The following is a 72089-nucleotide window of genomic DNA, read 5'->3' on the forward strand; positions in this document are numbered from 1 at the left end:
CCATCCCTCATGCTGACTGTAATAAACCATCCCTCATGCTGACTGTAATAAACCATCCCTCATGCTGACTGTAATAAACCATCCCTCATGCTGACTGTAATAAACCATCCCTCATGCTGACTGCAATAAACCATCCCTCATGCTGACTGTAATAAACCGTCCCTCATGCTGACTGTAATAAACCATCCCTCATGCTGACTGTAATAAACCATCCTTTATGCTGACTGTAATAAACCATCCCTCATGTTAACTGTAATAAACCATCCCTCATGCTGACTGTACTAAACCATCCCTCATGCTGACTGTAACAAACCATCCCTCATGCTGACAGTAACAAACCATCCCTCATGCTGACTGTAACAAACCATCCCTCATGCTGACTGTAATAAACCATCCTTTATGCTGACTATAATAAACCATCCCTCATGCTGACTGTAGTAAACCATCCCTCATGCTGACTGTAATAAACCATCCCTCATGCTGACTGTAATAAACCGTCCCTCATGCTGACTGTACTAAACCATCCCTCATGCTGACTGTAATAAACCATCCCTCATGCTGACTGTAATAAACCATCCCCCATGCTGACAGTAACAAACCATCCCTCATGCTAACTGTACTAAACCATCCCTCATGCTGACTGTAATAAACCATCCCTCATGCTGACTGTAATAAACCATCCCTCATGCTGACTGTAATAAACCATCCCTCATGCTGACTGTACTAAACCATCCCTCATGCTGACTGTACTAAACCATCCCTCATGCTGACTGTACTAAACCATCCCTCATGTTAACTGTAATAAACCATCCCTCATGCTGACTGTACTAAACCATCCCTCATGCTGACTGTAACAAACCATCCCTCATGCTGACAGTAACAAACCATCCCTCATGCTGACTGTAACAAACCATCCCTCATGCTGACTGTAATAAACCATCCTTTATGCTGACTGTACTAAACCATCCCTCATGCTGACTGTACTAAACCATCCCTCATGCTGACTGTAATAAACCATCCCTCATGCTGACTGTAATAAACCATCCCTCATGCTGACTGCAATAAACCATCCCTCATGCTGACTGTAATAAACCGTCCCTCATGCTGACTGTAATAAACCATCACTCATGCTGACTGTAATAAACCATCCTTTATGCTGACTGTAATAAACCATCCCTCATGTTAACTGTAATAAACCATCCCTCATGCTGACTGTACTAAACCATCCCTCATGCTGACAGTAACAAACCATCCCTCATGCTGACTGTAATAAACCATCCTTCATGCTGACTGTAATAAACCATCCCTCATGCTGACTGTAATAAACCATCCCTCATGCTGACTGCAATAAACCATCCCTCATGCTGACTGTAATAAACCGTCCCTCATGCTGACTGTAATAAACCATCCCTCATGCTGACTGTAATAAACCATCCCTCATGCTGACTGTAATAAACCATCCCTCATGCTGACTGCAATAAACCATCCCTCATGCTGACTGTAATAAACCGTCCCTCATGCTGACTGTAATAAACCATCACTCATGCTGACTGTAATAAACCATCCTTTATGCTGACTGTAATAAACCATCCCTCATGTTAACTGTAATAAACCATCCCTCATGCTGACTGTACTAAACCATCCCTCATGCTGACTGTAACAAACCATCCCTCATGCTGACTGTAACAAACCATCCCTCATGCTGACTGTAACAAACCATCCCTCATGCTGACTGTAATAAACCATCCTTTATGCTGACTATAATAAACCATCCCTCATGCTGACCGTACTAAACCATCCCTCTTGCTGACTGTAACAAACCATCCCTCATGCTGACAGTAACAAACCATCCCTCATGCTGACTGTAACAAACCATCCCTCATGCTGACTGTAATAAACCATCCCTCATGCTGACTGTAACAAACCATCCCTCATGCTGACTGTAATAAACCATCCCTCATGCTGACTGTAATAAACCATCCCTCATGCTGACTGTAATAAACCATCCCTCATGCTGACTGTGATAAACCATCCCTCATGCTGACTGTAATAAACCGTCCCTCATGCTGACTGCAATAAACCATCCCTCATGCTGACTGTAATAAACCATCCCTCATGCTGACTGTAATAAACCATCCCTCATGCTGACTGCAATAAACCATCCCTCATGCTGACTGTAATAAACCGTCCCTCATGCTGACTGTAATAAACCATCACTCATGCTGACTGTAATAAACCATCCTTCATGCTGACTGTAATAAACCATCCCTCATGTTAACTGTAATAAACCATCCCTCATGCTGACTGTAATAAACCATCCCTCATGCTGACTGTAACAAACCATCCCTCATGCTGACTGTAACAAACCATCCCTCATGCTGACTGTAACAAACCATCCCTCATGCTGACTGTAATAAACCATCCTTTATGCTGACTATAATAAACCATCCCTCATGCTGACCGTACTAAACCATCCCTCTTGCTGACTGTAACAAACCATCCCTCATGCTGACAGTAACAAACCATCCCTCATGCTGACTGTAACAAACCATCCCTCATGCTGACTGTAATAAACCATCCTTTATGCTGACTGTACTAAACCATCCCTCATGCTGACTGTACTAAACCATCCCTCATGCTGACTGTAATAAACCATCCCTCATGCTGACTGTAATAAACCATCCCTCATGCTGACTGTGATAAACCATCCCTCATGCTGACTGTAATAAACCGTCCCTCATGCTGACTGCAATAAACCATCCCTCATGCTGACTGTAATAAACCATCCCTCATGCTGACTGTAATAAACCATCCCTCATGCTGACTGTAATAAACCATCCCTCATGCTGACTGTAATAAACCATCCCTCATGCTGACTGTAATAAACCATCCCTCATGCTGACTGTAATAAACCATCCCTCATGCTGACTGTAATAAACCATCCCTCATGCTGACTGTACTAAACCATCCCTCATGCTGACTGTACTAAACCATCCCTCATGCTGACTGTAATAAACCATCCCTCATGCTGACTGTAATAAACCATCCCTCATGCTGACTGTAATAAACCATCCCTCATGTTAACTGTAATAAACCATCCCTCATGCTGACTGTACTAAACCATCCCTCATGCTGACTGTACTAAACCATCCCTCATGCTGACTGTACTAAACCATCCCTCATGCTGACTGTAATAAACCATCCCTCATGCTGACTGTAATAAACCATCCCTCATGCTGACTGCAATAAACTATCCCTCATGCTGACTGTAATAAACCATCCCTCATGCTGACTGTAATAAACCATCCCTCATGCTGACTGTAATAAACCATCCCTCATGCTGACTGTAATAAACCATCCCTCATGCTGACTGCAATAAACCATCCCTCATGCTGACTGTAATAAACCGTCCCTCATGCTGACTGTAATAAACCATCCCTCATGCTGACTGTAATAAACCATCCTTTATGCTGACTGTAATAAACCATCCCTCATGTTAACTGTAATAAACCATCCCTCATGCTGACTGTACTAAACCATCCCTCATGCTGACTGTAACAAACCATCCCTCATGCTGACAGTAACAAACCATCCCTCATGCTGACTGTAACAAACCATCCCTCATGCTGACTGTAATAAACCATCCTTTATGCTGACTATAATAAACCATCCCTCATGCTGACTGTAGTAAACCATCCCTCATGCTGACTGTAATAAACCATCCCTCATGCTGACTGTAATAAACCGTCCCTCATGCTGACTGTAATAAACCATCCCTCATGCTGACTGTAATAAACTAGTCCCTCATGCTGACTGCAATAAACCATCCCCCATGCTGACAGTAACAAACCATCCCTCATGCTAACTGTACTAAACCATCCCTCATGCTGACTGTAATAAACCATCCCTCATGCTGACTGTAATAAACCATCCCTCATGCTGACTGTAATAAACCATCCCTCATGCTGACTGTACTAAACCATCCCTCATGCTGACTGTACTAAACCATCCCTCATGCTGACTGTACTAAACCATCCCTCATGTTAACTGTAATAAACCATCCCTCATGCTGACTGTACTAAACCATCCCTCATGCTGACTGTAACAAACCATCCCTCATGCTGACAGTAACAAACCATCCCTCATGCTGACTGTAACAAACCATCCCTCATGCTGACTGTAATAAACCATCCTTTATGCTGACTGTACTAAACCATCCCTCATGCTGACTGTACTAAACCATCCCTCATGCTGACTGTAACAAACCATCCCTCATGCTGACAGTAACAAACCATCCCTCATGCTGACTGTAACAAACCATCCCTCATGCTGACTGTAATAAACCATCCTTTATGCTGACTATAATAAACCATCCCTCATGCTGACTGTAGTAAACCATCCCTCATGCTGACTGTAATAAACCATCCCTCATGCTGACTGTAATAAACCGTCCCTCATGCTGACTGTAATAAACCATCCCTCATGCTGACTGTAATAAACCGTCCCTCATGCTGACTGCAATAAACCATCCCCCATGCTGACAGTAACAAACCATCCCTCATGCTAACTGTACTAAACCATCCCTCATGCTGACTGTAATAAACCATCCCTCATGCTGACTGTAATAAACCATCCCTCATGCTGACTGTAATAAACCATCCCTCATGCTGACTGTACTAAACCATCCCTCATGCTGACTGTACTAAACCATCCCTCATGCTGACTGTACTAAACCATCCCTCATGTTAACTGTAATAAACCATCCCTCATGCTGACTGTACTAAACCATCCCTCATGCTGACTGTAACAAACCATCCCTCATGCTGACAGTAACAAACCATCCCTCATGCTGACTGTAACAAACCATCCCTCATGCTGACTGTAATAAACCATCCTTTATGCTGACTGTACTAAACCATCCCTCATGCTGACTGTACTAAACCATCCCTCATGCTGACTGTAATAAACCATCCCTCATGCTGACTGTAATAAACCATCCCTCATGCTGACTGCAATAAACCATCCCTCATGCTGACTGTAATAAACCGTCCCTCATGCTGACTGTAATAAACCATCACTCATGCTGACTGTAATAAACCATCCTTTATGCTGACTGTAATAAACCATCCCTCATGTTAACTGTAATAAACCATCCCTCATGCTGACTGTACTAAACCATCCCTCATGCTGACAGTAACAAACCATCCCTCATGCTGACTGTAATAAACCATCCTTCATGCTGACTGTAATAAACCATCCCTCATGCTGACTGTAATAAACCATCCCTCATGCTGACTGCAATAAACCATCCCTCATGCTGACTGTAATAAACCGTCCCTCATGCTGACTGTAATAAACCATCCCTCATGCTGACTGTAATAAACCATCCCTCATGCTGACTGTAATAAACCATCCCTCATGCTGACTGCAATAAACCATCCCTCATGCTGACTGTAATAAACCGTCCCTCATGCTGACTGTAATAAACCATCACTCATGCTGACTGTAATAAACCATCCTTTATGCTGACTGTAATAAACCATCCCTCATGTTAACTGTAATAAACCATCCCTCATGCTGACTGTACTAAACCATCCCTCATGCTGACTGTAACAAACCATCCCTCATGCTGACTGTAACAAACCATCCCTCATGCTGACTGTAACAAACCATCCCTCATGCTGACTGTAATAAACCATCCTTTATGCTGACTATAATAAACCATCCCTCATGCTGACCGTACTAAACCATCCCTCTTGCTGACTGTAACAAACCATCCCTCATGCTGACAGTAACAAACCATCCCTCATGCTGACTGTAACAAACCATCCCTCATGCTGACTGTAATAAACCATCCTTTATGCTGACTGTACTAAACCATCCCTCATGCTGACTGTACTAAACCATCCCTCATGCTGACTGTAATAAACCATCCCTCATGCTGACTGTAATAAACCATCCCTCATGCTGACTGTGATAAACCATCCCTCATGCTGACTGTAATAAACCGTCCCTCATGCTGACTGCAATAAACCATCCCTCATGCTGACTGTAATAAACCATCCCTCATGCTGACTGTAATAAACCATCCCTCATGCTGACTGTAATAAACCATCCCTCATGCTGACTGTAATAAACCATCCCTCATGCTGACTGTAATAAACCATCCCTCATGCTGACTGTAATAAACCATCCCTCATGCTGACTGTAATAAACCATCCCTCATGCTGACTGTACTAAACCATCCCTCATGCTGACTGTACTAAACCATCCCTCATGCTGACTGTAATAAACCATCCCTCATGCTGACTGTAATAAACCATCCCTCATGCTGACTGTAATAAACCATCCCTCATGTTAACTGTAATAAACCATCCCTCATGCTGACTGTACTAAACCATCCCTCATGCTGACTGTACTAAACCATCCCTCATGCTGACTGTACTAAACCATCCCTCATGCTGACTGTAATAAACCATCCCTCATGCTGACTGTAATAAACCATCCCTCATGCTGACTGTAATAAACCATCCCTCATGCTGACTGCAAAAAACTATCCCTCATGCTGACTGTAATAAACCATCCCTCATGCTGACTGTAATAAACCATCCCTCATGCTGACTGTAATAAACCATCCCTCATGCTGACTGTAATAAACCATCCCTCATGCTGACTGCAATAAACCATCCCTCATGCTGACTGTAATAAACCGTCCCTCATGCTGACTGTAATAAACCATCCCTCATGCTGACTGTAATAAACCATCCTTTATGCTGACTGTAATAAACCATCCCTCATGTTAACTGTAATAAACCATCCCTCATGCTGACTGTACTAAACCATCCCTCATGCTGACTAACAAACCATCCCTCATGCTGACAGTAACAAACCATCCCTCATGCTGACTGTAACAAACCATCCCTCATGCTGACTGTAATAAACCATCCTTTATGCTGACTATAATAAACCATCCCTCATGCTGACTGTAGTAAACCATCCCTCATGCTGACTGTAATAAACCATCCCTCATGCTGACTGTAATAAACCGTCCCTCATGCTGACTGTAATAAACCATCCCTCATGCTGACTGTAATAAACCGTCCCTCATGCTGACTGCAATAAACCATCCCCCATGCTGACAGTAACAAACCATCCCTCATGCTAACTGTACTAAACCATCCCTCATGCTGACTGTAATAAACCATCCCTCATGCTGACTGTAATAAACCATCCCTCATGCTGACTGTAATAAACCATCCCTCATGCTGACTGTACTAAACCATCCCTCATGCTGACTGTACTAAACCATCCCTCATGCTGACTGTACTAAACCATCCCTCATGTTAACTGTAATAAACCATCCCTCATGCTGACTGTACTAAACCATCCCTCATGCTGACTGTAACAAACCATCCCTCATGCTGACAGTAACAAACCATCCCTCATGCTGACTGTAACAAACCATCCCTCATGCTGACTGTAATAAACCATCCTTTATGCTGACTGTACTAAACCATCCCTCATGCTGACTGTACTAAACCATCCCTCATGCTGACTGTAACAAACCATCCCTCATGCTGACAGTAACAAACCATCCCTCATGCTGACTGTAACAAACCATCCCTCATGCTGACTGTAATAAACCATCCTTTATGCTGACTATAATAAACCATCCCTCATGCTGACTGTAGTAAACCATCCCTCATGCTGACTGTAATAAACCATCCCTCATGCTGACTGTAATAAACCGTCCCTCATGCTGACTGTAATAAACCATCCCTCATGCTGACTGTAATAAACCGTCCCTCATGCTGACTGCAATAAACCATCCCCCATGCTGACAGTAACAAACCATCCCTCATGCTAACTGTACTAAACCATCCCTCATGCTGACTGTAATAAACCATCCCTCATGCTGACTGTAATAAACCATCCCTCATGCTGACTGTAATAAACCATCCCTCATGCTGACTGTACTAAACCATCCCTCATGCTGACTGTACTAAACCATCCCTCATGCTGACTGTACTAAACCATCCCTCATGTTAACTGTAATAAACCATCCCTCATGCTGACTGTACTAAACCATCCCTCATGCTGACTGTAACAAACCATCCCTCATGCTGACAGTAACAAACCATCCCTCATGCTGACTGTAACAAACCATCCCTCATGCTGACTGTAATAAACCATCATTTATGCTGACTGTACTAAACCATCCCTCATGCTGACTGTACTAAACCATCCCTCATGCTGACTGTAATAAACCATCCCTCATGCTGACTGTAATAAACCATCCCTCATGCTGACTGCAATAAACCATCCCTCATGCTGACTGTAATAAACCGTCCCTCATGCTGACTGTAATAAACCATCACTCATGCTGACTGTAATAAACCATCCTTCATGCTGACTGTAATAAACCATCCCTCATGTTAACTGTAATAAACCATCCCTCATGCTGACTGTACTAAACCATCCCTCATGCTGACTGTAACAAACCATCCCTCATGCTGACTGTAACAAACCATCCCTCATGCTGACTGTAACAAACCATCCCTCATGCTGACTGTAATAAACCATCCTTTATGCTGACTATAATAAACCATCCCTCATGCTGACCGTACTAAACCATCCCTCTTGCTGACTGTAACAAACCATCCCTCATGCTGACAGTAACAAACCATCCCTCATGCTGACTGTAACAAACCATCCCTCATGCCGACTGTAATAAACCATCCTTTATGCTGACTGTACTAAACCATCCCTCATGCTGACTGTACTAAACCATCCCTCATGCTGACTGTAATAAACCATCCCTCATGCTGACTGTAATAAACCATCCCTCATGCTGACTGTGATAAACCATCCCTCATGCTGACTGTAATAAACCGTCCCTCATGCTGACTGCAATAAACCATCCCTCATGCTGACTGTAATAAACCATCCCTCATGCTGACTGTAATAAACCATCCCTCATGCTGACTGTAATAAACCATCCCTCATGCTGACTGTAATAAACCATCCCTCATGCTGACTGTAATAAACCATCCCTCATGCTGACTGTAATAAACCATCCCTCATGCTGACTGTAATAAACCATCCCTCATGCTGACTGTACTAAACCATCCCTCATGCTGACTGTACTAAACCATCCCTCATGCTGACTGTAATAAACCATCCCTCATGCTGACTGTAATAAACCATCCCTCATGCTGACTGTAATAAACCATCCCTCATGTTAACTGTAATAAACCATCCCTCATGCTGACTGTACTAAACCATCCCTCATGCTGACTGTACTAAACCATCCCTCATGCTGACTGTAATAAACCATCCCTCATGCTGACTGTAATAAACCATCCCTCATGCTGACTGTAATAAACCATCCCTCATGCTGACTGCAATAAACCATCCCTCATGCTGACTGTAATAAACCATCCCTCATGCTGACTGTAATAAACCATCCCTCATGCTGACTGTAATAAACCATCCCTCATGCTGACTGTAATAAACCATCCCTCATGCTGACTGCAATAAACCATCCCTCATGCTGACTGTAATAAACCAGTCCCTCATGCTGACTGTAATAAACCATCCCTCATGCTGACTGTAATAAACCATCCTTTATGCTGACTGTAATAAACCATCCCTCATGTTAACTGTAATAAACCATCCCTCATGCTGACTGTACTAAACCATCCCTCATGCTGACTGTAACAAACCATCCCTCATGCTGACAGTAACAAAACCATCCCTCATGCTGACTGTAACAAACCATCCCTCATGCTGACTGTAATAAACCATCCTTTATGCTGACTATAATAAACCATCCCTCATGCTGACTGTAGTAAACCATCCCTCATGCTGACTGTAATAAACCATCCCTCATGCTGACTGTAATAAACCGTCCCTCATGCTGACTGTAATAAACCATCCCTCATGCTGACTGTAATAAACCGTCCCTCATGCTGACTGCAATAAACCATCCCCCATGCTGACAGTAACAAACCATCCCTCATGCTATCTGTACTAAACCATCCCTCATGCTGACTGTAATAAACCATCCCTCATGCTGACTGTAATAAACCATCCCTCATGCTGACTGTAATAAACCATCCCTCATGCTGACTGTACTAAACCATCCCTCATGCTGACTGTACTAAACCATCCCTCATGCTGACTGTACTAAACCATCCCTCATGTTAACTGTAATAAACCATCCCTCATGCTGACTGTACTAAACCATCCCTCATGCTGACTGTAACAAACCATCCCTCATGCTGACAGTAACAAACCATCCCTCATGCTGACTGTAACAAACCATCCCTCATGCTGACTGTAATAAACCATCCTTTATGCTGACTGTACTAAACCATCCCTCATGCTGACTGTACTAAACCATCCCTCATGCTGACTGTACTAAACCATCCCTCATGCTGACTGTAATAAACCATCCCTCATGCTGACTGTAATAAACCATCCCTCATGCTGACTGTGATAAACCATCCCTCATGCTGACTGTAATAAACCGTCCCTCATGCTGACTGCAATAAACCATCCCTCATGCTGACTGTAATAAACCATCCCTCATGCTGACTGTAATAAACCATCCCTCATGCTGACTGTAATAAACCATCCCTCATGCTGACTGTACTAAACCATCCCTCATGCTGACTGTACTAAACCATCCCCTCATGCTGACTGTAATAAACCATCCCTCATGCTGACTGTAATAAACCATCCCTCATGCTGACTGTAATAAACCATCCCTCATGCTGACTGTAATAAACCATCCCTCATGCTGACTGTACTAAACCATCCCTCATGCTGACTGTACTAAACCATCCCTCATGCTGACTGTACTAAACCATCCCTCATGCTGACTGTAATAAACCATCCCTCATGCTGACTGTAATAAACCATCCCTCATGCTGACTGTAATAAACCTTTTTTTTTTTAAACAGTGTTAAAAATAAAGGTCATGTGTTGTAATGTATACAGATGAATAGCAGGAGACTATGCAGCAGTCTCCTAACGTTCTGACACGGACACACTGTGTTCCTGTTTAATAAACATGAAGCTTCTTGCTGTCAGCACACTATTTCAGGAAAATTAAATAGCCTGCTTACGGTAAACGGCTCTGGTCGGGAGGGGCGGTCAGAAAGGTGTGTGTGTGCAGATGGTGATACAGAAGCCCAGTTCCCTCCTTCCTCCTCCTCTCTCCCCCTCCTCTCTCCTCCTCCTCCTCCTCCTCCTCCTCCTCTCTCCCTCTTCCTCCCCCTCCTTTCTCCCTCTTCCTCCTCCTCCTCCTCTCTCCCCCTCCTCTCTCCCTCTTCCTCCTCCTCCTCTCTCCCCCTCCTCTCCCCCTCCTCTCTCCCTCCCTCTCCTCCTCTCTCCCTCCTCTCTCCCCTCCTCTCCCTACTCCTCCTCTCTCCCTCCTCCTCTCCTCCTCCTCCTCTCTCCCCCCTCCTCTCCTCCCCTCCTCTCTCCTCTCTCCCTCTTCCTCCTCCCTCCTCTCCCCCTCCCTCTCCCCTCCTCTCTCCCTCCTCCTCTCCCTCCTCTCTCCCTCCTCCTCTCTCCCTCCTCTCTCCCTCTTCCTCCTCCTCCTCCTCCTCTCTCCATCCTCCTCTCTCTCTCTCTCCTCCTCTCCTCGTCCTCCTCTCTCCCTCCTCCTCCTCTCTCCCCCCTCCTCTCTCCCCCTCCTCTCTGCCTTCTTGCCTATTGACATGATAATGGGTACAAATTGATGAAGACATTTCACTCACTCTCTGACAAGCGTGTGACACGGTACACAAACACTCCACCACCCACTAGCAGACATTAATCACATCTTTCTCCTCCTCCTCCCTCCCTCCTTCCCTCAATCCTACCCGGTTGACAACCAGCCAGCACACGGATTTAATCAGGTAATTCCCCACGTCCCTCTGACACGCTCTCCCCAGGCAGGGGAGTGGGGGAGGGGAGAGGTGGAAACGCACTGAATACAGGTAACACATTCATAAATGACAAAACAGAGTGTCAAAAAATAAATCATAAGAAATAAGATTTTGATGTGTCTGTCCTATATCTAGAAGATCATGTTTAATATATTCAATACTTCCATTCATTTTTTGAAACCGGCACCGGGTTACCTTCAGAGTACCGGGACACTTGTGGGGGTTGTAGAACAAAACGGTCCTATTAGTTTGTAGCCCAAAACGGTTTGGACGCTACAGACAGAAGTTAGCACATCAGTGGTACCGACTTCAGACGAGTCCCGTGGGGCTTGTAGAGCAAAACTTAGTGAGTCTCATTTCCATAGAGTGGTTATATTAGTTTGTAGGCCGTTCGGACGCTACAGACGTTTTCGTGAGAAGACCAATTTTCGGGATGTCTCATGGTCTGACAAACACCGCTGTAGCTCGGCCACCTTCCACCGCAGATGCGGAAGGCCCGACAGGCGGTTGCGGTGGATTAAGACGCAGCCCATACAAGACAAACAAAACAACAGATACCTCTAGTTTCAATACACGGATTTTGATGTTTTGTTTTTTGTATTATGTTAATTAGTGCGTCAATCGACTCTACTGGCTATAATGAAGTCCTGATTCACCAATTCGCTCCAATCACAGAGCCAAAGATAAATAACTTATTAGTTATTCGATTATTATTAATAATTAATAAATAACTCTTATTAGGACAAAGATAAATAACTACAAGCTCTGATACCAGTTAGCGGTAAAATCATTTGATGGTATAAAATAGCATGTCCCGACACACAGACTCAACAGCCTTGCGCTGCGTTACTCATTGGAAGGCCACAATATTTACATCCATACTGCTATTGGGGAATTTATTAGCCATATTCTTCAAAATTATCAATCAACTGTATTGACGTGAAACTTCATGCAATGACAAAATGCAGACACTATATATGGTCTCAAAAACATAATCTTGCAAATAACCTTGGAGGTATGAAATATCTACTTCCCTTTATCAATCCTGAATGGAAAATAAAAAAGTATTGATCCCCCAAAAGATGGATTGTTGTTGAGCAGTTCACCTCCTGAGGTGTGCTTTCATTAAATCACTGGGCTGTAAGATTTATACCTGATGTATACCTTAACAAATCGCCTGGGATGCGTCCCAAAGGGCACCCTATTCCCTATATAGTGCACTACTTTAGACCAGAGAATGGCACCCTATTCCCTATATAGTGCACTACTTTAGACCAGAGAATGGCCCCCTATTCCCTATATAGTGCACTACTTTAGACCAGAGAATGGCCCCCTATTCCCTATATAGTGCACTACTTTAGACCAGAGAATGGCACCCTATTCCCTATATAGTGCACTACTTTTGACCGGAGTCCTATGGGCCCTGGTGAAACGTAGTGCCCTATATAAGGAATAGGGTGCCATTTGGGACTCACACCGTCCCCCTGACCAATGTGTTTAGATACAGATACACCACCTCACGAAGAACCCAAAGCTGTTACAAATCAATATGATCAATTCAAATCGACTGACTGCTATAATGACGCATGCAATCTCCTCCGCTGGAGATCTTCCAATCTTTCAATCTTTTTGTCCTAACGCAGGGTTCTTCAACTTTTCTTTTGTGAAGGGATCCCCGCCCAGGCAAACTGGCGACCCAGGGATTCCCATCATGTCCCCATGTCTTATTAGGTGAATGATAATGGAGAAGTAATCAACGTTTAAAAATTAATAGCTTTGGTAGATAGTTCATATTATCACCTTCCCACAGTTATAATTGGAAGAGGAAGTGTAAACGCTAACAATTAGCTAGAAAGGTAACTTCAAACACATTTTTGCTAAGAGCAGCTGTTTAGCTGGTTAAACAAAGGTAAGCATGTGTTGGCAAAACAATGTCCAAGTCAAGAAAGCTTACCAGCACCCAGTGGCACTTGCCGCACTGGTAACCTACTCGTGGTTGCTTTTTCAAAGCCTATGTTAGATACTCCAGTGAGTGTAATTGGCTAAAATAAGTGGAATTTGCTCAATATTAGGAGTTGAGAAATAAAGTTAGAAGATGTTATTACATTTTCTAATTAATATGTTGTTTCTAGCGATATTCAGACAAACATAATCCCACTTTTTTTATATATATATACAGTGGGGAAAAAAAGTATTTAGTCAGCCACCAATTGTGCAAGTTCTCCCACTTAAAAATATGAGAGAGGCCTGTAATTTTCATCATAGGTACACGTCAACTATGACAGAGAAAATGAGGAAAAAAAATCCAGAAAATCACATTGTAGGATTTTTAATGAATTTATTTGCAAATTATGGTGGAAAATAAGTATTTGGTCAATAACAAAAGTTTCTTAATACTTTGTTATATACCCTTTGTTGGCAATGGCACAGGTCAAACGTTTTCTGTAAGTCTTCACAAGGTTTTCACACACTGTTGCTGGTATTTTGGCCCATTCCTCCATGCAGATCTCCTCTAGAGCAGTGATGTTTTGGGGCTGTCGCTGGGCAATACGGACTTTCAACTCCCGCCAAAGATTTTCTATGGGGTTGAGATCTGGAGACTGGCTAGGCCACTCCAGGACCTTGAAATGCTTCTTACGAAGCCACTCCTTCGTTGCCCGGGCGGTGTGTTTGGGATCATTGTCATGCTGAAAGACCCAGCCACGTTTCATCTTCAATGCCCTTGCTGATGGAAGGAGGTTTTCACTCAAAATCTCATGATACATGGCCCCATTCATTCTTTCCTTTACACGGATCAGTCGTCCTGGTCCCTTTGCAGAAAAACAGCCCCAAAGCATGATGTTTCCACCCCCATGCTTCACAGTAGGTATGGTGTTCTTTGGATGCAATTCAGCATTCTTTGTCCTCCAAACACGACGAGTTGAGTTTTTACCAAAAAGTTATATTTTGGTTTCATCTGACATTCTCCCAATCCTCTTCTGGATCATCCAAATGCACTCTAGCAAACTTCAGACGGGCCTGGACATGTACTGGCTTAAGCAGGGGGACACGTCTGTACTGCAGGATTTGAGTCCCTGGCAGCGTAGTGTGTTACTGATGGTAGGCTTTGTTACTTTGGTCCCAGCTCTCTGCAGGTCATTCACTAGGTCCCCCCGTGTGGTTCTGGGATTTTTGCTCACCGTTCTTGTGATCATTTTGACCCCACAGGGTGAGATCTTCCGTGGAGCCCCAGATCGAGGGAGATTATCAGTGGTCTTGTATGTCTTCCATTTCCTAATAATTGCTCCCACAGTTGATTTCTTCAAACCAAGCTGCTTACCTATTGCAGATTCAGTCTTCCCAGCCTGGTGCAGGTCTACAATTTTGTTTCTGGTGTCCTTTGACAGCTCTTTGGTCTTGGCCATAGTGGAGTTTGGAGTGTGACTGTTTGAGGTTGTGGACAGGTGTCTTTTATACTGATAACAAGTTCAAACAGGTGCCATTAATACAGGTAACGAGTGGAGGACAGAGGAGCCTCTTAAAGAAGAAGTTACAGGTCTGTGAGAGCCAGAAATCTTGCTTGTTTGTAGGTGACCAAATACTTATTTTCCACCATAATTTGCAAATAAATTCATTAAAAATCCTACAATGTGATTTTCTGGATTTTTTTTCCTCATTTTGTCTGTCATAGTTGACGTGTACCTATGATGAAAATTACAGGCCTCTCTCATCTTTTTAAGTGGGAGAACTTGCACAATTGGTGGCTGACTAAATACTTTTTTTCCCCACTGTATATATATATTCGCAGACCCCCTGCAGTACCCCCTCCACGCACCCCAGGTTGAATATCTCTGTCTTAACGTATCCCTAGGGCCACATTTCCTCATGCCCATATGAACACTTGATTAAGGGCTGGATTCAATCCGTGGCGCTGAAGTTCAGCGTTACAGTGTGATTGAAATTTAAAGGCAATGTTCTCCCGTTAGTGGAGACCCGCATTTCATGGTAAAAGCTGCATGTTGGCTCAATTCGAAAATTACCTGAACATTTATATATAATGGCGCAATCTGTAACGCTTCAGCAATACAGATTGAATCCAGACCCAAATGACCATGTGAGACCCAGGGCACATAACAGGGCTGTTTCAGCACGGCCTATTGGCTAAGCATGACCGGAGTAAACATTTAAATTACGAGGTGTAATGAACCAATAGGTTCATTGTTAATCAGTCATATTGGTAATGGGTTTTTAGTGTTAAATACCTCTCTGTCAACAGGCAGAATATAATTGATCCTGTTTTCCTTTTTTTTTAAAGATCAGTGTTAGTTTCTGACAGATGTTTCCAAATTGTTTTCACATTATTTCTAGTGGAAATAGAGTTACAGCCTGTTCTAAACTTAACACATATATTTAACTTGCTTACCCCCTTGGGCAGGAGAAAGGTGAGGGAAAGTGACGGGTTGGGCTGTAATGAAATCCTTGCCGTCGCCATGAGCTATCTGTAAAAGTCTGTGAAGTAGGCCTATCACTGGACTGTGGGAACAGGAGCAGCTGGGAGATAGCCAGACAGATAAACACACATCATTACCTGGCCATTTACAGGAATTAGAGCAGGTGCAGTGGTAGTTTGGGTGGACAGGACTGACGAAGTGAGGCTACCTTCACTAAGGTGTGATAAGGAATGTGGTGACACGTCAACAGATCCCCAAAACAATAGGCTTTCATGAAATACAGCCTTAAAAAAGGTTTCTGGCGTTGCATTTCAACGATCCTGATCATCCCAGATGTAGCACGGTCCTTCATTCTTAAGTATCCTGATAAATAGATGGCAAAAAAAATTACAAATAAACACTGTCCAAAGTCAGTTTAACCCCTGTCCTCCCTGTCATTCCTCCTGGGGTCGGCTTGTTAGAAGCTAATTTAAAGGGTTGTCCAAACAAGCCTGTATTATCTGCCTAGTTAGGCAGCAGCATGCTGAGGGACTGAACAGCACCACAGTGGGACATCTGTTGACTTCACATAAAAAAGGAAATTGCCCTTCTTTCATTTGTCACCGTTTTTTTGAGCGGCTGTTCCTTGACCCTCTTGGTAGTCTCGAGACCGACTGTTAACATAAAAGGTCGGGTTAACCCCCCCCCCCCCAAAAAAGAACTTGGATTAGCCAAATCGAGTAGCTGGTCAGTGGGCACACAAGATTTGGTTCTGTAACCTGAGATTCCATGCCTAGAAAACCAAATGGAAATGTGTGTGAACATCCCAGTTCCCCAGCAACGTGTCAATGACCTTGTCACCTGTGACTCCTGTCCTGTTCCTGTGTGGGACGAACTGGTTCCTGTGTGGGACTAACTGGTTCCTGTGTGGGACTAACTGGTTCCTGTGTGGGACTAACTGGTTCCTGTGTGGGACTAACTGGTTCCTGTGTGGGACTAACTGGTTCCTGTGTGGGACTAACTGGTTCCTGTGTGGGACTAACTGGTTCCTGTGTGGGACTAATTAGTTGTGTCTGCGGTGTCTGTCCTCCATAAATCATCCATCTTAACAAAAGACCCCTCTCCTCCCCCATTAATACATACTGCTGCTGATACACAATGAACCTAATGGAACTAGTTACCCTCATTATGATGTATTGTTACCACTGCTGTTGGGCTGGCTGGTGGTGAAGGGAGGGGGGTGGGGGGAAGCAGGAGAGGGGGTGGGGGATGGGGGGGAGGGGGGGGAGGGGATGGGGGGAGGGGGTGGGGATGAGGGGGGGGAAGCAGGAGAGGGGGTGGGGGGGTTGGGATGAGGGGGGAAGCAGGAGAGGGGGTGGGGGGAGGGTGGTAGGGGGAGGGGGGGGACTAAGTCAGAGAGAAGGAGGTGGATTCTAATTAGTAAATTAAATGTCATGCTCGGCGCGGGACGGTAGATAAATGATCCGTTGACAGCCCCGACCCTCTCAGCCTGTCAGAACCTCTGACAAAACAGCCAATTAACGGATTGCTAATTCCCCCGTTAGCCCCTGGGGTCGTCCTGTCCTGACTCCGACCTAACCACTTCCTAAATAAGCTGCCAATTTTGTTTTGTTTAGGAGGTGGCAGGGGGCAGGGTGCTGCTCGGAGGGGGGCATACACACACTCACACAGGAAGTTGCAGGGGACAATGTTTAATGTTCTAGAATGTTTGGTCGGGTCAAGAGAAGAATGTCCTTAATGTTGCTCCCCTGTAGCTAGGTTACGGTGCTGCCATTCCCCTGTAGCTAGGTTACGGTGCTGCCATTCCCCTGTAGCTAGGTTACGGTGCTGCCATTCCCCTGTAGCTAGGTTACGGTGCTGCCATTCCCCTGTAGCTAGGTTACGGTCCTGCCATTCCCCTGTAGCTAGGTTACGGTGCTGCCTTTCCCCTGTAGCTAGGTTACGGTGCTGCCATTCCCCTGTAGCTAGGTTACGGTCCTGCCATTCCCCTGTAGCTAGGTTACGGTGCTGCCTTTCCCCTGTAGCTAGGTTACGGTGCTGCTATATGTTGACGTTAGAGAAATATACAGTCCTAAAGGCTAATGTCATTATGTATAGGAGATTAGTCTTCAGCAGAGTGTTTGAACAGCAGAGAGGCCTGTGTTTGTCCCCTGGCCTTGGGTTAAAGCACATAGATCAACTCTACCCAGGTCCTTTAAATACTCCAGACAGGTCCTCCGTTCACAGAGCAAGGGGGGTTTGGGAGCACTCAGGAGATTAGCATGTCTGTTTTACATGCAGCAGCTCTTAAAGCAGTAAACGACAACACCGGTTTTAACGGTTAACCCCGTCACCTCTCCCAGGCTGTGAATGTATTACCCTGGTGACAGATAGAAGGAGCAACAGCCTCGTCCTGTTTGATTCTAAATAATGATGAGCATGAAGCAAACTTTCATACATGTTTAGTATGGTAATTTATGTTGTGACAACGCAGGGTGCAGCGCTGTTGAGCTACATATGCATCTGCAAATAGATGTTTTACAACCAACACTTGGGAGGCTCAAGATCAGCAATCCTACTCCAATAATCTATCAGGTACAGGGATGGGATGACAGCTCCTAGCGGGATGACAGCTCCTAGCGGGATGACAGCTCCTAACGGAATGACAGCTCCTAGCGGGATGACAGCTCCTAATGGAATGACAGCTCCTAATGGAATGACAGCTCCTAACGGGATGACAGCTCCTAACGGGATGACAGCTCCTAACGGAATGACAGCTCCTAATGGAATGACAGCTCCTAATGGAATGACAGCTCCTAACGGAATGACAGCTCCTAACGGAATGACAGCTCCTAACGGGATGACAGCTCCTAACGGAATGACAGCTCCTAACGGAATGACAGCTCCTAACGGGATGACAGCTCCTAACGGAATGACAGCTCCTAACGGGATGACAGCTCCTAACGGGATGACAGCTCCTAATGGAATGACAGCTCCTAATGGGATGACAGCTCCTAACGGAATGACAGCTCCTAACGGAATGACAGCTCCTAACGGGATGACAGCTCCTAATGGGATGACAGCTCCTAACGGGATGACAGCTCCTATGTGGCCAGAACTAATGCTGGTCATACACTGCACGACTTCTAAAATCTTAACAACTTGGACGTGCTCACGTTTACCCAACACTTTCATTCCATCCCTCCTCGACCCCAGGACATGGCTGCTCACGTTACACCATGATTCCCTGGTTGATCCTGCCCTGCGTTTCTCTGGATGTAGTAGGAAACGCTAACAGCGAGCTGCTTCATTATTTGCAGAAACATCAAAAAGAGACAGAATGTGGACCCGCACATGGCGGGCGGCAGGTAGCTTAGTGGTTAAGAGCGTTGTGCCAGTAACCGAAAGGTCGCTGGTTCTAATCCCCGAGCCGACTAGGTCGGTCGATGTGCCCTTGAGCAAGGCACTTAACCCAAATTGCTCCTGTAAGTCGCTCTGGATAAGAGCGTCTGCTAAATGACGTAAATGTAAAAATGGCGGGCAGACGTGGACAATGTGGACCTTATATTCTACAGAGGGAATCGGTGGTGAAAACCTGTATTATTGAAATGGCATTCACTCCACAGCTCCACCAATCTGTCATAGTTATGGCTAAACCCTGCCTATTTTAATTAACCTTTATTTGATCAGGGAGTCACACTGAGACCAAGGTCTCTTTATTTGATCAGGGAGTCACACTGAGACCAAGGTCTCTTTATTTGATCAGGGAGTCACACTGAGACCAAGGTCTCTTCTACAGATGAGCCCTGAATAACATAAATGACAGAAAATACAAACATTAAAATAAAAACAAAATGCAAGCAGAAAGAAAAACACTGTCATCAAAAACAAACACATTCATTTACATTTACGTCATTTAGCAGACGCTCTTATCCAGAGCGACTTACAATTTGGTGCATTCACCCTATAGCCAGTGGGATAACCACTTTACAATATGTTATTATTATTATTTTTATTTTATTTTTTCCAGTAATAAGGTCCTCAATCAGCTTTCTGAGTTGCTCTAGAGGCACCATAGCATCACATCAAAGAACATGTTGAAGATTGTTCCATAAATAAGGTGCAAGAAAACTAAAAGCTGATTTACCTAACTCAGTAGAGACCAAAGGAATTTCCAGTGTTAACCTTCCCTGAAACCAGGTGTAGTAACTCGTATGTCTTAAGTTTTAGTAATGATGTTAGGTACAGTGGGAGTTTTCGTAAAAGGGCTTTATAAACATAGCAATGTATCAACCCACGTGACATCAAAGAGGGCCAACCAACTTCCTGGTAGAGAATACAGTGATGAGTACCAAAGGGCAGAGCGCTGTGATAAACTGCATCTAACGGCTTTAATGAAGTGGCAGCTGCGTTCATATAGATGATGTCACCACAGTCTCGGACCCGATAGGAACCTTGACTGAATAATCTGCTTTCTACTGTTTATCGAGAGGCAGGACCTGTTTCTATAGAAGAAGACCCATTTTTTATTCTCAGCTTCTTAACTAACTCATCAATACGCTTTTTAAAAGACGGCTTTTCATCGATCCAGACGCCCAGATATTTGTAAGCAGGGACACGATCAATATGGACACCATCCAAAATACATATGCTTAAATCATCAGAGTTATTTTAATGCGCTCTGGAGAACAACATATACTTAGTTTTACCTGCGTTCAATACTAATTTCAGATCAATAAAGTTTTTCTGTGATACAATGAAGGCAGACGGTAGTTCAGATAGCGCCTGGTCAACCGTGGGGGCAATAGCATACACAACTGTATCATCGGCATACAAGTGCAGGTTTCAATGTTTTACAGACAATTCAATATTGTTAATGAAAACAGTAAAAAGCACAGGATCCAGAATTGAGCCCTGTGGGACACCTTTCGTAATATCCAGGATTTGTTATGAATTTATTTGCAAATTATGGTGGAAAATAAGTATTTGGTCAATAACAAAAGTTTCTCAATACTTTGTTATATACACTTTGTTGGCAATGACACAGGTCAAATGTTTTCTGTAAGTCTTTTCACACACTGTTGCTGGTATTTTGGCCCATTCCTCCATGCAGATCTCCTCTAGAGCAGTGATGTTTTGGGGCTGTCGTTGGGCAACACGGACTTTCAACTCCCTCCAAAGATTTTCTATGGGGTTGAGATCTGGAGACTGGCTAGGCCACTCCAGGACCTTGAAATGCTTCTTACGAAGCCACTCCTTCGTTGCCCGGGCGGTGTGTTTGGGATCATTGTCATGCTGAAAGACCCAGCCACGTTTCATCTTCAATGCCCTTGCTGATGGAAGGAGGTTTTCACTCAAAATCTCACGATACATGGCCCCATTCATTCTTTCCTTTACACGGATCAGTCGTCCTGGTCCCTTTGCAGAAAAACAGCCCCAAAGCATGATGTTTCCACCCCCATGCTTCACAGTAGGTATGGTGTGCTTTGAATGCAACTCAGCATTCTTTGTCCTCCAAACACAACGAGTTGAGTTTTTACCGAAAAGTTATATTTTAGTTTCATCTGACCATATGACATTCTCCCAATCCTCTTCTGGATCATCCAAATGCACTCTAGTAAACTTAAGACGGGCCTGGACATGTACTGGCTTAAGCAGGGGGACACGTCTGGCACTGCAGGATTTGAGTCCCTGGCGGCGTAGTGTGTTACTGATGGTAGGCTTTGTTACTTTGGTCCCAGCTCTCTGCAGGTCATTCACTAGGTCCCCCCGTGTGGTTCTGGGATTTTTGCTCACCGTTCTTGTGATCATTTTGACCCCACGGGGTGAGATCATGCGTGGAGCCCCAGATCGAGGGAGGTTATCAGTGGTCTTGTATGTCTTCCATTTCCTAATAATTGCTCCCACAGTTGATTTCTTCAAACCAAGCTGCTTACCTATTGCAGATGAATGATTCAGCAATCAGGGAGGCAGAGAGCTGCAGCAAAAATAGATCAAGCATATCAGCTCCAGTGGATTTGTTTTTACATCATTCTTAAACAAGGCATCTAGCACATCAGACTGTTGACAGGAAAACAAAGATTCACCAGAAGTTGACGGGTTAACCGTCGAGTCAGCTAGAGGCTGGCAGAGGGAAGAGCAGTCGATTGACTGACCATGGTCAACTACACCACCGTTTCTCTCAAATAAAAAGCCTGCCGAGATAAAATGACGATTAAAAGCATAGCTTATCCCATTCTTCTCAGGGACAGTGCCTTCCAAAAGTATTCATCCCCCTTGGCATTTTTCCTATTTTGTTGCATTACAACCTGTAATTTAAATGGATTTTATTTGGATTTCATATAATGGACATACACAAAATAGTCAAAATTGGTGAAGTGAAATGAAAAAAATAACTTGTTTCAAAAAATTCAAAAAAATATATAACGGAAAAGTGGTGCGTGCATGTGTATTCACCCCCTTTGCTATGAAGCCCCTAAATAAGATCTGGTGCAACCAATTACCTTCAGAAGTCACATAATTAGTTAAATAAAGTCCACCTGTGTGCAATCTAAGAGTCACATGATCTGTCACATGATCTCAGTATATATACACCTGTTCTGAAAGGCCCCAGAGTCTGCAACACCACTAAGCAAGAGGCACCACCAAGCAAGCGGCACCATGAAGACCAAGGAGCTCTCCAATGAGGTCAGGGACAACGTTTTTGGAGAAGTACAGATCAGGGTTGGGTTATAAAAAAATATCAGAAACTTTGAACATCCCACGGAGCACCATTACATCCATTATTAAAAAATTGAAAGAATATGGCACCACAGCAAACCTGCCAAGAGAGGGCCGCCCACCAAAACTCATGAACCAGGCAAGGAGGGCATTAATCAGAGAGGCAACAAAGAGACCAGAAATAACCCTGAAGGAGCTGCAAAGCTCCACAGCGGAGATTGGAGTATCTGTCCATAGGACCACTTTAATGACTGCCTCGCCTTTTTCACCAACTACTTCTCGGATAGAGTTCAATGTGTCAAATCGGAGGGCCTGTTGTCTGGACCTCTGGCTGTCTCTATGGGGGTGCCACAGGGTTCAATTCTCGGGCCGACTCTATTCTCTGTGTATATCAATGATGTCGCTCTTGCTGCTGGTGACGCTCGGATCCACCTCTATGCGGACGACACCATTTTGTATACATCTGGCCCTTCATTGGACACTGTGTTAACAAACCTCCAAACGAGCTTCAATGCCATACAACACTCCTTCCGTAGCCTCCAACTGCTCTTAAACACTAGTAAAACTAAATGCATGCTCTTCAACCGAACGCTGCTTGCACCCGCCCACCCGACTCGAATCACTACTCTCGGCGGGTCTGACCTAGAGTATGTGGACAACTACAAATACCTAGGTGTCTGGTTAGACTATAAACTCTCCTTCCAGACTCACATTAAGCATCTCCAATCAAAAGTTAGATCTAGAATCGGCTTCCTATTTCGCAACAAAGCCTCCTTCACTCATGCTGCCAAACATGCCCTCGTAAAACTGACTATCCTACCGATCCTTGACTTCGGCGATGTCATTTACAAAATAGCCTCCAACACTCTACTCAGCAAATTGGATGTAGTCTATCACAGGGCCATCCGTTTTGTCACCAAAGCCCCATATACTACCCACCACTGTGACCTGTACGCTCTTGTTGGCTGGTCCTCACTACATATTCGTTGCCAAACCCACTGGCTCCAAGTCATCTATAAATCACTGCTAGGCAAATCCCCGCCTTATCTTAGCTCACTGGTCACCATAGCAATGCCCACCCGTAGTATGCGCTCCAGCAGGTATATCTCACTGGTCATTCCCAAAGCCAACACCTCCTTTGGCTGCCATTCCTTCCAGTTCTCTGCTGCCAATGACTGGAACGAACTGCAAAAATCTCTGAAGCTGGAGACTCTTATCTCCCTCAATAACTTTAAGCATCAGTTGTCAGAGCAGCTTACCGATCACTGCACCTGTACACAGCCATTCTGAAATTAGCCCACCCAACTACCTCATCCCCATATTGTTATTTATTTCGCTAATTTGCACCTCAGTATCTCTATTTGCACATCATCTTTTGCACATCTATCATTCCAGTGTTAATACTAAATTGTAATTATTTTGCACTATGGCCTATTTATTGCCTTACCTCCATAACTTACTACATTCGCACACACTGTATATATATTTTCTGTTGTATTTTTGACTTTATGTTTTGTTTACCCCATATGTAACTCTGTGTTGTTGTTTTTATCGCACTGCTTTGCTTTATCTTGGCCAGGTCGCAGTTGTAAATGAGAACTTGTTCTCAACTGGCTTACCTGGTTAAATAAAGGTGAAATACAATTTTTTTTAAAGCCGTACACTCCACAGAGCTGGGCTTTACGGAAGAGTGGCCAGAAAAAAGCCATTGCTTAAGTAAAAAAATAAGCAAACACATTTGGTGTTTGCCAAAAGGCATGTGGGAGACTCCCCAAACATATGGAAGAAGGTACTCTGGTCAGATGAGACTAAAATTGAGCTTTTTGGCCATCAAGGAAAACGCTATGTCTGGTGCAAACCCAACACCTCTCATCACTCCGAGAACACCATCCCCACAGTGAAGCATGGTGGTGGCAGCATCATGCTGTGGGGATGTTTTTCATCAGCAGGGACTGGGAAACTGGTCAGAATTGAAGGAATGATGGATGGCGCTAAATACAGGGAAATTATTGAGAGAAACCTGTTTCAGTCTTCCAGAGATTTGAGACCGGGATGGAGGTTCACCTTCCAGCAGGACAATGACCCTAAGCATACTGCTAAAGCAACACTTGAGTGGTTTAAGGGGAAACATTTAAATGTCTTGGAATGGCCTCGTCAAAGCCCAGACCTCAATCCAATTGAGAATCTGTGGTATGACTTAAAGATTGCTGTACACCAGCGGAACCCATCCAACTTGAAGGAGCTGGAGCAGTTTTGCCTTGAAGAATGGGCAAAAATCCCAGTGGCTAGATGTGCCAAGCTTATAGAGATATACCCAAAGAGACTTGCAGCTGTAATTGCTGTAAAACGTAGCTCTACAAAGTAATGACTTTGGGGGGGTGAATAGTAATGCACGCTCAAGTGTTCAGTTTTTTTGTTTTATTTCTTGTTTGTTTCACAATAAAAAAAATATTTTGCATCTTCAAAGTTGTAGGCGTGTTCTGTAAATCAAATGATACAAAATCTATTTTAATTCCAGGTTGTAATGAAACAAAATAGGAAAAATGCCAAGGAGGGGTGAATACTTTCACAAGCCACTGTATGATTCCAGAGTCAGACAGAACTTCAGGCAGGGAAGAAGAGGGATTTGTACGCTTCAGTGCATTTACTGTTTTCCAACATTTAGAAGGATATCCAGCAGAGTCAGAACTTAAAAAGTAGCTTGACTTAGCTTTCTGAATCGAAATAGTCAGAAACAGAAAACAGATACATCTGTTTCTCAATTGTCTGAAAGATTGCCAGTCCACTACAGAGTCAGTTTTCCTTGCTTTGGCCCAGGCCAGATTTCTCATCTGAATGAGCTCAGATAACTCTGAAGAAAACCAACGGTTCGATCTACAGTGCTGTGGAAAAGTATTTGCCCCCTTTCTGATTTTCTCTACCTTTGCATATTTTTGGTACTGAATGTTATCAGATCTTCAATCAAAACCTAATATTAGATCAAGGGAACCTAAGTTACAAATAACAAAAAAATTGGATACTTATTTTGTTTATTTAACAAAGTTATGCAACACCCAATGCCCCTATGTGAAAAAGTAATTGCCTCCTTATACTCAATAACTGGTTGTGCCACCTTTAGCTGCAATGACTGCAACCAAACGCTTCCTGTAGTTGTTGATCAGTCTCTCACGTCACTGTGGAGGAATTTTGGCCCACTCTTCCATGCAGAACTTTTAACTCATCTGTCCATAGAACAGTCTTCCAAGAGTCTTGATGATCATCCAGGGGCTTCCACATGCTTTTTTTTTTGGCAAACTTGAGTTAACTCATTGGCTATTGGCAGTATTCCTTGTCCAATCGTGTCGTAGCACTGCTCATACTACAAAAGATGCATGACCAAATTAATCGGGACGTCCAGCAGGGGTCTGTACGCCGATATAAAGTATAACATATTGGCAGACAGCCATGGGTGCTGGACAAATGGTGATCCTGGTCTTGACCCCGGTCTTGACCCCACTCCCTGCGGGTGTCTCAGGGGGAGTTGGGATATGCAAGAGACACATTTCCAATATACACTCGTACAAGTACAATGTAACAGGACAAATAGAAGAACCCCCAAGTACAGTACAGACAGGCTCTTGTGTTCAATACCAATTGTTGTCTGTAGGTTCCCCATGGCAACATGTTACGTTGAAGCTCGTCACACGCGCCTGTTTGCAGCATTTGGGAGACAGTTTACGAGAGATGAGAAATGAAATTATACTTTATTGTCTACTTGCACAGAATGTTTTTAAAGGATAAGGACAAGGAGGAGGAGAGAGGGAGAAAAGAGGGGGATCGCGTCCCAAATGGCACCCTTTTCCCTACATAGTGCACTACGTTTGATCAGAGCCACAGGTCAAAACTAGTTCACTATAAAGGGAATAGTCTGCCATTTGGGACGCACACGCGGGGTTGGGGTTAGGTTGGGGATAATAATGAATCATTTCCTCTCGTTCTGTCCATCCCACACGGAGGAGAGGAACGGAGAAGAGAAACACCTGATTAAAAACAGCCACTTCTATTGGTGGGCGTGTCAGCTCATTAGCTAGTGGAGCAGAAGACACAGGGGGGGGAACACAGAGCTAATTGAACTGTCAACTTTAATGTCCTTTCTCTCTGCTGCAGGGAGAAGAGCGGGGACAGATAGAGAGAGAATGATGAGGCCCTGATTTAAAAACCCCTGGGTAGGATAACTACTTGGAGTGTCTGACAGGATGAACAGGAGCTATGATTGGATCAGGAGCAAGTTATCAATCACACACGTTTACATCTGTCCGCCTATCCTGGGCTAGGCTGTTAATTGGGTTCTGTCGACAGGAAGGGTATAATCTGTTAACATTTTGTTGTGTTCTGTCCTTTTGGTGTTTTAATGTTATTGATAAAACACGGTACTCATTAATATAATAATAATAATAATAATAATAATAATAATAATAATATAATAATAATATAATACTAATTGTTTGTTATAGCAGCCTTTATGATTTTTTGAAGGGTGTACAACCCTATCAATGCATTCATGATGTACAGGTAACTGCCAAAATAAAGGAATCACCAACATAAAGCGTCTTAACAGGGCGTTGGGTCACCACGAGCCAGAACCGCTTCAATGATGTGTCCCGCAAAAAATAAAAGTTAACAAATACATTTTTGTTGTTTCTCTGTGATACTATTAGCCACCTATACATTTTATGAAGTTGGCTTTAGCTTGCCCAGATAGGTTCCCAATCTCCCAACCTACCAAGAAGCCATTTCAGGCTACCAATCAAGTTAGAGTAGCTAGCTTGTCTAACTACAGGTAACTGCCAAAATAAAGGAATCACCAACATAAAGCGTCTTAACAGGGCGTTGGGCCACCACGAACCAGAACAGCTTCAAAGTGCCTTGGTATAGATTCTATAAGTGTCTGGAACTCTATTGGAGGGATGTGACATCATTCTTCCATGAGAAATTCCATCATTTGGTGTTTTGTTGACGGTGGTGGATAACGCTGTGTCAGGCGTGCGCTCCAGAATCTTCCAGAAGTGTTCAACTGGGTTGAGATTTGGTAAATGAGACGCACTCCCTTTAAACCCCACAGGCTCCTTTGAGACCCCTCCTTTCAAAGTCACTGAGATCTCTTCTTCTAGCCATGGTAGCCAAAATAATGGGCAACTGGGCATTTTTTATACATGACCCTAAGCATGATGGGATGTTAATTGTTTAATTAACTCAGGAACCACACCAGTTTGGAAGCACCTCCTTTCAATATACTTTGTATGCCTCATTTACTCAAGTCTTTCCTTTATTTTGGCAGTTCCCTTTATAATCCCTGTTTAGTTACATATAGAGTACGGTTGGCTTAGAATAGTCGTGAGTTGATGAACAACTGATCCAGATGTTCATCAAGCAGAGCTCGTGAATATACATCCCACCCACGATGGTCAGCCTTTGATATCATAGCCCTGCTGGGATTGACTATAGCCCAACGTGTCATCCCTGGGCCTGGGGCAACAGATGTTTCAGACAGTTCTCCAATCCCAATTAGCCCCTCAACCTCCCCTTCTCCCCTCTCATTGTCCACAGTGTGTACGTGTGTCTGTGGTGATACCGCCTCATTCCCAGAGATTGTATCTAGCGGTAATTATTGGCTAACACTCCCCTCTACATCCCTCCGGCCCTCGTCATTGTGTTGACGTCTCACTGCGGCGGCCATCGTTAATCACGCCGTTTAGGACGGAGCTGAACCCAGAGACCCTGGTCCGCCCCTCTGCCCAATTCTGGGTAGCGAGGAAATGTTCAATGTTCATTCCTCCCACTCAATTAGAGAGACACAAGGATACAACAACAGAGAACAGAGACGGGATTAAATAAATCCTTGTTTTCTCATAATATCTGAGTTTTAGAGGGATTGTGTCTACACCCTATAGACCTAGACCCCATCCAGTATTACAATGTAATTACCTATAGACCTAGACCCCATCCAGTATTACAATGTAATTACCTATAGACCTAGACCCCATCCAGTATTACAATGTAATTACCTATACGTCACCCCGCTCCTCCGCACACTCCACTGGCTTCCAGTTGAAGCTCGCATCTGCTACAAGACCATGGTGCTTGCCTACGGAGCTGTGAGGGGAACGGCACCACCGTACCTTCAGGCTCTGATCAGTCCCTACACCCAAACGAGGGCATTGCGTTCATCCACCTCTGGCCTGCTGGCCCCCCTACATCTGCGGAAGCACAGTTCCCGCTCAGCCCAGTCAAAGCTATTCGCTGCTCTGGCACCCCAATGGTGGAACAAGCTCCCTCACGACGCCAGGACAGCGGAGTCACTGACCACCTTCCGGAGACACTTGAAACCCCACCTCTTTAAGGAATACCTGGGATAGGATAAAGTAATCCTTCTACCCCACCTTACCCCACCCCCCCCCAAAAAAGTGGTTGTCCCACTGGCTGGTTGTCCCACTGGCTATCATAAGGTGAATGCACCAATTTGTAAGTCGCTCTGGATAAGAGCGTCTGCTAAATGACTAAAATGAAAATGTAAAATGTAGACCCCATCCAGCATTACAATGTAATTACCTATAGACCTAGACCCCATCCAGTATTACAATGTAATTACCTATAGACCTAGACCCCATCCAGTATTACCTATAGGTCTATCTTACTTCATTAAATGTAGATTCATGAAATTCAGTACTAAAAAGAAAACAATTTTTCCTTTAGCAGTGTATTCGATCTAGCTTTCGACTATCTAGTGTGGTGTTTGTGTTCAGCCCTCCCTGCAGTGTAATACAGAGGTCAGATCGTAGCAGCATGCACAGCCCCTCAATCTCTGTGTCACATTAACGTATGAATAGCTGAGGGCTGAATGGCTCTTTTATGGCCTGGGGTGACCCAATACTACGGCTGCTCCACTCATCCAGGACAGGGGGTGACAGTGTGTCCATAGCGAGCACTCTCTCTTTAGGACTTGTTGAGAATCTGTGCACTTCTCCTTAAAGTGATCTCTACTGAGGAGTGATCTCTACAGAGGAGTGCTCTCTACAGAGGAGTGATCTCTACAGAGGAGTGATCTCTACAGAGGAGTGATCTCTACTGAGGAGTGATCTCTACTGAGGAGTGATCTCTACAGAGGAATGATCTCTACAGAGGAATGATCTCTACAGAAGAGTGATCTCTACTGAGGAGTGATCTCTACAGAGGAATGATCTCTACAGAGGAGTGATCTCTACAGAGGAGTGAGCTCCACAGAGGAGTTCTCTCTACAGAGGAGTGATCTCTACAGAGGAGTGATCTCTACTGAGGAGTAATCTCTACTGAGGAGTGAGCTCCACAGAGGAGTGATCTCTACTGAGGAGTGATCGCCACAGAGGAGTTATCTCTACAGAGGAATGATCTCTACAGAGGAGTGAGCTCCACAGAGGAGTTCTCTCTACAGAGGAGTGATCTCTACTGAGGAGTGATCTCTACAGAGGAGTGATCTCTACAGAGGAGTGATCTCTACAGAGCAGTGATCTCTACAAAGCAGTGATCTCTACAGAGCAGTGATCTCTACATAGGAGTGCTCTCTACAGAGGAATGATCTCTCCTGAGGAGTGATCTCTACTGAGGAGTGATCTCTACAGAGCATTACTGTGGACATTCAGTGAGCAAAGGAGGAATTATGCACAATCCCGTTGTAATCGAATAATATTGTATATACCGAAATACAAAATGCTATGATTTTTTACGGATTTTCTGCAATTACATTTACTTTGTCCTCCAGTGTTATACATTTTAAAGTGTATTTTCCTCACAATTATTATTTTTTCAATGCTGCACAATATAGTCTGCTATTGTTTAAACCTTCGATCATACTCTGAATACCTGGGTGATTCTGAACAGTGTATGACTAACCACGTGATATAACCTTTTTACAGTACCTTGTATCAGTATAGCTACAATACATCCTTTGTTTAACTGGTGAGACGTTAGCATACACCTTCATCAAAGGGCCATAATGCCACGCTAACTATAATCCTGATTGTTTGATGTGTGCTTTCATGTCTTGTGAAAGGCTCCTATTGGACACACTGGAGTGTGTAATATTGATTTTACAACCAGACATTACAATCACAACTTTCACACATAACAACTGCCATATTATGATGAAGATAAAATGCTCCTAAAACTGAAATTCTGAAACTTCCCATAAACCCACTGTCACCTGTTCCAAACCGTAATTATTGCAGGTGGAGGTGTTCTATGCTCAAGCCTACCCTGTGACTTCCAACCAACGCCAGTTAATGAATGATGAGAATGTGTTTAATAAATTACCACCATCTCGGTAATGAGTTGACGTTAATTAGGGCTCCAAGGTCTAGCTAGCTGCAGCTGGATGGAAGGTGATTTATCCGTCCAGTCTAAACGTGTGGGAATTAGCCTAATTAACAGGCTAGCAGTCCACCAGCCACCTATTTCCCACAGTGGGAAAAACCCACTGTGTACGTACAGTAGACATTTATCATGGACACTGTAGTCAGGTACATGTCATTTATCATGGACACTGTAGTCAGGTACAGGACATTTATCATGGACACTGTAGTCAGGTACATGTCATTTATCATGGACACTGTAGTCAGGTACAGGACATTTATCATGGACACTGTAGTCAGGTACAGGTCATTTATCGTGGACACTGTAGTCAGGTACAGGTCATTTATCGTGGACACTGTAGTCAGGTACAGGTCATTTATCATGGACACTGTAGTCAGGTACAGGTCATTCATCATGGACACTGTAGTCAGGTACAGGTCATTTATCATGGACACTGTAGTCAGGTACAGGTCATTTATCATGGACACTGTAGTCAGGTACAGGTCATTCATCATGGACACTGTAGTCAGGTATAGGTCATTTATCATGGACACTGTAGTCAGGTACAGGACATTTATCATGGACACTGTAGTCAGGTACAGGTCATTTATCATGGACACTGTAGTCAGGTACAGGTCATTTATCATGGACACTGTAGTCAGGTACAGGTCATTTATCATGGACACTGTAGTCATGGTCGCTGGTTCTAATCCCCGAGCCCACTAGGTGAAAAATCTGTCGATGTGCCCTTGAGCAAGGCACTTAACCCTAATTGCTCCTGTAAGTCGCTCTGGATAAGAGCGTCTGCTAAATGACCAATTATTTATTTTTTATTTATAGTCAGGTACAGGTCATTTATCATGGACACTGTAGTCAGGTACAGGTCATTCATCATGGACACTGTAGTCAGGTACAGGTCATTCATCATGGACACTGTAGTCAGGTACAGGTCATTTATCATGGACACTGTAGTCAGGTACAGGTCATTTATCATGGACACTGTAGTCAGGTACAGGTCATTTATCATGGACACTGTAGTCAGGTACAGGTCATTTATCATGGACACTGTAGTCAGGTACAGGTCATTTATCATGGACACTGTAGTCAGGTACAGGTCATTTATCATGGACACTGTAGTCAGGTACAGGTCATTTATCATGGACACTGTAGTCAGGTACAGGTCATTTATCATGGACACTGTAGTCAGGTACAGGTCATTTATCATGGACACTGTAGTCAGGTACAGGTCATTCATCATGGACACTGTAGTCAGGTACAGGTCATTTATCATGGACACTGTAGTCAGGTACAGGTCATTTATCATGGACACTGTAGTCAGGTACAGGTCATTCATCATGGACACTGTAGTCAGGTACAGGTCATTTATCATGGACACTGTAGTCAGGTACAGGTCATTTATCGTGGACACTGTAGTCAGGTACAGGTCATTTATCATGGACACTGTAGTCAGGTATAGGTCATTTATCATGGACACTGTAGTCAGGTACAGGACATTTATCATGGACACTGTAGTCAGGTACAGGTCATTCATCATGGACACTGTAGTCAGGTACAGGTCATTTATCATGGACACTGTAGTCAGGTACAGGTCATTCATCATGGACACTGTAGTCAGGTACAGGTCATTTATCATGGACACTGTAGTCAGGTACAGGTCATTTATCATGGACACTGTAGTCTGGTACAGGTCATTTATCATGGACACTGTAGTCAGGTACAGGTAATGCATGCTGGGGTCTCTCTGAATATCAGGGGTGCCCTATTTATACAAGTGATTGTGTTGGTCACCAATGCTCCCTCTAAGCTGCGCACATGCGTGGCCGCGCACCTCCTCCAGGACTTCTGCACAGAGCAAATGCCATGCCGCGCAGAGATGCAAGACATTGAACCTCACTGAGTTCACCCCGTTAGTTTGCACTATATAGATCGACGTTTTTTTCTGTGATCAAATCAACATTATATCATCCCCTTTTCAATGTAACGAACCACAACGAATCTAACTTTGCAAGATTGAGTCTGTGATCTTGTTGTAGGTAGAGCCCGAGCGCAACGGAGTAGATTTCTATTGGCGGGTGGCCCACGAGCGGTCTTTCAATGCAGATCAGTTCAGATCAGAGCGCAGAGCCGCTCGTGTGCACATTTGTTGATATTCTTTGCTAGTTAGCGAGGAGTTATAAGCCCAGTTATAGATAAGTATAAATCAGGTAAAAAGCTTGGATGTCTTAATTAAAGGGGCAGTGTTTTATTTTGAGGCAGAGGGGCAGTATGGTGATAATAATTCATTTGATTTTGTAAAGTGGTTTCTTGCATCATACAACACAATACAATGCCATTTGCAGTCACCTATTTGGCCCATGGTGTGACAGACCAAGTAAAAAATCATTAATTAATGTCAAGCCCTTCATAATGTGAAAACTTTTTTTAAAGTCTCATGCAATGTAGGCCCGCATTGAACACCACATATAGGCTACTGCAGGCTATATCATAGAAATCAAAAGCTATTTCCATGTGAAAATGTTATGGGATTTTCTCCATTGGTTTTGTTGGTAGGCCTACATTATGCTCAGATAGCCACAATAACCTATTGGCTACTGTCTAAAACTGTCAGGGTACAGCCTATTGGCTACTGTCTAAAACTGTCAGGATACAGCCTGTTGGCTACTGTCTAAAACTGTCAGGGTACAGCCTATTGGCTACTGTCTAAAACTGTAAAGGTACAGCCTATTGGCTACTGTCTAAAACTGTAAAGGTACAGCCTATTGGCTACTGTCTAAAACTGTCAGGGTACAGCCTATTGGCTACTGTCTAAAACTGTCAGGATACAGCCTGTTGGCTACTGTCTAAAACTGTCAGGATACAGCCTATTGGCTACTGTCTAAAACTGTAAAGGTACAGCCTATTGGCTACTGTCTAAAACTGTCAGGGTACAGCCTATTGGCTACTGTCTAAAACTGTCAGGGTACAGCCTGTTGGCTACTGTCTAAAACTGTCAGGATACAGCCTGTTGGCTACTGTCTAAAACTGTCAGGATACAGCCTGTTGGCTACTGTCTAAAACTGTAAAGGTACAGCCTATTGGCTACTGTCTAAAACTGTCAGGGTACAGCCTGTTGACTACTGTCTAAAACTGTCAGGGTACAGCCTATTGGCTACTGTCTAAAACTGTAAAGGTACAGCCTATTGGCTACTGTCTAAAACTGTCAGGGTACAGCCTATTGGCTACTGTCTAAAACTGTCAGGGTACAGCCTATTGGCTACTGTCTAAAACTGTCAGGGTACAGCCTATTGGCTACTGTCTAAAACTGTCAGGGTACAGCCTATTGGCTACTGTCTAAAACTGTCAGGATACAGCCTGTTGGCTACTGTCTAAAACTGTCAGGATACAGCCTGTTGGCTACTGTCTAAAACTGTCAGGTTACAGCCTGTTGGCTACTGTCTAAAACTGTAAGGATACAGCCTGTTGGCTACTGTCTAAAACTGTAAGGATACAGCCTGTTGGCTACTGTCTAAAACTGTCAGGTTACAGCCTGTTGGCTACTGTCTAAAACTGTAAGGATACAGCCTATTGGCTACTGTCTTAAACTGTAAGGATACAGCCTATTGGCTACTGTCTAAAACTGTAAGGGTACAGCCTATTGGCTACTGTCTAAAACTGTCAGGGTACAGCCTCAGTGTTCACTGGAAATGCACACCGGAAGTTGCACAAAACGTTCAAGTTTCCGCTCACAATACTTAAAATTTGCTCAGGGCCCTAAAGAATTTGAGTGAACACTGGTGGTCACCGCAAATTATTATTGATAATACCCATAACTAAACTAAAACTTTTAGGCTATATCATAGAAATTAAAAGCTATTTCCATGTGTAAATGTTATGGGATTTTCTCCATTGGTTTTCTTGGTAGGCCTACATTATGCTCAGATAGCCACAATAACCTGTTGGCTACTGTCTAAAACTGTCAGGGTACAGCCTATTGGCTACTGTCTAAAACTGTCAGGATACAGCCTATTGGCTACTGTCTAAAACTGTAAAGGTACAGCCTATTGGCTACTGTCTAAAACTGTCAGGGTACAGCCTATTGGCTACTGTCTAAAACTGTCAGGGTACAGCCTATTGGCTACTGTCTAAAACTGTCAGGGTACAGCCTATTGGCTACTGTCTAAAACTGTCAGGGTACAGCCTATTGGCTACTGTCTAAAACTGTAAGGATACAGCCTATTGGCTACTGTCTTAAACTGTAAGGATACAGCCTATTGGCTACTGTCTAAAACTGTCAGGGTACAGCCTCAGTGTTCACTGGAAATGCACACCGGAAGTTGCACAAAACGTTCAAGTTTCCGCTCACAAGACTTAACATTTGCTCAGGGCCCTAAAGAATTGGAGGGAACACTGGTGGTCACCGCAAATTATTATTGATAATACCCATAACTAAACTAAAACTTTATGCTTGACAAAAAAACACTTATAAGATTCTGGCGTCAGGGCATAAAGGCTACTATGTTTCTGCAATGATGTCATTAGACGTCTTTGATGTGTTCGCCTTCCCATCTCCCGGGCACTGATAGGCTCCTTATCAGCTGTGAACAAACTGCTTGTATATGATTGGGTGTGGTGACGATTAGTGGGAAAAGCCTCTGAACAGTCAGACATCTCCTTCTGCTATATCCCCTTCAGCCTGTGATAAGGGTTATAATGAAACCTGTCATCAGTGATGTTCTCAACTGCCAATAAAGTTTATTGAATACATTTATAAGCTTCATAGACTTTGATGTATGTTTTAACGATGCCACAATATCTAGCACAATGTAGAAGAAGGGAAACGGATTGTGTGTGTGTGTGTGTGTGTGTGTGTGTGTGTGTGTGTGTGTGTGTGTGTGTGTGTGTGTGTGTGTGTGTGTGTGTGTGTGTGTGTGTGTGTGTGTGTGTGTGTGTGTGTGTGTGTGTGTCTTTCTGGGTGACTGTGAAATCTGTGTCTCTATGTCAGCTGGTGAAACTGAATGGTAGAAGGGCAAACTGTCAAGGTCAGATAAAGCTGTGTTTTAGTCACCTGTCTTCCACTGACACTCTGGCCCTTGACCAAAACACATGTGGGTCAAAGCTTGCTGCTTTGCATGGGGTTGTGTCTGTCCACCAGCTAACTGATATACACAGCAGGAGGCTAGTGGCAGCTTGGTAAATGAGTAAGCCATTTGGATAAGGTGATTTGTAAACATGAATTACAATTATTTTAGATCTATTTTACCTTATGATCACTGGAGACAAAAGGCTCAACCCTGTTTTTTATTTTCATTATTCATGAATACTTTCCTAACTCAAAATAATCTACAAGATCAGAGTATTTTTTTATCTATCAATTGGTGCTGAAAAGTAGATGAATATGCGTGTATTTACATGGCTTTCTGTCATTGATCCCTAATATTCTGAACCGTTCTCTCCATATATTCTAGTGAGTCTGTCGAGAAAACTCAAATTTAAAGTACACCAAATTTAAAGGGATGGCTTTAGATAAATGTACTGTAAACCCTATTGAATGAAAACTCCACCAGAAAATATGTTGGCCAGCACGTGGGAGGGTTCTTAGCGGTTTAATTAAACGTATTCAGCGGGCGTAAGCTAACCAGGACTGCAAAGCCCGTTCGCAACTGCATAAGGTAAGTCTGAAAACCAACTACTGAGATGTGCATAGGAAAGGTGTACATTTCCTGAGTCTGAATCAGCTCCTTACATACTCCTTTCACTTTGCATACCCAACAATTCCATTCCAATCCCATTCCAATCCCACGTGACACTGGAAACCAATCACAGCCTTGTCAACTATAGCCCTGTCCAATCACAGCCTTGTCAACTCATCCCTGTCCAATCACAGCCTTGTCAACTAAGCCATGTCCCTTCCCATTTCTCTGTCAATCAGATTTACATCTGGTAGTACGTCTTCATGGTCCAATATGGGTTATTTTCACAAACATAAAGATACAGTGCATTCTATTAGTTTAGCAGATTGTCTGATTCATTTCATCAGACCAGTGAAACCTTGTTTTTCCTATTCATCACTGGCATTCATAAGGGTGAATTCGAAATTGTGGAAACCCTCGATCACAGGCCTACTTTTAAATGAAGACAAAACGGATATTCTACATATACTTGACTATTCTGGATATATTTTGGCTGACGTTGGTGTCCTGTAGGCAGAATATTTTTGTATATATTTTTTATATTTTACTTTTACTTCACTACATTCCTAAAGTAAATAATGTACTTTTTACTACATACACTTTCCTTGACACCCAAAAGTACTCGTTACATTTTGAATGCTTAGCAGGACAGGAAAATAGTCAAATTCACGCACTTATCAAGAGAACATCCCTGGTCATCCCTACTGCCTCTGATCTGGCCGACTCACTAAACACACATGCTTCGTTTGTAAATGATGTCTGAGTGTTGAAGTGTGCCCCTGGCCTTCCGTAAATTAAAAAAACAAACAAGAAAATGGTGCCATCTGGTTTGCTTAATATAAGGAATTTGAAATGATTCATACTTTTACTTGTACTTTTGATACTTAAGTATATTTTAAACCAAATAATTTCAGACTTTTATTCAAGTAGTATTTTACTGGGTGACATTTACTTTAACTTGAGTCATTTTCTATTAAGGTATCTTTACTTTTACTCACGTATGGCCGTTGGGTACTTTTTTCCACCACTGGCTAATGTTAAGATAAAGTTTAACCTTGAATTCATAACAAGATTTTCGATTCATATGTTTGTGGTTTGTACTCTTGTAGTAATAGAAGATATAATGCAAGATATGCTATATTCTAATTCATAATATGAAAAATATATATAAATACAGAGATGATATAGCATATCTAGCATATCTATAGGAAGTTGTAGTCTACATTTCTGATACTATTCTCCATATAATTATGTTATATTCATCTTAAATTCGATGCAAAGATTCAACCATTTTAATGCCAACCACATTTATTTTTGGTGAACGAAAGGCCTAATTACATTTTCACTTTCATTTTTAAAAGGTGTGGATGGTCATGACTGAAATTGCTAACAACGTCAAAAAATGGAATCAACAAAATATTTCAGGTTAATTATTATTTTTGGTATAAAGATAATTCATTGTTTATATCACTGGATATTAGGCTACTTCTTCCTCTTGACGACAGAATTTGTAACCATGTCAATCGAAATGCATTATTTATTTTTTATTTAAAAATGGGAAGGCCTAGAATGTATCAAAATATGAATGGAAATGGACAGCGGGAATGCCTAATGCTGGTTCAGAATCTAAATTATATAAGCCTTTCTCTCACTGCATGGGCTCGGAGTCTTCCAATCCCAGGCTGCTGCTTCTTAGAGAGGTGACCAATTTGAAAATGATAATTCATCCTACGGTATTGTTGACTAAATACAGTATAATAAAACAAATGTCCTTAAATACATTTCCAAAACGATAGGTTAAATTTGAGCTTCATCTTTCTCCATTGGGTTATTTGTATTGTGTTAATAAGTGCATTGTGATATTTTCTATTATGGAAATAAATCACTGTGATGTCACGGATGGAAGACTATGTTTTTTTTTTACTATAACTATTTGTTTTATTTCCTATGTAGGCCTAATAAATACTTTTCCAGCTATCAGCCCGATCCTATCATGTAAAGCACATGTCAAACTCATTCCACGGAGGGCCGAGTGTCTGCGGGTTTTCGCTCCACCCTTGTACTTGATGGATGAATTAAGGACACTAACTAGAAAGGAACACCCCACACCTGGTTGTCTAGGTCTTAACTGAAAGACACTCCGCCTTCCGTGGAATAAGTTTGACACCTGCTATAAAGTGTATTTTTCTGCACCTGCCCATGCTGTGTTATACAGGCAGCCCAATTCTGATCTTTTGCCTGATCTGATTGGTCAAAAGACCAATTAGTGGAAGAAGAATCAGAGCTGCCTGTAAACGCAACGTGTGCCCGGTGCGGTCAGGAGTGCTGAGTGGCGAGCTCGTGTGCAGTAGAATGGGTGAATGGGAAAGTAATTAGCTAGCTAATTAGAAAGCTGTCTGGGGTTTTGACCAATGATTTGCTGTGACCCCCGCGTGCACGCTAAGATGAGCCAATCAGAGGCCGGTTTGAGGAGGTTCAACGGAGTTGGGACGTTCCGAGGATCCCGTTTAATCATTTACGAGGTTCAATTGCAGAGCTTTGTAAGAAAAGTTGCCAATTGCAGGAGGAGACGTTTTGCACAGGAAGCAGAGGAGCGCACCGCACAGCACCGCACGGCAGGAGAAATTATAACAAAAGGGAAAAAGGATATTGTGAAGAAAGTGATAACGTAACGTTTTATTATTATTTATTTAGAAAAACTGAAACATTAGGCAAACAGCAGTGTTTTAAATCTATCTGGATGAGATGGTGTTTCGTTTCGCCTAAAACAACTCTAATCCAGCAATCATAACCCCGAATAATAATTTGAGTTGGTGTAAAGTCTCAGGAAAGGTATACAATGGCGAAATCTAAGAACTTTGGAATCGACGCGCTGTTGGCGCACCGGGTGGACCGAGACAGCTCCCCGGGACTGTGTTCTGAGGACAGCCCTGTCTCGTGCCGCCGGTCGGAGACCCCATCCCCGCGGAGGACCTCCAACGGTATCCACATTCAGACCGGAATTATCCCCAAACCGGGTCTAATGAATTTCGCTCACCAGGGACTGACCCAGCTGTCTCAGGGGGCCATCCATGGAATGTATCCCACACACATGTACCCCATCGCGGCCCTGGGGGGCCAGCATACAGCCTTCGCCTACCCCGGCTTCGCCCAGCCCTACCCGGAACACCTAAAGGCAGCATTTATGGCTGGGTTCCCGCTAGAACACTGGATTAGAGCTGGAATGATGATGCCAAGACTCGGGGACTATGGCGGTAAGTAGCCTTCAGGGGTCCCATTTGTATTTGTTTGAATATAATTGAAGTATCTGTCTCTATCACTGTTCATAGTAGTTATAATAATATGCCATTTAGCAGACGCTTTTATCCAACGCGACCTACAGTCATGCGTGCATACATTTTTTTGTGTATGGGTGGTCCCGGGGATCGAACCCACTACCTTAGCGTTACAAGCGCCGTGCTCTACCAGCTGAGCTACAGAGGACCACACTAACTAAAAGTTAGTGTGAAAATAAAATAGTTGTAAATAAGTTATTAAAACAGAATGTTGTCTCTTGCATAAACCAAATGATCATTTCGGTAGCTTCTGTAGCTTTTCATTGAATTATTTGGCCCTTATAATATCGTTGAACAATGTGTCGAGTTTACTACATTGTAGGAGGACTCTTGAAATGGAATATTGTAAAATAAAAATATTGCTTAGATCTTGCGCTTTCTTTTCTGAATTATTTAAAATAATGGACTTGTAAATTAGTCGTTTTAAATGCAGATATTATCATGTTTTTATTTATTTTTTTACACAAAAATAAGCAGTCAAACACAAATTAAATAAGTTATCATTGCATCTTTCAGGTGATCTTGAGTGCCATTGGAACTGCAGCCTAGTTACTCCTGAACCATAATCATGTCTCTTTGTCTGTAATCATTTACCTTAGTCATAAATAACATTTTAATTAATAGGCGCCAAGTGTGAGATTGAACAACATACAATAAAGAAACACCTGACTAAGTCCACTTCGTCAACAAAAGCCATATCACCCTGTCCTCGGGTCAACTGTAAACCAAAGTCAAAATAAAACTGATATCATCAGAAAGGACAGCTTTCAAAGGTGAACATGTTTCCATCTCAGCCCCATCCCTTATAGAAGAGCATGAACGTGACATGTAAAAAAAAACACATGTACACATAAATGTGATATAAATAAACCATTGATTATTATCATTATTATCATTATAATTATTTTATAAATAATAACAATTATTATTATTAGTAGTAGTTGTTTTAACGTGTGATAATAACCTCTCTCATGGTCTCCCCTCCAGCCTCTCCTCCGGCAGGGCTGATGGGGAAGTGTCGTAGGCCCAGAACAGCCTTCACCAGCCAACAGCTACTACAGCTGGAGAACCAGTTCAAACTCAACAAATACCTGTCCAGACCCAAACGCTTTGAGGTGGCCACGTCTCTCATGCTCACGGAGACACAGGTGAGCGAGATGATCCCGTAGAGATAGCAGTCGGATAAATGTTGATTTAATGTCCTAAACTTTAGACTCACTAAAATGAGCTGCAGGTTGTTTGACTGACATGTTTATCCTTGTGTAACTGTCGTGTTCAGTTCTGACCTTGTGTTCTGGTTCCGTTCAGGTGAAGATCTGGTTCCAGAACAGGCGTATGAAGTGGAAGCGTAGCCGCAAGGCCAAGGAGCAGGCAGCCAAGGGCCAAGGGGACTCAGACTGCCCACGTGGGGGGAAGCAGGGCAGCAATAGTGGGTCTGGAGACACCCGCAACTCTGGTACCCCGGACGATGAAGATCAGGAGGATCTGGAAGCAGGGGAAGATGTGTTAAGTGCTGGTACCTTAGGAGCTGGAGTAGTTTTAGCGTCTCACCCCACAGATTTCCTGAGGCACACTGCTACAGAGCTCAGCTATAGTTCTCATGGTTCCTACTCAGACAATGAACTAGAGGACAGTGGGCCTGGGCTGGAGAGAAGGGTTGGGGTGGGGTTATGAGGAGAGTGGGCCTGGGCTGCAGAGAAGGGTTGGGGTGGGGTTATGAGGAGAGTGGGCCTGGGCTGGAGAGAAGGGTTGGGGTGGGGTTATGAGGAGAGTGGGCCTGGGCTGCAGAGAAGGGTTGGGGTGGGGTTATGAGGGAGAGTGGGGCTGGAGAGAAGGGGTGGGGGTTATGAGGAGAGTGGGCCTGGGCTGCAGAGAAGGGTTGGGGTGGGGTTATGAGGAGAGTGGGCCTGGGCTGCAGAGAAGGGTTGGGGTGGGGTTATGAGGAGAGTGGGCCTGGGCTGCAGAGAAGGTTTGGGGTGGGGTTATGAGGAGAGTGGGCCTGGGCTGCAGAGAAGGGTTGGGGTGGGGTTATGAGGAGAGTGGGGCTGGAGAGAAGGGTTGGGGTGGGGTTATGAGGAGAGTGGGCCTGGGCTGGAGAGAAGGGTTGGGGTGGGGTTATGAGGAGAGTGGGCCTGGGCTGCAGAGAAGGGTTGGGGTGGGGTTATGAGGAGAGTGGGCCTGGGCTGGAGAGAAGGGTTGGGGTGGGGTTATGAGGAGAGTGGGGCTGAAGAGAAGGGTTGGGGTGGGGTTATGAGGAGAGTGGGGCTGAAGAGAAGGGTTGGGGTGGGGTTATGAGGAGAGTGGGCCTGGGCTGCAGAGAAGGGGTTGGGGTGGGGTTATGAGGAGAGTGGGGCTGGAGAGAAGGGGTGGGGTTATGAGGAGAGTGGGCCTGGGCTGCAGAGAAGGGTTGGGGTGGGGTTATGAGGAGAGTGGGCCTGGGCTGCAGAGAAGGGTTGGGGTGGGGTTATGAGGAGAGTGGGCCTGGGCTGCAGAGAAGGGTTGGGGTGGGGTTATGGAGGAGAGTGGGCCTGGGCTGCAGAGAAGGTTTGGGGTGGGGTTATGAGGAGAGTGGGCCTGGGCTGCAGAGAAGGGTTGGGGTGGGGTTATGAGGAGAGTGGGATGGCATGGACAACGGGTACCCATGTCCATATATAGTGCCCATATATAATGTCATATACAGTGGGGAAAAATTGTATTTAGTCAGCCACCAATTGTGCAAGTTCTCCCACTTAAAAAGATGAGAGAGGCCTGTAATTTTCATCATAGGTACATGTCAACTATGACAGACAAATTGAGAAAAAAAATCCAGAAAGTCACATTGGTAGGATTTTTTATGAATTTATTTGCAAATTATGGTGGAAAATAAGTATTTGGTCACCTACAAACAAGCAAGATTTCTGGCTCTCACAGACCTGTAACTTCTTCTTTAAGAGGCTCCTCTGTCCTCCACTCGTTACCTGTATTAATGGCACCTGTTTGAACTTGTTATCAGTATAAAAGACACCTGTCCACAACCTCAAACAGTCACACTCCAAACTCCACTATGGCCAAGACCAAAGAGCTGTCAAAGGACACCAGAAACAAAATTGTAGACCTGCACCAGGCTGGGAAGACTGAATCTGCAACAGGTAAGCAGCTTGGTTTGAAGAAATCAACTGTGGGAGCAATTATTAGGAAATGGAAGACACACAAGACCACTGATAATCTCCCCTCGATCTGGGGCTCCACGCAAGATCTCACCCCGTGGGGTCAAAATGATCACAAGAACGGTGAACAAAAAATCGCAGAACCACCGGGGGACCTAGTGAATGACCTGCAGAGAGCTGGGACCAAAGTAACAAAGTCTACCATCAGTAACACACTACGCCGCCAGGGACTCAAATCCTGCAGTGCAAGACGTGTCCCCCTGCTTAAGCCAGTACATGTCCAGGCCCGTCTGAAGTTTGCTAGAGTGCATTTGGATGATCCAGAAGAGGATTGGGAGAATGTCATATGGTCAGATGAAATCAAAATAGAACTTTTTGGTAAAAACTCAACTCGTCGTGTTTGGAGGACAAAGAATGCTGAGTTGCATCCAAAGAACACCATACCTACTGTGAAGCATGGGGGTGGAAACATCATGCTTTGGGGTTGTTGTTCTGCAAAGGGACCAGGACGACTGATCTGTGTAAAGGAAAGAATGAATGGGGCCATGTATCGTGAGATTTTGAGTGAAAACCTCCTTCCATCAGCAAGGGCATTGAAGATGAAACGTGGCTAGGTCTTTCAGCATGACAATGATCCCAAACACACCGCCCGGGCAACGAAGGAGTGGCTTCGTAAGAAGCATTTCAAGGTCCCGGAGTGGCCTAGCCAGTCTCCAGATCTCAACCCCATAGAAAATCTTTGGAGGGAGTTGAAAGTCCGTGTTGCCCAGCGACAGCCCCAAAACATCACTGCTCTAGAGGAGATCTGCATGGAGGAATGGGCCAAAATACCAGCAACAGTGTGTGAAAACCTTGTGAAGACTTACAGAAAACGTTTGACCTGTGTCATTGCCAACAAAGGGTATATAACAAAGTATTGAGAAACTTTTGTTATTGAACAAATACTTATTTTCCACCAAAATTTGCAAATAAATTAAAAAAAAATCCTACAATTTGATTTTCTGGATTATTTTTTCTCATTTTGTCTGTCATAGTTGACGTGTACCTATGATGAAAATTACAGGCCTCTCTCATCTTTTTAAGTGGGAGAACTTGCACAATTGGTGGCTGACTAAATACTTCCCCCCCCCCATAGGGCTCTGGTGAAAACTAGAGCATGGGACGTAAACAACAACAGTTTCTCCTCGTTTACTCACCAGCAGGTATCATCATCAACAATCATGACTAGTGATGAAGACTGAGAATGTTATCCAATGTAGGCTACTACTGACTACTCACCTCAGCTGTGATCCTAAGACATTCAGTAATGAGTTGTTATAAATAGTTTTCTATCTATCAAATGTCACATATGTTTTGTTTTTTTGTCCTTTCTTGTCACAGTTGTCCGTCCAAAAACACCTCTTGTTTAACATTTTTGCTTTACATTCAACAAGGATACCAACAATGACTTGACACCATTTTGTATTTGTTATGGTCTCCAATCCCGGGGTCCAGCAAAATTAAGGCAGTTATACCATTAAAAAAAAAACATTACAATACATTCACAACAGATTTCACAACACATTAAGTCCACTAAGCTATTTTGTTATACATCCACCAAAGGTTTGTCATTCTTTTATTGTCAATGTTGGCCCTGAATAGCACTGGTTGGTAACTCTAAAAAAAACTCACATAAAAGGTTGATTGCAATTATCCAATGTATTTTTTAAGGCCATATGTTGGAATTTTTGTATGACACTTACTGCAGTGGGCTAAATCAGAGTCACACAGTGTTTCTTGGTAGTCTTAAACATATCGACTTTGAAACAAAAGTACACACCTCACACACATGGTTATGGGCTTAGAAAAAAAAGAAGACGCCTGTACCATGTCAGACATAGAGTTGAAATGTATTCAATTTTGAGTTTGCATCCCAATATTACACTTTATATACATCACAGAAGTTGAAATATAACAAAACTATTTGACATAGAAACACCGGATTTCTGGCGTAAAAAAATTAAATAATAATAATGAAAAATATTAACATTCCACCCATGAGGCCACTAGAGGGCGATTTGGACATTTGACTGCAGGAAAGGGCTACGTAAAAATAAAAACAACAACAAAACTAGGAATTTTAATGCAACTTGGCGAAGCCTACCCTACCTGAGCAAACTCTGAACAAGATTATGAACTGTTACTGGTCACTCTCACTAAGGTGTGAATGGCCTGAATGACCTTCTCCACTACACATATGGCATTTAAAATCAACCTTGAACCTTGCATTATCTTAGGTAAATTGTAAATGATATTCTGTCATGTTATGTGTATTGTTATTGATGTTATTTAAACACGTTTGATTATAAGTAATATATTTAAATGTTAAAATGTTACGCTAGTGCTCCTATGTTATAAATTATTCAACATTACAAGCAATTAAATATTCAGTTTCTTACGTTGTTTTTCAATGTTGTTGATGTGAAGAGAAAACATTTAATTAAAATAATAAAAGAGAACTCATGGATGCAATGTTGTAATTGCAAAACCCAAAACAGGAGTGGCTCCTAACCTTTCCTCCTATGTTACTTCAGTCAGAATGTATAGTATTTATTAACTTACTGTATTGTATTTTACATCTTTATAGGAATAAATTATTCAACATTACAAACAATTAAATATTCTGTTTATTATCTGAATTGACTGCTCAAGCTTCTATTTTAAGTAGACCTGTTGCAAAAGATTGGTTAAGGATTTCCTTATGTGTTTTTGCAGTGACGTAAGGCAACAGGCTAATCTGAGCAGGGTCCCAGTGTTACACGTTTAAATGTCCACTCTCTTCATCACCATCAACGCCAGTCCACCACTCATGTCCTGTTTAACCTCCAGACGACACAGACAATGATTTTAACACACAGAGGGAATCTGCACTGCATATTAAATACTGTGCAGGAGAGAGGACAATTTATGATCGTGGCTTTCAAATATGAATTACAGAGGCAGGTTTACTGATAAGTCAAATAATTAAGTTAATGAAGTTAAAAATAAAAAAAATCTCCTTATGGTGATGTCAGCAAGCCCATTTAATTTGTGGAAAAGTAAATTATGATTACCTCAGACTAAATGGAACTTTACTGGGAGCAGTGTAAGGGGCAGTGATTAAATATGACTCCAAAAAGGGCTGTTGTATATCTCCACGACTCCACCACAAGGTCTCCACCACAGAAGTAGAATGAGATTATATTTATATTGGTCGACACTCTCCAAGAACATGTTTATCTTGTGATTTAATGCTTTTTTAATTTTTCATCGCATATTGAGGAAATTAATTGTCAAATGTCAATGTTTTTTTCCTCATTCATAAGGAAAATTCACAGGCACATATTTTTCATTTGCAACTATAAGTCTGTGTCTGTATGAAGACTTGCAAGGCCTATGTACCAGAAATTCTTTGTGATCCCCAACAGAAAAGCTTCAAAGAATTACTAACGCGTGTCGGCAAACGAATGACAAATGTCCCTCTCAGGTTGCCGTTGTTGCTATGGAGACAGAAAATATTGTATCCTGCTATGGAAACGAGCATGAATGACTACCCTTGGCACTGGATAAATAGTGAATTAAATGTTTAAATGTATGTTTATTGTGGTGCGACTCTTACTTGCTAGCTAACGTCATTACCTAGCTAGCTTACGTAATCTAGCTAGCTAGCTAGCAATAGCACATCTAACGTCATAACCACTCTAATGTGCTGCTATTCGTCTGACAAACTTGTGGGAAAATATACAAATAGTATTGGCTTGAGTGTTTGCAAACAAAACGATACGTTTTACAACACGCCCTTTCAATTGGTTGGTTTTGTAATCTCAGCAGCATGACCTAGTAAAGTACACCTTTATGTTTGACCAATCAGCAAATTGCAGTCTTTACCGAAATATGCACTGATTGCATAAGTAATCACTCCTACTGCTTATTCCCCCTCATGCCTACTTGCCAGTTCATATCACTTAAGTTAATAGGAACTGGAAGGCAAGGGAATGAATGGCAGGCGTCATAAATCCACTGGCAGTTTTCTTTCTACCATGTTAAGGGAGAAAGATATCTTCTTTTTTTGTACTGTGGTTTCAAATAGGCTGACATGGCAGATGACATCACATCTGAATGGGTACGGGGAATTTATAGTGAACACTTATACACTGAGTGTACAAAACATTAAGAACACCTGCTCTTTCCATGACATTGACGGACCAGGTGAATCCAGGTGAAAGCTGTGATCCATTGTTGATGTCACTTGTTAAATCCACTTCAAATCAGTGTAGATGAAGGGGAGGAGACAGGTTAAATAAGGATTTTTTAAGCCTTGAGACAATTGAGACATGGATTGTGTATGTGTGCCATTCAGAGGGTGAATGGGCAAGACAAAATATTGAAGTGCCTTTGAACAGGGTATGGTAGTAGGTGCCAAGCGCACCGGTTTGAGTTTGTCAAGAACTGCAATGCTGCTGGGTTTTTCATGCTCAACAGTTTCCTGTGTGTATCAAGAATGGTCCACCACCCAAAGGACATCCAGCCAACTTGACACAACTGTGGGAAGCATTGAAGTCAACATTCTACGTTATAACACGCTTTCAACACCTTGTAGTCCATGCCCGACGAATTGAGGCTGTTCTGAGGGCAAAGGGGGGGGTGTTCCAAATGTTTGGTGTACTCAGTGTATATACGTTAAAACACATTACATGACTGAACATAACTGAATGTAGCTGTCGCTGGATTCTCTGTGTCTGTTGACTCTCTGTGGTAAAGGTGAAAAGGTAGGTATATTTATTAAAGCTATTGTGGCAATTAGTTGCTCTTAATACCATATCAGTTTTGATTCATTGATAGCCAATGAGTCAGAACTTACAGCTGGAAGCTCTGTCACTAGCCGGCTCTTGCTGACGATGCTTTGAATAAAAGCTAGTCAAACAGCACCCACTGGTGGCACCATGCATAAACAACACGTAGGGACGTTAGTTTGTGTCCTTGCCTATCATTACAGTCAGCAGTGTGTAGCAGGCTTGCTTGTCCTTAGTCCATTTGTATCCTCATTTTAAATGCACATGGCAGCGAGCAGCAGCACACATGTCTTTGCTCTCTGTGTCCCCCGGGGCCCAGGCCCAGCCCTGCAGTGGTCAGGGGAACTCCCCCGGGGCTCCCCCAGGGCCCAGGCCCTGCAGTGGTCAGGGGAACTCCCCCGGGGCCCAGGCCCTGCAGTGGTCAGGGGAACTCCCCCGGGGCCCAGGCCCAGGCCCTGCAGTGGTCAGGGGAACTCCCCCAGGGCCCAGGCCCAGCAGTGGTCAGGGGAACTCCCCCGGGGCCCAGGCCCTGCAGTGGTCAGGGGAACTCCCCCGGGGCCCAGGCCCTGCAGTGGTCAGGGGAACTCCCCCGGGGCCCAGGCCCTGCAGTGGTCAGGGGAACTCCCCGGGGCCCAGGCCCAGGCCCTGCAGTGGTCAGGGGAACTCCCCCCAGGGCCCAGGCCCAGCAGTGGTCAGGAACTCCCCGGGGCCCAGGCCCAGCAGTGGTCAGGGAACTCCCCCCGGGCCCAGGCCCTGCAGTGGTCAGGGGAACTCCCCCGGGGCCCAGGCCCAGGCCCTGCAGTGGTCAGGGGAACTCCCCCGGGGCCCAGGCCCTGCAGTGGTCAGGGGAACACCCCCGGGGCCCAGGCCCTGCAGTGGCCAGGGGAACTCCCCCGGGGCCCAGGCCCAGGCCCTGCAGTGGTCAGGGGAACTCCCCCAGGGCCCAGGCCCAGCAGTGGTCAGGGGAACTCCCCCGGGGCCCAGGCCCAGCAGTGGTCAGGGGAACTCCCCCGGGGCCCAGGCCCTGCAGTGGTCAGGGGAACTCCCCCGGGGCCCAGGCCCAGGCCCTGCAGTGGTCAGGGGAACTCCCCCAGGGCCCAGCCCTGCAGTGGTCAGGGGAATTCCCCCGGGGCCCAGGCCCAGCCCTGCAGTGGTCAGGGGAACTCCCCCGGGGCCCAGGCCCTGCAGTGGTCAGGGGAACTCCCCCGGGGCCCAGGCCCTGCAGTGGTCAGGGGAATTCCCCCGGGGCCCAGGCCCAGCCCTGCAGTGGTCAGGGGAACTCCCCCGGGGCCCAGGCCCAGCCCTGCAGTGGTCAGGGGAACTCCCCCGGGGCCCAGGCCCAGCCCTGCAGTGGTCAGGGGAACTCCCCCGGGGCCCAGGCCCTGCAGCAGTCATGGGGCCCCAGAGGAAGGTGTCCTCCCACAGTAGCTGCTTCCTGGGGGTGGAGACCTGGGCAGAGCTGAAGTGGGAGGACTGGGAGCTGGGAGGGGAGTTCACTAAGACCCTGCTGCTGAAAAACATCCATAGTAAAGTACAGAAACTCTGCTTCAGGTGAGTCATCTGTTCCCTATATAGTGCACTACTTTCGGCCAGTGTCATGTATAACTCATGTGTACTATACTGTATAGGGAGTAGGGTGCCATTTCAGACACAAATACACAAATTGCAGGATGTACCGGTTAGATCGGAGCAGGCAAGGCACAGTTATAAGCATCCCCCGTGGTGTTTGAACGAACGGCCTGCTGTTTAGCGACATTTAGTTTCTCAGGCCTCCTGTGTCAGAGGTCAGAGCTGTTCACCACCCTGTTTCCTCAGATCATCACTCTGAGTCCAGGATCGTCTCTCTCTCTCACTCAAACCTGAGATCATCACTCTGAGTCCAGGATCGTCTCTCTCTCTCGTACTCAAACCTGAGATCATCACTCTGAGTCCAGGATCGTCTCTCTCTCTTACTCAAACCTGAAGACTGAGATCAATTATTTTGAATATCACCATTTATACATTCCATGGAGACGAATGACATATTTGCTCTGTCTATTGAGGACGGGTCTGTGTTGGACAGTATGGGTGTGAGCAGGTGTCTCTGAGGGCGACCATCCCTCGCCACGCTCTGGACCTCTACCGGAGTCTGTCCTCCTGCCCTCCTGTGCCGTTCTCCATCAATCACAGACCGCCTTCATGTTCCGCAACGCCAGGCAAGCTACACTCTCTATTACCTCAGCAGTGGTTGAAGATAGGTTGGTTAATATTGGTTAAAGGTAGGTTGGTTAATATTGGGTAAAGGTAGGTTGGTTAATAGTGGTTAAAGGTAGGTTAGTTAATATTGGTTAAAGGTAGGTTAGTTAATATTGGTTAAAGGTAGGTTGGTTAATAGTGGTTAAAGGTAGGTAGGTTGGTTAATATTGGGTAAAGGTAGGTAGGTTGGTTAATAGTGGGTAAAGGTAGGTTGGTTAATAGTGGGTAGGTTAATAGTGGGTAAAGGTAGGTTGGTTAATAGTGATTAAAGGTAGGTAGGTTGGTTAATATTGGTTAAAGGTAGGTTGGTTAATAGTGGGTAAAGGTAGGTTGGTTAATATTGGTTAAAGGTAGGTTGGTTAATAGTGGTTAAAGGTAGGTAGGTTGGTTAATAGTGGGTAAGGGTAGGTTGGTTAATAGTGGGTAAAGGTAGGTTGTTTAATAGTGGTTAAAGGTAGGTTGGTTAATAGTGGTTAAAGGTAGGTTAGTTAATATTGGTTAAAGGTAGGTTGGTTAATAGTGGGTAAAGGTAGGTTGGTTAATAGTGATTAAAGGTAGGTAGGTTGGTTAATAGTGGGTAAAGGTAGGTTGGTTAATATTGGGTAAAGGTAGGTAGGTTGGTTAATAGTGGGTAAAGGTAGGTTGGTTAATAGTGGTTAAAGGTAGGTCGTTAATATTGGTTAAAGGTTGGTTGGTTCATATTGGATAAAGGTAGGTTGGTTAATAGTGGTTAAAGTTAGGTTGGTTAATAGTGGTTAAAGGTAGGTTGGTTAATAGTGGTTAAAGGTAGGTTGGTTAATATTGGGTAAAGGTAGGTTGGTTAATAGTGGTTAAAGGTAGGTTAGTTAATATTGGTTAAAGGTAGGTTAGTTAATATTGGTTAAAGGTAGGTTGGTTAATAGTGGTTAAAGGTAGGTAGGTTGGTTAATATTGGGTAAAGGTAGGTAGGTTGGTTAATAGTGGGTAAAGGTAGGTTGGTTAATAGTGGGTAGGTTAATAGTGGGTAAAGGTAGGTTGGTTAATAGTGATTAAAGGTAGGTAGGTTGGTTAATATTGGTTAAAGGTAGGTTGGTTAATAGTGGGTAAAGGTAGGTTGGTTAATATTGGTTAAAGGTAGGTTGGTTAATAGTGGTTAAAGGTAGGTAGGTTGGTTAATAGTGGGTAAGGGTAGGTTGGTTAATAGTGGGTAAAGGTAGGTTGTTTAATAGTGGTTAAAGGTAGGTTGGTTAATAGTGGTTAAAGGTAGGTTAGTTAATATTGGTTAAAGGTAGGTTGGTTAATAGTGGGTAAAGGTAGGTTGGTTAATAGTGATTAAAGGTAGGTAGGTTGGTTAATAGTGGGTAAAGGTAGGTTGGTTAATATTGGGTAAAGGTAGGTAGGTTGGTTAATAGTGGGTAAAGGTAGGTTGGTTAATAGTGGTTAAAGGTAGGTCGTTAATATTGGTTAAAGGTAGGTCGTTAATATTGGTTAAAGGTTGGTTGGTTCATATTGGATAAAGGTAGGTTGGTTAATAGTGGTTAAAGTTAGGTTGGTTAATAGTGGTTAAAGGTAGGTTGGTTAATAGTGGTTAAAGGTAGGTTGGTTAATAGTGGTTAAAGGTAGGTCGGTTAATCAAACTGTAAACTGAGGGAAAGAAAGGTAGTCTTTGTGTCGGTGGAACAATTGTTGCCAGTTTAATCCATCCCTCAGGTAGCACCGTGTGTAACCCTGTAATGATGATCCACATCTAACTATGCTGTGTTTCTCTTGGCTCTAGTCTTTGTCAGTAAGACTGTTGTCAAAGTATTGGTCAATGGTAGGTTCTGTCAGTAAGACTGTTATCAAAGTATTGATCAATGGTAGGTTCTGTCAGTAAGACTCTTATCAAAGTATTGATCAATGGTAGGTTCTGTCAGTAAGACTGTTATCAAAGTATTGATCAATGGTAGGTTCTGTCAGTAAGACATCAAAGTATTGATCACTGCCTATTTAATCTCAGATCCTATACCAATGCAGGATAGGAGCTCGACATCACTGCCTATTTAATCTCAGATCCTATACCAAGGCAGGATAGGAGCTCGACATCACTGCCTATTTCATCTCAGATCCTATAAAAAAATATATATATATTTGTCACATTCACGTGTTTAGCAGATGTTATTGCGGCTTTAGTGAAATGCTTGTGCTTCTATCTCCGACGGTGGAGTAATATCTAACAAGTAATATCTAACAATTTCACAACATATACCCAATACACACAAATCTAAGTAAGGAATGGAATTAAGACTATATGCATAATTTATATGGACAAGCAATGACAGAGCGGCATGGACTAAGATACAGTCGAATATTATAGAATACAGTATATACATATGAGATGAGTAGTGCAAGATATGGAAACATTATTAAAGTGACTAGTGTTCCATTTCTTAAAGTGGCCAGTGATTTCAATAGGCAGCAGCAGCCTCTAATGTGCTAGTGATGGCTATTTAACAGTCTGATGGCCTTGAGATAGAAGCTGTTTTTCATTCTCTCGGTCCCAGCTTTGATGCACCAGTACTGACCTCGCCTTCTGGTTGATAGCGGGGTGAACAGGCAGTGGCTCGGGTGGTTGATGTCCTTGATGATCTTTTTGGCCTTCCTGTGACATCGGGTGCTGTAGGTGTCCTGGAGGGCAGGTAGTTTGCCCCCGGTAATGCGTTCGGCAGACCGCACCACCCTCTGGAGAGCCCTGTGGTTGCAGGCGGTGCAGTTGCCGTACCAGGCGGTGATACAGCCTGACAGGATGCTCTCAATTGTGCATCTGTAAAAGTTTGTGAGGGTTTTAGGTGCCAAGCCAAATTTCTTCATCCTCCTGAGGTTGAAGAGGCTCTGTTGCGCCTTCTTCACCACACTGTCTGCTTGGGTGGACCATTTCAGTTTGTCAGTGATGTGTACGCCAAGGAACTTGAAGCTTTCCACCTTCTCCACTGCGATTCCGTCGATGTGGATAGGGGGGTGCACCCTCTGCTGTTTCCTGAAGTCCACGATCATCTCCTTTGTTTTGTTGACGTTGAGTGATTGTTGGTAATAAAGCCTATTACTGTTGTGTCATCTGCAAACTTGTTGATTGAGTTGGAGGCGTGCTTGGCCATGCAGTCATGGGTGAACAGGGAGTACAGGAGGGGGCTGAGCACGCACCCTTGTGGGGCCCCAGTGTTGAGGATCAGTGAAGTGGAGATGTTGTTTCCTACCTTCACCACCTGGGGGCGGCCCGTCAGGAAGTCCAGGACCCAGTTGCACGGGGCGGGGTGCAGACCCAGGGCCTCAAGCTTAATGATTGGAGGGTACTATGGTGTTGAATGCTGAGCTATAGTCAATGAACAGCATTCTTACATAGGTATTCCTCTTGTCCAGATGGGATAGGGCAGTGTGCAGTGTGATGACGATTGCATTGTCTGTGGATCTATTGGGGTGGTAAGCAAATTGAAGTGGGTCTAGGGTGACAGGTAAGGTAGAGGTGATATGATCCTTGACTAGTCTCTCAAAGCACTTCATGATGACAGAGGTGAGTGCTACGGGGCGATAGTTATTTAGTTCAGTTACCTTTGCTTTCTTGGGTACAGGAACAATGGTGGCCATCTTGAAGCATGGGGGGACAGCAGACTGGGATAGGGAGAGATTGAATACAGTTGAAGTCTGAAGTTTACGTACACCTTAGCCAAATACATTTAAACTCAGTTTTTCACAATTCCTGACATTTAATACTAGTAAAAATGTCCTGTCTTAGGTCAGTTAGGATCACCACTTTATTTTAAGAATGTGAAATGTCAGAATAATAGTAGAGAGAATGATTTATTTCAGCTTTTATTTCTTTCATCACATTCCCAGTGGGTCAGAAGTTTACATCCACTCAATTAGTATTTGGTAGCATTGCCTTTAAATTGTTTAACTTGGGTCAAACGTTTCGGGTAGCCTTCCACAAGCTTCCCACAATAAGTTGGGTGAATTTTGGCCCATTCCTCCTGACAGAGCTGGTGTAACTGAGTCAGGTTTGTAGGCCTCCTTGCTCGCACAAGCTTTTTCAGTTCTGCCCACAAATGTTCTATAGAATTGAGGTCAGGGCTTTCTGATGGCCACTCCAATACCTTAACTTTGTTGTCCTTAAGCCATTTTGCTACAACTTTGGAAGTATGCTTGGGGTCATTGTCCATTTGCGACCAAGCTTTAACTTCCTGACTGATGTCTTGAGATGTTGCTTCAATATATCCACATACATTTCCTTCCTCATGATGCCATCTATTTTGTGAAGTGCACCAGTCCCTCCTGCAGCAAAGCACCCCCACAGGATGATGCTGCCACCCCTGTGCTTCACGGTTGGGATGGTGTTCTTCGGCTTGCAAGCAACCCCCTTTTTCCTCCAAACATAACGATGGTCATTATGGCCAAACAGTTCTATTTTTGTTTCATCAGACCAGAGGACATTTCTCAAAAAAGTACGATCTTTGTCCCTATGTGCAGTTGCAAACCGTAGTCTGGCTTTTTTATGGCGGTTTTGGAGCAGTGGCTTCTTCCTTGCTGAGCGGCCTTTCAGGTTATGTCGATATAGGACACGTTTTACTGTGGATACAGATACTTTTGTACCTGTTTCCTCCAGCATCTTCACAAGGTCCTTTGTTGTTGTTCTAGGATTGATTTGCACTTTTCGCACCAAAGTACGTTAATCTCTAGGAGACAGAACGCATCTCCTTCCTGAGCGGTATGACGGCTGCGTGGTCCCATGGTGTTTATACTTGCGTACTATTGTTTGTACAGATGAATGTGGTATCTTCATGTGTTTTGAAATTGCTCCCAAGGATGAACCAGAATGGTGGATATCTACAAAAAAAAATTCCTGGCTTGATGCGAGGAGCAGGAACGGGCCGGACCGTACTGGGAACACACACCACTGGCTTAGTGCGGGGAGCAGGAACGGGTCGGGCCGTACTGGGAACACGCACCAGCTACCCCCGGGGTCACACACAGAGTAAACACCAGCTACCCCCGGGGTCACACACAGAGTAAACACCAGCTACCCCCGGGGTCACACACACAGAGTAAACACCAGCTACCCCGGGGTCACACACAGAGTAAACACCAGCTACCCCGGGGTCACACATAGAGTAAACACCAGCTACCCCCGGGGTCACACACAGAGTAAACACCAGCTACCCCCGGGGTCACACACAGAGTAAACACCAGCTACCCCCGGGGTCACACACAGAGTAAACACCAGCTACCCCCGGGGTCACACACACAGAGTAAACACCAGCTACCCCCGGGGTCACACACACACACAGAGTAAACACCAGCTACCCCCGGGGTCACACACACACACACAGAGTAAACACCAGCTACCCCCAGGGTCACACACAGAGTAAACACCAGCTACCCCCAGGGTCACACACAGAGCCACACCAGCTACCCCCGGGGTCACACACAGAGTAAACACCAGCTACCCCCGGGGTCACACACAGAGTAAACACCAGCTACCCCCGGGGTCACACACACAGAGTAAACACCAGCTACCCCCAGGGTCACACACAGAGTAAACACCAGCTACCCCCGGGGTCACACACACAGAGTAAACACCAGCTACCCCCGGGGTCACACACACAGAGTAAACACCAGCTACCCCCAGGGTCACACACAGAGTAAACACCAGCTACCCCCGGGGTCACACACACAGAGTAAACACCAGCTACCCCCGGGGTCACACACAGAGTAAACACTAGCTACCCCCGGGGTCACACACAGAGTAAACACCAGCTACCCCCGGGGTCACACACACAGAGTAAACACCAGCTACCCCCGGGGTCACACACACAGAGTAAACACCAGCTACCCCCGGGGTCACACACAGAGTAAACACTAGCTACCCCCGGGGTCACACACACAGAGTAAACACCAGCTACCCCGGGGTCACACACACAGAGTAAACACCAGCTACCCCCGGGGTACACACACAGAGTAAACACCAGCTACCCCGGGGTCACACACACAGAGTAAACACCAGCTACCCCCGGGGTCACACACACAGAGTAAACACCAGCTACCCCCGGGGTCACACACAGAGTAAACACCAGCTACCCCCGGGGTCACACACACAGAGTAAACACCAGCTACCCACAGGGTCACACACAGAGTAAACACCAGCTACCCCCGGGGTCACACACACACAGAGTAAACACCAGCTACCCCCGGGGTCACACACACAGAGTAAACACCAGCTACCCCCAGGGTCACACACAGAGTAAACACCAGCTACCCCCGGGGTCACACACACAGAGTAAACACCAGCTACCCCCGGGGTCACACACAGAGTAAACACCAGCTACCCCCGGGGTCACACACACAGAGTAAACACCAGCTACCCCCGGGGTCACACACAGAGTAAACACCAGCTACCCCGGGGTCACACACAGAGTAAACACCAGCTACCCCCGGGGTCACACACAGAGTAAACACCAGCTACCCCCGGGGTCACACACAGAGTAAACACCAGCTACCCCCGGGGTCACACACAGAGTAAACACCAGCTACCCCCGGGGTCACACACAGAGTAAACACCAGCTACCCCCGGGGTCCACACACAGAGTAAACACCAGCTACCCCGGGGTCACACACAGAGTAAACACCAGCTACCCCCGGGGTCACACACAGAGTAAACACCAGCTACCCCCGGGGTCACACACAGAGTAAACACCAGCTACCCCCGGGGTCACACACACAGAGTAAACACCAGCTACCCCCGGGGTCACACACACAGAGTAAACACCAGCTACCCCCGGGGTCACACACACAGAGTAAACACCAGCTACCCCCGGGGTCACACACACAGAGTAAACACCAGCTACCCCCGGGTCACACACACAGAGTAAACACCAGCTACCCCCGGGGTCACACACAGAGTAAACACCAGCTACCCCCGGGGTCACACACAGAGTAAACACCAGCTACCCCCGGGGTCACACACAGAGTAAACACCAGCTACCCCCGGGGTCACACACAGAGTAAACACCAGCTACCCCCGGGGTACACACACAGAGTAAACACCAGCTACCCCCGGGGTCACACACACAGAGTAAACACCAGCTACCCCCGGGGTCACACACACAGAGTAAACACCAGCTACCCCCGGGGTCACACACAGAGTAAACACCAGCTACCCCCGGGGTCACACACAGAGTAAACACCAGCTACCCCCGGGGTCACACACAGAGTAAACACCAGCTACCCCCGGGGTCACACACACAGAGTAAACACCAGCTACCCCCGGGGTCACACACAGAGTAAACACCAGCTACCCCCCGGGTCCACACACAGAGTAAACACCAGCTACCCCGGGGTCACACACAGAGTAAACACCAGCTACCCCCCGGGGTCACACACAGAGTAAACACCAGCTACCCCCGGGGTCACACACAGAGTAAACACCAGCTACCCCCGGGGTCACACACAGAGTAAACACCAGCTACCCCCCGGGGTCACACACAGAGTAAACACCAGCTACCCCCGGGGTCACACACAGAGTAAACACCAGCTACCCCCGGGGTCACACACAGAGTAAACACCAGCTACCCCCGGGGTCACACACAGAGTAAACACCAGCTACCCCCAGGGTCACACACAGAGTAAACACCAGCTACCCCCGGGGTCACACACAGAGTAAACACCAGCTACCCCCGGGGTCACACACAGAGTAAACACAGGAGAGCAACACTAAGGTGAGAATCACACACAAACCATCTGGGTTCTATTCACTGGTGATCTAACAGATGGCGATCACTATTATCTAACACCTTCGTCTTGTCCTGGTGCAGGAGGGCATACCGTCTCCACAGAAGACTGGACCTGCAGTCAGGCAATAGAAGGTAACAGAAAACATCGGGATTTAAACTTGGACCCTGTGGATGTTGTAGATATTACCACATCTGATCCCAGATTGTGTAGCCAACTCCTATGGCTGTCGTCTTGCCAAGTTTGACATTACATTTTACATTTTAGTCATTTAGCAGACGCTCTTATCCAGAGCGACTTTACAGTTAGTGAGTGCATACATTTTTCATATGACAAGACAGCACTAACTGATCTGGCTAGAAGATACTACATACTGTATCATTCAGTATCTTACCTCTCTCTCTCTCTGTTTTAGAGTCTGCCCGCTATCCGTGGTGGAGAGTATGTGTGCCAGGTCCAGTCATGCCGAGCGGAGGGCCCAGAGAGAGGCTAGCCAGGTATGGAGGAGACCTGAACTGCCCCTCCACGCCCTGCTACACCTGGGGTTCACCGCCCGCTCACACTCCCTCCTAGACTTCCAGACATTATTCCCCTCCCTGCTCAGCACACACCATGTCAATAGGTATAGTAACTACCCTGCTACACTGAGGGTTGAGGGGATCAGTTGAGCAAGCGTGCGCATAATCGCTAATCTTAATCACGTAATAAGTAGTAATTTGGGATGCAAGGTGATTTGTAGATCAGTGATTCCTCGCAGTCCGACTGCAATTACTCGATCTCAAACACACAACTTGACTGGGAGGAGTACTGTATCTATAGTAATGTTTTACTTTGACATGCTCCTTTCTTCCTGGTCGGCCCAGCCCAATGTGACCCGTTGTGGATCCCGTCAGAGCAGACCTCCCTCTGTAGACATGCCCCCTCTCAGCCACGGACCAGAGAGAGCGATCATCACCCACGGCCCCCTCTCAGCCACGGACCAGAGAGAGCGATCATCACCCACGCTCTCCCCTCCGTATTCAGGTACAGTAACTCTCTCCATCACCCACTCCGTTACATGCATCCTAAGGTTTGTCTTCCTCTGCTGTGTGGATAGTAGAGAGACACAAAAAGGGAGATGCTTAGTGCATTATCCTCTTCTGGTAACTAAGGGGAGATGCTTAGTGCATTATTTTATTCTGGTAACTAAGGGGAGATGCTTAGTGCATTATCCTCTTCTGGTAACTAAGGGGAGATGCTTAGTGCATTATTTTCTTCTGGTAACTAAGAGGAGATGCTTAGTGCATTATCCTCTTCTGGTAACTAAGGGGAGATGCTTAGTGCATTATCCTCTTCTGGTAACTAAGGGGAGATGCTTAGTGCATTATTTTCTTCTGGTAACTAAGGGGAGATGCTTAGTGCATTATTTTCTTCTGGTAACTAAGGGGAGATGCTTAGTGCATTATCCTCTTCTGGTAACTAAGGGGAGATGCTTCGTGCATTATTTTCTTCTGGTAACTAAGGGGAGATGCTTAGTGCATTATCCTCTTCTGGTAACTAAGGGGAGATGCTTAGTGTATTATTTTCTTCTGGTAACTAAGGGGAGATGCTTAGTGCATTATCCTCTTCTGGTAACTAAGGGGAGATGCTTAGTGCATTATTTTCTTCTGGTAACTAAGGGGAGATGCTTAGTGCATTATTTTCTTCTGGTAACTAAGGGGAGATGCTTAGTGCGTTATCCTCTTCTGGTAACTAAGGGGAGATGCTTAGTGCATTATTTTCTTCTGGTAACTAAGGGGAGATGCTTAGTGCATTATTTTCTTCTGGTAACTAAGGGGAGATGCTTAGTGCATTATCCTCTTCTGGTAACTAAGGGGAGATGCTTAGTGCATTATTTTCTTCTGGTAACTAAGAGGAGATGCTTAGTGCATTATCCTCTTCTGGTAACTAAGGGGAGATGCTTAGTGCATTATTTTCTTCTGGTAACTAAGAGGAGATGCTTAGTGCATTATCCTCTTCTGGTAACTAAGGGGAGATGCTTAGTGCATTATTTGAGAGCTGGTGCTCACAGCCTGGCCCACAATCAAAACCCTGCCTCCAGTCTCTGCCAGAAACTTCTGTCCTCCTAGGTGCCCGAATAGCCTGGTCTCCGATCTGTTTGTGCTGTCTTGTCAACTCCTATGATCAGTTGACAAGACAGCACAAACAGATCTGGAACCAGGCTAGGGACAGAATGCGTAAAGAAAACAATCAGTAGACAGACCCACCCCTCTAGCCTGTGCAGCGACGATCAAGTTCTGTACCAAATCAGTTTATCTACCAAACGCGTTCATTAGTCCAGAGACCACACCACTTTTCATTGATCACGTTCAGTTTCAACCATTATTGATAACGTTAACCACGGCTTACCACTTGTTGATGGACATAGCTTACCAGTAACTGACTGCTTTGTGTGGTCTTATCCAGGAGGAACAGCTGTGCTTCCAGGAGGCTGTCCACAGAGTGTCTGACCCAGAGAAGAGCAGAGAGACCAGGTGGTCTCCTCCGGGTCTCAGCCTCAGCCCTGACCCCCCATCTACCCTATTGGCCAAGCTGGAACACCAATGACCTCTGGGATAGGTGGTATGATACTGGCATGGACCTAACACAGTGTTTTACTGAACATAACGCATCAACATCTCGTATTTATTATTTCAAACCCAATACTGCACATAAAGTCATGAACTTTGTTTATTTGTAAACTAAAATTATTTGACCATTTTAAATAGCAATTTCTACGTCGCGATTCCTGATCTACAATGTCGTTTGTACTTGCACTACCCTCATTTACCTGATAGTATCTCATCGGTGTGAAGAGCTGAACGGTTTCCCTTCTAGCATTTATAATCAAACATTGAAAACAGACCATTCCAATTTCTTTGTAAAAGTTTATTAAAAAGGAATTCAGTCCACAGTAGTTAAGACTTTGGCACCTACAATATAAAAAAAGAAACAAAACAAAACGTGTACCCCAAATAGCATTAAAACAACATGCTTGGATAAAAGGGATAAATTAAAAAAAACAATGACAAAACACAGCAGTTGAGGTGTGAAAGAATGCATCTCAACTGACAGCCATCTTAGAGCTTCCATCCAACCGTCTACAAAATGGCGGAAGTAGACAAACAACAACAGATACAATTCTGGACAAAGAATGAACACCTGCTCGCAGTGTACCTCTGATACAGTGCTTGGTTTTTTAATAGGGAATGTTTTCAGAACAACAAGAACAGAAAAACTAGCTAGTCACAATATCACTTAGAGAGGACGCAACCCACTTGGCAAAAACGTGTTGAATCAACGTTGTTTCCACGTCATTTCAACCAAAGAATTCAATGTGATGGCGTTGAATCAACATTTGAAAACTGACTGGATTGGCAAAAAGTCATTAACGTAAGCGAATTGTCTTTTTTTTTTTACCTAACTTTTTACTTAAATCGAATGACGACATATTTCTTTTCTTCCCCTTCACATTAGTTGACAACTCAACCAAATGTAAATCAAAAATAGACGTTGAACTGACGTCTGTGCCCAGTGGGAAGGGTCCCAAGGTGAGACCTGTCTGCGTCCCAAACACTGCCCCTATGCCCTTTAATAGTGCACTACTTATTTCCAGTTCTGGCAACAACAAAAAAAAAGTAATGCACACTACAGGGAGTAGAAAGCCCTTTGGGATGGGCTTGGAAATATTCCCCATTCCAGGCAACTGACGATGTAGTCAACAGTTTTTTACATTGTAAACTTCAGAACGTCTCTCTGAGGTAAAACGTCTCGTCGGAGATAGAAAGCTCTGCTTCAGGAGGATCAGAAACAGAGTTAGGCTTCAGGAGGAACAGGAAGTGGCATACTGGACGCCTTTAGTAGAATCTCTATGCAGATGTTCGGCGTCTCGAAGGACTTGGTAGGACAACAGGATCCAAACACTAAAATATAAAGAACGAGCCTTTCTTTGCCTTGGGGGGTCTTTTGAAGAGATGCTCTAGAAAAAGGCGTGGCGACGTGGAGAAGCAACAGGATTGGTGGTCAAACAAAACCAAACAGTCTGTCTGAGCCAAGTATTAGTTAGTGAAGAACAGGACAGCACTAGCCTGGTCCCAGATCTGTTTGTGCTTTTGGCATCTCCATTGCCGTCATTCATTGTCAAGACAAAACAAAACGAGTCAAAAAAAACAAAACAAAAAAAACATGTCTGGCGTGACAATGATGGCATAAACAGACTGGCATTCAGGATAGGAAGGCACAGCGTATGTGAGTAAAGTGTCTGGAGAAGGGTTCTCCAGGAGTGGTTTCACCTTCCCATCTTTCTACCCTTCTTTACTCTGAGGGTTGCTGGGCGTCCGCTACGAGCTCTGGTCTCAGGAGCTCTGGTCTCAGGAGCTCTGGTCTCAGACACTCGATGGGACACTGGATGTTCTGTTGGAAGAGTTTACAAAATAGCTTTGTGTCAATATACAGTGTTCAGGAGTATGTTGTTATGGGACAGTAACTGGGAGGATTAGGGTTAGAATCCCAGGAGGCACCACAGGATAACACTGTATCTCTATCCCTGGGAGGAACACACACCAGTTTTTTCAGGGCGTTCTCCCTGTAGCGGTCGAATGCGTCTTGGTGTATTTGAGGCTGTAGCAGAGCCACATCCACCTCAGTCCGAGCTCCTGGTCTTCTGCAGTTCTCACAGCGCCAGCCCTGGGGAGTGGGGACATAAGGACACGTCATCACATCAACATGCATTAACACCAGACGTGGGTTCAACTAGTATTTTTTATTTAACTAGGTAAGTCAGTTAAGAACAAATTCTTATTTACAATGATGGCCTACACCGGCCAAACCAGGACGACGCTGGTCCAATTGTGCGCCGCCCCTATGGGACTCCCAATCATGGCCGGATTGTGATACAGCCTGGAATCGAACCAGGGTCTGTAGTGACGCCTCTAGCACTGAGATGCAGTGCCTTAGAGTGGCAAAGCGGTCATGGGTTCAACTAGTATTAACACCAGACGTGGGTTCAACTAGTATAAACATCAGACGTGGGTTCAACATGCATTAATACCAGATGTGGGTTCAACGAGTATTAACACCAAACGTGGGTTCAACTAGTATTATCAGACGTGGGTTCAACTAGTATTAATTCCAGACGTGTGTTCAACATGCATTTGGTATTTTGTATTTTATTAGGATCCCCATTAGCTGTTGCAAATGCAGCAGCTGCTCTTCCTGGGGTCCACACAGAACATGAAACATAACATAATACAGAACATTAATAGACAACTGCTCAAGGACAAAACTACATTACTTTTTAAATATATTTTTTTACAAATGGCACACGTAGCCTACATATCAATACATACACACAAACTGTCTAGGTCAAATAGGGGAGAGGCGTTGTGCTGTGAGGTGTTGCTTTATCCGTTTTTTTAAACCAGGTTTGCTGTTCATTTGAGCAATATGAGATGGAACAGAGTTCCATGCAATAATGGCTCTATATTTTTTAAAACATTTTAGTCATTTAGCAGACGCTCTTATCCAGAGCGACTTACAGTTAAGTGAGTGCATACATTTTCATACTGGCCCCCCGCTTTCTTGAATTTGTTCTGGATTTGGGGACTGTGAAAAGACCCCTGGTGGCATGTCTGGTGGGGTAAGTGTGTGTGTCAGAGCTGTGTGTAAGTTGACTATGCAAACAATTTGGGATTTTCAACACATTGTTTCTTATAAAAAAGAAAAAGTGATGCAGTCAGTCTCTCCTCAACTCTTAGCCAAGAGAGACTGACATGCACAGTATTAATATTATCTCTCTGTTTACAATGAAGAGCAAGACGTGCCGCTCTGTTTTGGACCAGCTGCAGCTTAACTATGTCTTTCCTTGCAGCACTCGACCTCACGACTGGACAATAATCAAGATTAGATCAAAACTAGAGCCTGCAGGACTTGCTTTGTGGAGTGTGGTGTCAAAAAAGCAGAGCATCTCTTTATTATAGACAGACCTCTCCCCATCTTTACAACCATTGAATCTATACATTTTGGCCACAACAGTTTACAATCTAAGATAACGCCAAGTAATTGTGTCTCCTCAACTTGTTCAACAGCCACACCATTCATTACCAGATTCAGCTGAGGTCTAGAACTTAGGGAATGATTTGTACCAAATACAATGCTCTTAGTTTTAGAGATGTTCAGGACCAGTTTATTACTGGCCACCCATTCCAAAACAGACTGCAACTCTTTGTTAAGAGTTTCAGTGACTTCATTAGCTGTGGTTGCTGATGTGTATATGGTTGAATCATCAGCATACATGGACACACATGCTTTGTTTAATGTCATTGGTAAAAATAGAAAAGAGTAGAGGGCCTAGAGAGCTGCCCTGCGGTACACCACACTTTACATGTTTAACATTAGAGAAGCTTCCATTAAAGAAAACGATTTGAGTTATATTAGATAGATAGCTCTGAATCCACGATATGGCAGAGGTTGAAAAGCCATAACATACGTTTTTTCAGCAACAGGTTATGGTCAATAATATCAAAGGCTGCACTGAAATCTAACAGTACAGCTCCCACAATCTTCTCATTATCAATTTCTTTCAACCAATCATCAGACATTTGTGACAGTGCAGTACATGTTGAGTGCCCTTCTCTATAAGCATGCTGAAAGTATGTTGTTAATTTGTTTTTTCCAACAGTTTGCTAAGAGCTGGCAGCAAGCTGACAGGTCTGCTGTTAGAACCAGTAAAGGCCGCTTTACCATTCTTGGGTAGCGGAATGACTTTGGCTTCCCTCCAGGCCTGAGGACAAAGATTTCCTCTAGACTCAGATTAAAGATATGACAGATAGGAGTGGCTATAGAGTCAGCTACCATCCTCAGAAGCTTTCCATCTAAGTTGTCAATGCCAGGAGGTTTGTCATTATTGATCGATAAAAAAAATTCCACCTCTCCCACACTAACTTTACAAAATTCAAAGTTTCATAAAAAACACAAATAATGAAAGAAAAGCATTGCATGAATACGATGGCTCACTGTTCGTTGTTGGCATTTATACCAGACGTGGGTTATACCAGACTTAGGTTCAACATGCATTAGCACCAGACGTGGGTTCAACATGCATTAGCACCAGACGTGGGTTCAACATGCATTCACACCAGACGTGGGTTCAACATGCATTCACACCAGACGTGGGTTCAACATGCATTCACACCAGACGTGGGTTCAACATGCATTCACACCAGACGTGGGTTCAACTAGTATTGTTATCTTCAGAAAAACGTTGAGCTTGCCTGGCACACTGGAACCAAATGGGATACTAGTCCATTGATCCAAACCCTATCCGCCTGGTTCAATCAAATGCTCATACTTTTGACTCCTGCTATTTTAACCACTGACAGTGGATGATATAATACAATGTATGAGGAAGACAGGGAACTAGAGGGACTACCGGTCGTCTAACCTGTTGTCCTCCGTAGCAGGTGCAGGTACAGATGGCTCCCAGGTATTCCTTCTGCCACTGGTTCCCCACCTGGTACGTACTCCCATCGTCATAACACGTCGACTCATCTGTAGAAACACAGACAAATAGTGAGATCAAGAATATTCAACAATACTATATACAGGAAGTCTCTCCGTTGACTCCATGTGGAATGGCACTCACCACAGAGTTAGAAAACATAGAGGACACACTTGCCACAAAAGACTGTGATGGTCAATGAGAATGATAGGGTGGACCTTCGTGGTTTTATAATGCTGAGGCACTAACTGATCTATGTAGCTAGTCTGTAGCTGTATAGTTGAGTTTATAGCTAGTATGTAGCTGTATAGTAGTCTATAGCTAGTCTGTAGCTGTATAGTATAATCTATAGCTAGTCTGTAGCTGTATAGTAGTCTATAGCTAGTCTGTAGCTGTATAGTAGTCTATAGCTAGTCTGTAGCTGTATAGTAGTCTATAGCTAGTCTGTAGCTTTATAGGAGGATCTATAAATGTAGCTGTATAGTTGACCTGTACAGTCTTTTCTTACGTGGCTCGCACTTGAACTCTCCCTTTCCGTTGCCCAGGCAGGTACAACTCATCATGGGACCGTTCTCAGCTCGGCTGTCCCACTTCTCTCCGATACGGTAGTTGTTACCGCTGTCATGACACCACTCTGTGGAGGGGTGAGGAGGGTGGGTGGAGGGGTGAGGAGGGGGGGTGGAGGGGTGAGGAGGGTGGGTGGAGTGAGGAGGGGGTGAGGAGGGGGGAGGGTGAGGAGGGTGGAGTGGAGGAGAGGAGGGGGGGGAGGGGTGAGGAGGGGGGAGGAGGAGGGTGGAGTGGAGTGGAGGGAGGAGGGGGGTGGAGTGGAGAGGAGGATGGGTGGAGGGGGAGGAGGGGGGTGAGGGAGGGGGGTATAGTGAGGATAATAGTAGTTAGATTAATCCAAAATAAGATTTTGATGGACAGAGAGCCATGTCTCCTCGACTCCTCCCACTCTGGTGGAGAAAGGAGTCTGATTGGCTAGTTGGATACAACAATTAACTTTACTGAGACCCAATTGGACAATTCATCTAAATGTATAGAATGGTTACCTGGAGGAAAATGGGGGAGAGACAATTTCAGTCAAGGGGAGGGTTAAGTATTTTTTTTTAAAATCTAGTCCAGGGGAGGGTCATGTCATTTGTAATTCATGAAATGTCAATATTTCTCAGTGTTTTAGAATTAGTTGTTTATTATATATGGATGTGTGCCAGATGCCACCCCTCATCTGTGATTCTCTGCTGGGCGCGCAATATCAAGTGCACCTATAGGCTATTTAGTGTGGTCTCAAATGATCCATAGGCTATAGGCTATAGGCTACGAAGTGCATGCTGGGAGAAGCACAGAGCAAAGTTATATTTCTAGGATAGCTGCTGGGATGGTGTAAATAAAACTATGCTGCATTACACACTGCAGTGGATATTCCCACCCTGAGCCCCGGCTGCATTACACACTGCAGTGGATATTCCCGCACCGAGCCCGTGACACTGCAGTGGATATTCACCCTGAGCCGGCTGCATTACACACTGCAGTGGATATTCCCACCCGAGCCGGCTGCATTACACACTGCAGTGGATATTCCCACCCTGAGCCCCGGCTGCATTACACACTGCAATGGATATTCCAACCCTGAGCCGCTGCCGTTACACTGCAGTGGATATTCCCACCCTGAGCCCCGGCTGCATTACACACTGCAATGGATATTCCCACCCTGAGCCCCGGCTGCATTACACACTGCAGTGGATATTCCCACCCTGAGCCCCCGGCCTGCATTACACACTGCAATGGATATTCCAACCCTGAGCCCCGGCTGCATTACACACTGCAGTGGATATTCCCACCCTGAGCCACCGCCTGCTCTGCTCTTGTTGATCAAAAACGTTTTTGTGTGCTGCTTGACCAATGGCTGTGCTGTGTAGGCCAACAGTGGCAGTTCAGGAGGAGAGTCAAAGGCTTCTTCCGAAAATAGTTTTTGATTAGGCCTCGTCCAAATAATGCACTCTCTTGCGCGCGGTCTATCCTATAGCCTATGATCTGTTCAGTTTGAGAAGGAGCGCGCCAAGATGAGAAGTAGGACTGGAGGTCAACTTTGTTAGTTTGATACTAATACACTGCTCAAAAAAATAAAGGGAACACTTAAACAACAATGTAACTCCAAGTCAATCACACTTCTGTGAAATCAAACTGTCCACTTAGGAAGCAACACTGATTGACAATACATTTCACATGCTGTTGTGCAAATGGAATAGACAACAGGTGGAAATTATAGGCAATTAGCAAGACACCCCCAATAAAGGACTGGTTTTGCAGGTGGTGACCACAGACCACCTCTCAGTTCCTATGCTTCCTGGCTGATGTTTTGGTCACTTTTGAATGCTGGCGGTGCTTTCACTCTAGTGGTAGCATGAGACGGAGTCTACAACCCACACAAGTGGCTCAGGTAGTGCAGCTCATCCAGGATGGCACATCAATGCGAGCTGTGGCAAGAAGGTTTGCTGTGTCTGTCAGCGTAGTGTCCAGAGCATGGAGGCGCTACCAGGAGACAGGCCAGTACATCAGGGAGACGTGGAGGAGGGGCCGTAGAGAGGGCAACAACCCAGCAGCAGGGACCGCTACCTCCGCCTTTGTGCAAGGAGGAGCAGGAGGAGCACTGCCAGAGCCCTGCAAAATGACCTCCAGCAGGCCACAAATGTGCATGTGTCTGCTCAAACGGTCAGAAACAGACTCCATGAAGGTGGTATGAGGGCCCGACATCCACAGGTGGGGGTTGTGCTTACAGCCCAACACCGTGCAGGACGTTTGGCATTTGCCAGAGAACACCAAGATTGGCAAATTCGCCACTGGCGCCCTGTGCTCTTCACAGATGAAAGCAGGTTCACACTGAGCACATGTGACAGACGTGACAGAGTCTGGAGACGCCGTGGAGAACGTTCTGCTGCCTGCAACATCCTCCAGCATGACCGGTTTGGCAGTGGGTCAGTCATGGTGTGGGGTGGCATTTCTTTGGGGGGCCGCAAAGCCCTCCATGTGCTCGCCAGAGGTAGCCTGACAGCCATTAGGTACCGAGATGAGATCCTCAGACCCCTTGTGAGACCATATGCTGGTGCGGTTGGCCCTGGGTTCCTCCTAATGCAAGACAATGCTAGACCTCATGTGGCTGGAGTGTGTCAGCAGTTCCTGCAAGAGGAAGGCATTGATGCTATGGACTGGCCCGCCCGTTCCCCAGACATGAATCCAATTGAGCACATCTGGGACATCATGTCTCGCTCCATCCACCAACGCCACGTTGCACCACAGACTGTCCAGGAGTTGGCGGATACTTTAGTCCAGGTCTGGGAGGAGATCCCTCAGGAGACCATCCGCCACCTCATCAGGAGCATACCCAGGCGTTGTAGGGAGGTCATACAGGCACGTGGAGGCCACACACACTACTGAGCCTCATTTTGACTTGTTTTAAGGACATTACATCAAAGTTGGATCAGCCTGTAGTGTGGTTTTCCACTTTAATTTTGAGGGTGACTCCAAATCCAGACCTCCATAGGTTGATACATTTGATTTCCATTGATACTTTTTGTGTGATTTTGTTGTCAGCACATTCAACTATGTAAAGAAAAAAGTATTTAATAAGATTATTTCATTCATTCAGATATAGGATGTGTTATTTTAGTGTTCCCTTAATTTTTTTGAGCAGTGTATAATTGATTTGAATAAAAACAATATGTTTCTTGCCCATGATGTATGTATCAGAGTTATTGACCTCACAATAAGCTAGATTCTCGTAATTTACATCGTGGTGCTGAAACTTGAAGCAGCAGTCGCGGCACAATCAATCGGAAATGGGCAGCTCATGGTGCTGGAAGTAGGCATAATTCATTTCAACCGTCTTCATTTTAATTAGACTTTACTAACAACAAGAGGGCTTTGTGTTGGAGCCTATTTCTTCCTATTTAAGAAATAAGAGGTAGGCCTACCTGTTTGACAGAAGAAATTAGGTTATAGGCTGCTATATCCATAGATTTGTTGGTCAATTCCTCCACCCACCAAGCACTCTTTAAATAGCCTACCTCTGTCAGTGAAGGGCTGTTAAGTTTAAACCAGGACTTGAATTGAGGGGGTATGAGAAGGTAGCCATAGGCCTACCTTTTATTAAAAAACTGAGTGTACAAAACATTAGGAACACCTGCTCTTTCCATTACATAGTCTGACCAGGTGAATCCAGGTGAAAGCTAATATCCCTTACTGATGTCACTTGTTAAATCCACTTCAATCAATGTAGATGAAGGGGAGGAGACAGGTTAAAGAAGGATGTTTATGCCTTGAGACATTTGAGACATGGATTGTGTATGGGTGCCATTCAATTGATGAATGGGCAAGACAATATTTAAGTGTCTTTGAACGGGGTATGGTAGTAGGTGCCAGGCGCACCAGTTTGAGTGTGTCAAGAACTACAACGCTGCTGGGTTTTTCCACGCTCAACAGTTTATCGTGTGTATCAAGAATGGTCCACCAACCAAAGGACATCCAGCCAACTTGACACAACTGTGGGAAGCATTGGAGTCAACATGGGCCAGCATCCCTGTGGAACGCTTTCGACACCTTGTAGAGTCCATGCCTCAACGAATTGATGCTATTCGGAGGGCAAAAGGGGGTGCAACTCAATATTCATGTTATGTACACTCAGTGTATAACAGCGCTTTTGGTCCGCGATGCTTTATGCTACAAACAAACTGTAAAAAACCAGGGAAAGACGTGACTCCGATGCATCTGGGGATATCATTGTTTAGATTCTTTGACATTCAGATGCTGAGCTACAACCTTCTACAGCCGAGGAGACAAACATTGACTTCGCTTGGGAAGTAATCAATTGACTAAGCTATTCACTTTCTGTACAATAGAAGATGTTTAAACCCAGACAGCTTTTAGGGAACCACTTGTGACCCTCTCTCTTTGGGTTAAGCCATGGAAGAAGAGTAGCCAGCAGTTAAATCTTAAATTTTGTCTGCGTCGGTAGGCCTACTGTCTGGGGTGGAAAGGTAGGCCTAACTTTTGAAAGTACCATGCTCAGATTCCTAAAGATGTCATTATTTGCAAACAGGGACAGTTTCGTTGCAAACAAGACACTGATTTGGCATTGGAGAAATATGATAAGATAAACACATAGGCCTATCTCTCTGTCCATTCTTAGCTCTGTCAGATAAACACATAGGCCTATCTCTCTGTCCATTCTTAGCTTTGTCAGATAAACACATAGGTCCTATCTCTCTGTCCATTCTTAGCTTGTCAGATAAACACATAGGCCTATCTCTCTGTCCATTCTTAGCCTGTCAGATAAACACATAGGTCCTATCTCTCTGTCCATTCTTAGCTTTGTCAGATAAACACATAGGCCTATCTCTCTGTCCATTCTTAGCTTTGTCAGATAAACACATAGGCCTATCTCTCTGTCCATTAGCCTGTCAGATAAACACATAGGCCTATCTCTCTGTCCATTCTTAGCCTGTCAGATAAACACATAGGTCCTATCTCTCTGTCCATTCTTAGCTTTGTCAGATAAACACATAGGCCTATCTCTCTGTCCATTCTTAGCTTTGTCAGATAAACACATAGGCCTATCTCTCTGTCCATTCTTAGCCTGTCAGATAAACACATAGGTCCTATCTCTCTGTCCATTCTTAGCTTTGTCAGATAAACACATAGGCCTATCTCTCTGTCCATTCTTAGCTTTGTCAGATGAACACATAGGACCATCTCTATGATTCTGCTAATATGTAAAATGACGTAGAATTGCCTGAAATTGTGAGTATTACATTGTTATTGATTATTGCATTGTTGGGTTTTGAGTTTGCAAGAAAGGCATTTCACTGTACTTGTGCATGTGACATTAAAACTTGAAACTAAAAGGCAATTCTTTCCTCAGACTTGCAAATATGATGATATAGTAAAAGCACTGCATGAATCTAACGGAGATCTTTCCACCCCAACCCTTGTCCACGTTGGTCTGTGAACCCACAACCTTCTGGCCTCAGCCCTGTCTATCAAAATTCCTGCGTTGTCATCTAATGCTGACAGGACGAAGAACAGTTTTTAAAACGGCATATCTAAAGGCTCTGGCCTGTCCTAGGCGTGAGGGTAAACTGTAAGGATGTTCTCTGCTATCCACTTTGTGATTTAATTATTATTCTTGGTG

General features: G+C 44.6%; 2 protein-coding genes across 2 annotated transcripts in view; one reads left to right on the forward strand and one right to left on the reverse strand.

The window, feature by feature from the left end:
- The first annotated feature begins 39699 nt into the window (after positions 1-39699).
- mnx2a (motor neuron and pancreas homeobox 2a) lies at positions 39700-42246 on the forward strand. Its single transcript, XM_041843451.2, has 3 exons — positions 39700-40376; positions 41445-41605; positions 41766-42246. Exons 1-3 carry the CDS (start codon positions 39962-39964, stop codon positions 42129-42131), a joined length of 942 nt encoding a protein of 313 aa, XP_041699385.1. The 5' UTR covers positions 39700-39961; the 3' UTR covers positions 42132-42246.
- Positions 42247-61278: 19032 nt separating this feature from the next.
- LOC121536419 (fibronectin) overlaps positions 61279-72089 on the reverse strand; it is a 106162-nt gene continuing 95351 nt past the window's right edge. Inside the window, exons 43-46 of the mRNA XM_045206760.1 lie at positions 66411-66536; positions 65846-65952; positions 62968-63090; positions 61279-62817 (exon numbers count right to left, since the gene is read on the reverse strand). Of these exons, the coding sequence (XP_045062695.1) occupies positions 62719-62817; positions 62968-63090; positions 65846-65952; positions 66411-66536 (455 nt within the window). The 3' untranslated portion in view covers positions 61279-62718. The remainder of the gene's footprint in view (positions 62818-62967; positions 63091-65845; positions 65953-66410; positions 66537-72089) is intronic.

The sequence above is a fragment of the Coregonus clupeaformis genome, chromosome 23 (genome assembly GCF_020615455.1).
Source record: "Coregonus clupeaformis isolate EN_2021a chromosome 23, ASM2061545v1, whole genome shotgun sequence".
NCBI lineage: Eukaryota > Metazoa > Chordata > Actinopteri > Salmoniformes > Salmonidae > Coregonus > Coregonus clupeaformis.

Excerpts from the sequence above, each read along its gene's own strand:
- mnx2a (XM_041843451.2), top strand. The coding sequence starts at position 39,962 with ATGGCGAAATCTAAGAACTTTGGAATCGACGCGCTGTTGGCGCACCGG. Across the intron at positions 40,377-41,444 it reads AAGACTCGGGGACTATGGCG|CCTCTCCTCCGGCAGGGCTG; the intron begins GTAAGTAGCCTT and ends TCTCCCCTCCAG. Across the intron at positions 41,606-41,765 it reads TCATGCTCACGGAGACACAG|GTGAAGATCTGGTTCCAGAA; the intron begins GTGAGCGAGATG and ends GGTTCCGTTCAG.